This window comes from Meleagris gallopavo, chromosome 2, assembly GCF_905368555.1.
Source record: "Meleagris gallopavo chromosome 2, MGAL_WU_HG_1.1, whole genome shotgun sequence".
Taxonomy (NCBI): Eukaryota; Metazoa; Chordata; class Aves; order Galliformes; family Phasianidae; genus Meleagris; species Meleagris gallopavo.
Window position 1 is genome coordinate 52,247,679 of NC_139405.1, and position 72,089 is coordinate 52,319,767.

At 37.0% G+C, this 72,089-nt stretch overlaps 2 protein-coding genes across 2 annotated transcripts; one reads left to right on the forward strand and one right to left on the reverse strand.

Moving 5' to 3' along the window:
* Positions 1–8,381: 8,381 nt before the first annotated feature.
* On the reverse strand, positions 8,382–36,706 carry VTA1 (vesicle trafficking 1). The gene is made up of 8 exons (XM_010707260.4): positions 36,510–36,706; positions 25,658–25,752; positions 23,637–23,764; positions 22,943–23,018; positions 20,886–20,997; positions 16,123–16,299; positions 14,756–14,836; positions 8,382–8,545 (listed from the first exon to the last, which is right to left on the reverse strand). Exons 1-8 carry the CDS (start codon positions 36,616–36,618, stop codon positions 8,400–8,402), a joined length of 924 nt encoding a protein of 307 aa, XP_010705562.2. The 5' UTR covers positions 36,619–36,706; the 3' UTR covers positions 8,382–8,399.
* An 11,671-nt stretch (positions 36,707–48,377) lies between these two features.
* Positions 48,378–63,219, forward strand: NMBR (neuromedin B receptor). The gene is made up of 3 exons (XM_031552481.2): positions 48,378–48,793; positions 60,198–60,546; positions 62,813–63,219. The coding sequence occupies exons 1-3, from the start codon at positions 48,378–48,380 to the stop codon at positions 63,212–63,214; spliced, it is 1,167 nt and encodes a 388-aa protein (XP_031408341.2). The 3' UTR covers positions 63,215–63,219.
* The last annotated feature ends 8,870 nt before the right edge of the window (positions 63,220–72,089 follow it).

Below are 72,089 nucleotides of genomic sequence, written 5' to 3' on the forward strand. Positions count from 1 at the left end.
GGAGACGCCAATCATTACCAACCTCCACCTGGACATGAACCATTAATCATCACCCTCTGTCTGCGGCCTTTCAACCAATTTCTTAACCATCGAGTGGTCCACCCATCACATCCCTCCAATTTGAGATAAGGATTTGATGGGGGACCATGTCAAAGGCCTTGCTTAAGTCCAGGTAAATGACATCGGCCGCCTTCTGTTTGTCCACCCATGCTGTCACTCCATCATAAAAGGCCACCAGATTGGTCAGGCATGACCTTCCCCTGGTGAAGCCGTGCTGGCTGTCTTGGATCACATGCTCATTCCTCATGTGATCAAGCATGTAGTCCAGGATGATCTGTTCCATGATCTTCCCAGGCACAGAGGTGAGTCTCACCAGCCTGTAGTTTCCCAGATCCTCCTTGCTCCATTTCTTGTAAATGGGAGTAACATGACCCTTTCTCCAGTCATCTGGGACCTTACCTGACAGCCATGACTTTCCAATTATGATGGAGAGCAGCTCGGCAACCACATCAGCCAGCTCCTTCAGAACCCTGGGACGCACGCCATCCGTCCCCATAGACTTGTACACATTCAGTCGCATGAGGCAGTCTTGGACTTGCTTTGCCCTTACAGTGAGGGGGGATTTACTGCCCAGGTCCCCAACTAGAGGTTTAGGGATGCAGGGTTCAGGGATGTGAGAAATATTAGAATCCTGGCCCCCAGTGAAGACCGAAGCAAAGAACTCATTCAGTACCTCAGCCTTCTCTTCATCTGTTGAAGCCAGTTCTCCTTTCACATTTACCAGAGGAGGTACGCTCATTTTGGCCTGTCTCTTTTGGCCAATGTACCTGTAGAATGTCCTTGAGAGTGAAGATAAACCCCCTAGAGACATAAATTTTCAAGAAACTATCCATATCAAAACTGAAAACTTACTGTACAGGTGCTAAACATGGTTTTTTTTAAGGGAAGATTCCTCTTTGCAAGATAAATTTTCTTCAGGAATCAAGACAGACACAGTGGATGTGAGTGGTCCTGGATATCCTCCTGGGAAGCCTAGAGAGTTGTGTGACAATAGCATTGTGGCACTAACCTATCAGAATCCTGGAAGAAGTTATTTAGCAAGTCTGGCAAATGCTGTCAAACTGATTGTCTTCTGTTATAAACAAAGACACCTAGTACTTGTTTGATTACTCTTCTTTTAAGGCTCCAGTAGACGTGGTAGCAACTGAGTTTGTTCACAAGAACAAGCTTCTTTTGCAGAACTTAGCACTTTATGTCAAAGTTTCTAGATTTGAGCTTAATACTAAGTATTTTGAACCAACTGATAGTGAGTGGCAGTCATTCAGATATTTGTTTTGAAGAGATGATGGAGGAACCTAGCAAGGTGTAGACAGATTTAAAATATTTTCCTGACAAAGTACTAGGTTCTTGCTAAAATCTCAGGAAACGACTTTAAATCAAAAGCTTGACAAAGAATTTCAGATCTTCTCAGGTCTTCTTTAGAGTGTCCTACAAATATCTTTCAAAGAGACAGCTGTTTTCAGTCTCTAAAAACATAACCTCTAGAAAACTCGGAATTCTCACACTGTTTTTCATTTCTCTTTTCTAAAGGTTTGAAAATGAAAGAGCTTTAAAGTTGGAAGGCATAAACAGATGTTTTCTCTTTGTAGCTCAAGAGACTCCACATTTTGCATAGCTGAGGACTAAAACGACAATGTGGATCAAGATCAAGAAATATCTAGTCAGGAGATAACAACTCTTGTCAGTGAGAGGGAGCAATTGCAGAAAGTCATTTCTCTTATTATTCCATCTAAGACTGGAGCTATAGAACAAATTAAAAAATAGGGGCCTGTCCCTAAAATTTGCATGGCGCAGATATTTGTGGCAGCATCTATGACTCAGGAAGGCTCATCAAAGCAGTCAGAATAGGTAAGATGATCTCAGAAAAGTTGAACTGTGATTGACAAAGAAACTGTGCAGTTAGGACTTAGATTTCAGTAGAGAGTAATCTCGATACTTGATACTCATTTCCATGGTCAGATTCTAAAGAAATTTGCAGAGCCAAGAAGTGAAGCAGTAGGAAGTTTAATATACTCTAGTGGGCTGAGGTTCTATGAGCTTAGTGATTTGATCATATATGCATGGTTCAGTAAACTCATCTACATTTACAATCATTTACAAACAGATTGCTTCCCAAAAGGTTGACTGAGCAGTATCAAATATTGCAATCACTATGAAAAGTGGCTGTAAAAAGAAACTTTCACATTTCACACTGTATCTCATATAAGCTTCAACAAGGGATCACTAGTGATTACACCAAAGAGTTTGCAGGAGAAAGCTCACAGAATCATGGAATGGTTTGGGCTCAGAAAGACCTTTAAGATCATGTAGTTCCAACTCTCCTACTCTAGGTAGAGACACTACCCAATAGATCAGGTTGCTCAAAGTCCCATCCAGCCTGGCCTTGAATGCTTCTAGGGAGGGAGCATCCACAACTTCACTGGGCAACCTCTTCAGTTTTTCACCACCCTCACAGTAAGGAATTTCTTCCAAACATCTAGTATAAGTTTACCTTTTTCCAGTTTAAAACTATTTCCCCTTATCCTATCACTACATGCCCTTAGAAAGAGTTCCTCCCTAGCTTTTCAGTAGACCACTTCAGGTACTGGAAGGCTGCTATAACATCCTCCTGGAGCATTCTTTTTTCTAGGTAGAAGAGCGCCAGCTCCCTCAGCCTGTCTTTGTAGGGGAGGTGCTTCAGCCCTCTAAACATCTTTGTGGCCCTCCTCAGGACTCACTCCAACAGCTCCATGTCCTTCCTGCATTTGGGGCCCCAGAACTGGATGCAAGAGAGTGCTTCAACTATAGTCCATTCAAAAGGCTGATGTTCTGACTTAAATAGTTCAGAGTTAACAAGAACAGAAGTTGCCCTCTTTTATATGAGCACCTCTACACGTGGTAGGGCTTTTATTTTGCAGGATTTATGCATGTTCCTGAAGATGTTGCTGAGAATAAATATTTCTTAATTAATAGGAGCTGTATTTAGATATAACTGTACCACAAAACATACAAAAAATACATCAAGAGAATACTGTACTTTTCAGCAAATCTAGTATAAACAGATTCAGTAAGATTTATCATTATTATTTTGCTTATGGTCTACATAAAATCTTAGTATTTCCAAACAGAAAAAAGCTGAGTTCTGTCTCAAAATCTGCCAATAAAAAGATTATGAGATTAAAAAACACATTGGGAGAACTAGCAGTATACCAGATTTGGCTCAATTAAAACCATTGCAATAGACCCAACTAAATTTTACTGATCAAGCAATATGCCTCTTGCTAAAGCTTTGAACTGAAACACTTATGTACATGAACACTCACCCTGCTTCAATAGAATCATTCACATGTGTGAAGTTATTCTCACAAGTTAAGAGGAGGAAAAAGGTCAGATGAGTGTAAAGTTTCTATTATGAAAGAGATGCTGAAGTGCAGTCTCATGAGCACCTATATTTGTAAAAACAAGCATGCAGATTTAATATCTATACTGAGTAAGATATTTTTCCCAAGACTGTGTTGATACACTTGATTAACTTTAGCCAAAAAGAACAAAAAAGAAATAATTGTCTTTTTTTTTTTTTTGCCTTAAACACAGCTTACAGGCTGTGTTTTTCACTAATATAAGCAAACATACACTGGGCATTAAATCCATGGGCCACAACTCAAGCAGCCAGAAAAACCTTCTCAAAAGCTCAATGACTGACAAATTGAAATTTTAACTCCAGTTTCACTTCAATCTTGTTATGCGATCTCAATTTATACATTTAACAGATATCTTAACACAAATTAATGCTTTGTCCCTAATGCTTTAAGAAAACCATTCCATAACTAGACTCAATCTATTTTCACTATACAATTTCCATTTCTTTTATCATCTCAGTATCTCTTCCTTGCTTTCTTTACTAGTTATCAGATTCCATCAACAATGATCAGAATCAAACCCAGCATTTTAAAGAAATTTACTTTCTAGACTGAAACAATTTCACCTAGTGCATCTATTCAATACGAAAATAAAACATCCTACAACATCTATTGTACAGATGGGTTAACTGAGCAAGGAAAGTTGGCTATTTCACTACCTCTTAGATGGAAGTCTCCAAACTCCAAGAGATCCATTTGTTGTGCTCTGACTGGAGATATGGCTCTGAGAAAAGTTAATTATCACTCATCCTTCCACAAATACTGTTGCCAAATATCTTCTGAAGCTCAGGAAGAAAGTACAATCCCTGTATTTTCTCTATAGCCCACATCAGTTGAAAACACAGATTTGTTAACCTTCCAAAATTACATGAGAAAATCTAAACACGCAGGCTGTCACTGATATTTAGCACAGCATCAAAGCACAACAATCTCCCCTCTAAGGGAAACCACAGAACAAAAACAAAAGTGGATAACGGGGAGAAAAAACAATAAAGAGAAAGCCCAAAATTATGAACAACATTTGAAGAACTAACACAGATCTCTTCAGGTCTCTGTTGTTCATTTTCGAAAGGGGCTACCTCAACCCTATTTTAATAATATAATAAATATGACTTATTTTAAATGAGCGCATAGGTTGTGAGGATGAAAGATCTACTACTCTCCATTTTCATCACGCTGAGTTTATTATTATTTTTTATTTTACAACTATCCTTGGTCTTTTCAATCTTACATTTTCCTCCATACTGCTGTACAAAAAATAATAGCAATAAAAAAAATTGGTTTTTTTTCTGCACTTCATCCTGTCTTCTTGTAAACTTCTGCCTTTTCCAGCTTCTATCCCATCTCTTCTAAGGTTGTAAAGAAACTTCATAGCAGTCACTGCTAATGCTCCCATGCCATGTGGCATTCTAATAATCTCTTTGATTCTTTTCTCCAATCACTTCTGTGCCCTCTCCCATTTTGCAGTGATTCCCTCCCTCACCCCATTTGCCCTTCCCTCCCACCAGCATATGCCTCCACCCTCTTTCAAATTTGTTTTCAATGCTCCTATTTAACATAATTCCTATTCTGAGGTCATTTAAAACATTATATTCAGAACCATCATTGTTACCAGACTACTACAATACTTTCACAAGCCAAAGAGAGCTCCACTGGAAATATAGGATTCTTTTCTTGTTGACAGTGAAATTTATTAAGCAAACTCGTGTCTTCTCCAATTCTCCTAAGTTCATGCTGCAGAAACTTCACTTTCAATGGATAGCTATTAAAAATTTCACCTGAAATGACTTCAACCATTTGAAAAGTATACCTCCAGTATCCTAAAATTATAAAATTTGAAAAAAATCTCAACCATTTCACAAACAGTAACCTGCTTTGCAAGACATGAATCTTGCAATACAATATAGGGACTTTTCCTGCAGAAATATACATGCACAAAGAACCACAAAAGCTGTTTAAGTAACACTGGACAGATTTACTTTCTATTTTTTAAAAAAAGGAAAAGTGGAACATCAGACAAAGCTTTTTTCTTCCTTGCTATAAACAAGATTACGATTCAGAGCTCACAATCCAGATGGGAAAGGCCAGCACACATGTAAGATTTAGTCAACGCAGAAGAAAAAAGGAGAGTAGAGCAGCAGAAATAGCATTCTCCTTTAGATACCAATGTATGCATTGGGAACTGGTTGAAGAGAAACTATGGGTTGATACTCTATCATTCAGAGTAGCCGTAAAACTTAACAGTCAACACTTAGGCAAGCTCACAAGATAATTAACAATGAGGCCATAAATTCCACTGCCTATCACTTATTCCAATTTGGAATAATTACAGGCAGTCCACCTACATTCTCCTGCCACTTTTAAATATCTACAATTTTTGAACAATTCTGCAACACGGGCTTGAAGTTTCAGGCTATCTGCCTGCCACATTTAAAAAAACCCAGAGGTGATACTTAGTGGAATAGAAATGCTATGCTATAATTTACTTTAGACATCAGTTAAGATGGTAAATACTTAGAATATGTTGCATCAAACATAAGCAGCTTCGATATGTAGCTTCAAAAAAAATTTTGGTAAGCTTCTACATTAAAAAAATAAATGGTCAGGACAAAATAATTTTATGTAAAATATAATTTAAAATGCTAATTTAAGTATTGCGGTATGAAAATCAGCATTTAGGGTGTGTTTGATCTTACTGTGTTCATATGAATTTTACATGATCAATCTTCTAACTACTACTTTATGTTCAGAAATAGTGATCTTATATTTTCTCTAGCCAGCTACTCTTTAACTTTTGTAAGAGTATTTTTATCTCCATTCCAGTCAGAGAAATATTTTGTTTTTATAGACTGAAAGTTATACATTTGTAAATGATCACTTACGGCTTTTTCATAGCTTACTTTTTTCTCTGATGATTCTCCAGTTTCGTAGAGTTTCAACATAAACATGACCAAAATAGTCTTTTTACACACTTTAATAAATGTTTCAATTTAGTTATCAGCCACCTTCATATCAATCACTATGAAAAAATTAATTTCATTGAAAAGCCTCAAATTAATACACTATTACATCAAAGCTGGTTTAGTATAAAAGTCTAAAAATTCTTTTACTATTTTATAAAAAGATACAGGAAAAATGACCTCCATTCATCAGGGCCTGGGGACTGAATCCAGTATTTGTAAATGGTGATATGATGCACAAATGAAAGCAACTTTTGATATTTCTTTTTAATAGCAATGGAATATATATGCAATGTTCCACTTCCTTCATTGAACTAAAAAGTAGCTTTTCCAATCACATTGTAACAGAATAGAAGGATTCACATGGAAGAATTCATAGAAATTCAGATTGATACTGAAGGAGCTATCGTGCATGAAACACTACACAAAACATAGGCTTATTGACTAGGTATATACAACATAATTGTCAAAAAAGTTTCAGATTTATTCTAAACATCCCAAGCCAGTTAAAATCTAATCCAAATCACTATCCAGATAGCACGCCATACCAACAAAGCCATGCCCATAGCAGAAAGCAAAACACAAGCAGTTCCAGAGGTGTTCTATCTATTATATCTTGCTTAAAGCTACATCAACGAATTTTGCACTACCCTTCTCAAACTTGCTGACAAACAGACTCAGTCTGCTCTCATAAAATGATACCATCAGCTAGGTTTTAATGCATGCTTATGCTTGATTTTATTTTCCTCAACTTTTTGCTTCTAGTTTCAGACACATTTAAGATGCTGCAAAAACAGTGCAGTTACAAATGATATGCATTCGATCCAACAGCTTGGAAAGACAGACATATCAGACAATCCAATGTTAAAAGATATTACATAAATCAGACATACTTTGTGGTGTACTCAATTCCTATGTCATGCCAGTTAAAAGACTACTTAGTCTTTCAAACTGCAAGGATGAATTCTTAACAACCAAGAGCCCTAAAATAGCAGGAGCACACTTAAAAAAGACTCAAAATTCTATTTCCAAGATATTTTAATTAGTTCCCAAGTCCAAATAGCCTCCACAACATAGCAGACAGAAAGAATATTAGCTGGGAATACAAACTTCTAGATCACTAATACCAAAGATGAACCAAATGGTTGAACTGTCCTTTGATTCAGTTTATTAAAGAGATGAAACATCTATGAAGTAAATCTCCCTAAAAGTTCACGCTGTTTAGCATCTCTGTCCCTGGTTTCAGGATCATCTCCACTAAATATTAGTACTTTCTCTTAGTTAACCACACATATACAAAATTCCCAGTGTTCATGCAAAGAATCAGTGATCAAGACTGCATGCAGCAGTCCACTCAGTTGTTGGTGGATGGGTTGGAATGCAATCAAAATTACTCTCCTTGATGTATCAAGAAATGTTTTCAGTGCATGTATTAAAATAATATACAAATAACCTCAAGTCCTGCTTAACTTTATGTCTCAGATGATACTCAAATAATTTAGGTATGGAAAAAAGTCCTTCCCATTGTGTATGTGTCAGTCTTCTTACATGCTTTCTTTTCTGGAGGAAGTCGTGAATTTTGTTACCATTTTAAAGCTATTTAAACTTCTTAAATAATTGTTTGAAAAAAATGAAAGCAGAGCCAGAATTTCAACAGAACATTGTTATGTTCAACCTTTTTGCAGATTTGAGATTTCCCATACTGATAATCTAAATATTGAAATATTGAAACATGAATTCTACTGCTTCAGCAGTGTTCACAGTACATTCTTTAGTATTTTGCTTACATCAAACAACTGCATTCATATGCTCCTAGCTCCACTGTTTTAAAAATGAAGCGTCCTACTGACACTGAAAGAGTGATTTCATTATCATAGGTGATGAGATGGTGAGCTTCTGTATATTTCCACTCCCCTAACTGGTACAGTAATAAGTTGTTAGTTCTTTAGGCAAACGACATGAATCTGTTGGATTAAAGGCTTTATTCTTTGCCCGTGATCAGTAACTTGAGAGCCTTCTGGAGATTCTGCACAGCAGTGCTCACATCTTCATACTGTAAAGCACTGCCAGCATATTTGCAGTATTTTTGAGCTCTGGCAAAGTCCTCTGGAGTCAAACGAACTTCCCCTGCAAAAACATAATTATAACATTATTATGTTTTACTTACATTTGCAGTAATATTAAAAAAAAGCAGGATGATACTTGTAATATTATGAACATCACTTCTTTGCTGCTGATATTTTAAGAAATCAGAGACCCTTTCAAAACATTGTTCTTTTATATAATCCAGTGCCTTCCAGAAGTAAGTCAATACCTTTGAGAAAGATTCGTTCTCTAGCTAAAGTAGCAAAAAAAGAACATTTTAACAATAAGATATCTGTAATCATATAACCACCTGCAAGAAACAAGGAAAGTTTTTTTTGTGCTACGATATAATTAGTTTGCTCTCTTCTTCAGAAATAATACAACCTTAGTTAGAAACTGTTCCCTCTACACTGGAATAGATTTTCAATATGTTCTCATTGAGATGTTTTTTGCACATATTATATTTCTGTTTTACCCAAGTAATGTTCATGTTACAATTTTAGGTAAGTTAACTAGAAACAGCATTGATCCTACTACATTTCCCAATTTTTTTTTTAATACTGGAAAAAAATATTCTCATGACGAAGTATAAAACAATTAAGTGTCATTAGAATACTTCATTGACATAATTACAACACATGCATTCACTAAAAACAATAGTAGGGACTTATAAAATATTTACTTCAGAACAACTTAACTTGTAAAAGATTTGATTTTAATGAGCACACTTAAATAATAACATGCAATACTATAAACTAATAGCTCTTTATTTAATAGATTTTCAACACAGCATTTAATTATCAATAAAAAGATGCCACGGATTGAGAAGAAATGTACTTTCAAATGTACCACAGGATTTGGTATAAAATTAGTTAAAGAAAGGGCTAGTTCTGTAAGTATAGCTTTTTCATCTTAAGCAAGGACATGAATATACTACAGTGCATTTTATAAGGTACAATCATAGTTAGCCAGATTTTTTCTTTCAAGATAAAACTCTTGTTAGAAATACTGTGAGAACATTTACTGAAGTATCTAAGTTCTTATCAGGAAATGTTTTTATATTTGCTTTTCCCTTTCCCAATCTTACTATTCAAAGACAGCTTTTGAACAAATAAAAGGGAAAAATTCGGGAATATTAAAAACTAGACTGTTTGCTGCTTTTTAAAACAACCATACCCTAGTAAATAGCAGGACGCTAAGTGTTTTCAAGATTAATTTTATCTTTTTCTTTTCTTTTTTTTAATGCACACTAGAAAATCATTTATTTTCCCTTCAATAAATAAATCTGACCACAAAATAACTTCTGAGCATTGCGGCACATGACAGCTCAGTGGGCTCGTTTTCACTGCAATGTATATTAGTTTACTGCCAAATAAGTGAAACCACATTAAAATCTCTTAAAATACACAAACATGGGTAAATATGTGTGAGGGAATGCATAAATATGAGCACAACTTAGGTTATTTTGTAACTTAAATAAAGTCACAGACTAAAAGCAGCTGGGGTCAATCTGTGACCACATTACTGAACATCTTTAAGAAATCTGAAAGACCAAGTTCCTCTCAAAGTGGCTTTATGCTGTGATGCCAAAAGAAACTACAAAATCATTCTTTAAAACCAGGCCAAGGCATCAGTCCACTATTCAACTAATTTATTGGAAGGAAGCCTAAATTCACCAGTCTAATCTTATTTTTGCAGTACGAGCTCTACTAATGTTTTGCTGGCATAACGATTTATTTATTATGAAATCTACTTCAAATGCTATTATGACATAACTTGAGTGAAAAAAATTAACTTCAAATTTATAAACCAAAGTTTACACAAAGTGTTGATCTTTTGACGTGTTCAGTGGCCTCAGCTCCTATTGAAGTCAGCACCTCGCAATGGACAGGTAGAACAGAAATCAAACAGCTGCTTTCTAAAATTTTCAAAATAATGCAAAATTTAACTACAATATCTGTACTAAAATTGAAAGTATCACCTCAAAAGTTAGTAAATAACTTTGGTTCATACATTGTTTAAGAGCTTTGCAGAAAAGGAACAACATCCTGGGGGTCTCAGCGGCCATAAGGAACACATGCCAGAAACATGATCTTGCAAAGAAGGCTGGCTAATGGTATCTTTATCTGCACTGGGAGAAGCATTGTCAGCTGATCAAAGGAAGTAATTCTTTCCATCTACTTAATACTGGTGAGGCTACATCCTCAATTCTGCCCAATTCTGAATTCTCCAGCACAAAGTGAGACATGGAGCTAATGGAGAATACAATGAAGGGCCATGAAGCTGATAATGAGACTGGAGCATCTTTCATATGAGGAAAAGCCGAGAGAGATGGGACTCTTCAACCCAGGGAAGAAAAAGTTCAGAGGGATCTTATCAGTACAGATAAATAAATGAAGGGCATCAGTAAGGAAGACAGAGTCCATAGGCTCTTCTGGTGGTATTCAGTGACTAGAGCAGAGACGACAGGCACAAACTAAAACACAGAAAGTTCCAATGTGCATCTTAGGGAACACATTTTTGATTGTGAGAGTGGCCATGACTGCCATAGGTTGTCCAGAAAGACTGTGGAGTCTCCCTACTTGGGGATCTTTAAAAGCCACCTGGATATGATCCCGAGCAATGTGCTGTAGGTGGCTCCGCTTGAGCAGGGGGGTGGGACCAGATGGACCTAGAATTCCCTTCCAACCTCAATCGATCTGTGAGATGGGAAAAAGTATACTGCACTCATCCTGAAACTCCCATTTGAAATCATTAGTAATCACACTTAATTCCAACCTGACAGACAAATGGAATCCATAACTAATGTTAAAAACCATTACTGTTTTAGTTTAATAGAAACTCAAAGTAAAAACAAAAAGTCAATTTTACTGGGTATGCTGAAAATTATGTTGAGAAAGAAAGCACCTTTATATTAACGTATTTTATATGATGTATCTGCATCTCCCTGATATCCTTTCCTATTCATTCTATTTTCCATTTCATGAAATTGTCCAAATACAAGGCAGTTGGTTAAAGAATATTTTAATAATATCAGTGTAAATTGGTATGTAAATATAGTGATGGCAAATATAATTAATGTTTATCAAAATCTGATGCTCTTTTTTTTCCTATTAAAGCAAGTAAGACATTCAAGATAATTCCTCAAAGAATTTTTCCGAAGATCATGAAAACACATAAAATGTGTTTATTACTTCTACTCTGCATGGAAAAGCAAACATTATTATAAATGCAACCAGAATGGACAAATGGTTTCTCTATACTATGCCACCTGTGGAAGGAAGCATACACTAATGTAAGAACACCTTATAAAAACCTCTGTGTAGTACAATTATGAATGAATTTAGTGTTAGCAAAATCTAGAGTTAACAAATTTTTAAAATGAATTAGACCAGAGAATTTCATGAGCATATAATACAAAGTTCTATATAGCTCTGCATTTTGTTAGCAGACATAGTATGCTCTGCTTGAACTGAAGAAGCTTTGATATTTTCAAAAGCCAGTGTAAAACTCTAAGATCTGCTCTCATAAGACAAGGCTCTTATTGCAGGATTTGTGCTAACTAAAATCAAAGGAATATTCTAACTAAATTTTCTTTTGATAAATATTCCAGTCTTCTCCACATAAGCATTAATCAGATTGCTTTTCCCATGTTATGGGTTAGAAAGAAAATATATAATTTATTTTAAAAATATACATTTGATCTTCCTACCACAGAGTCTTCCAGGAGTATGTGGAATATCCTGTTTGGCTACGTCTATACTAGTACATTAAACAGTGCCAGGGAATGTGTCTCAGCACTTGAACTTGACTCTGCACTGTTGAACTGCTGGAACAGATTGCTGTTTGGTTTTGGCCTATGACAATTATCACTTTCCCAAACAGTTCCTGGGCAAGATTCATGGTTAGAACATGCTAAAGACCATTCAATATTGGCAGCCTTGATTAACTACCTTGTTTAGAAGGTTTAAAAGTCTAATCGTATGGATGTGAGCTGTTCTGTGCCATCTGCTCTCAATGTCAAATATTTTCAGGCATGTTTAATTTATACAGATATTTATACAGAAGTTTTGTCTAAATCCTGGAGCAAATCATTGCATTCTACTAGCTGTATGGATCAGCTGGAGAGAAACAGTTTTCTCCCCTTCTCTCCCTAAGGCAACTTCAGTTCCATAGGAACAGTGCTTATCAAGGCATAACCTCAATATGCTGCCAAGACAGCTATAATATATCTTGCAATTCAGGAACTGGAAAGGGTTCCCAGTTTAGCAAGTCTGTTGTGAAATACTGACATTTCCTAATCTACATACAGGAGAAGGAACAGGCTATAATGGAGCACAGTATTTTGGGTATAAAAGGAGATCCTTAGCAGTAGGTGGAGAATGACAATGCTGTTCTTACTATCTGAAGGAAGTATGTTTTGGGAATCATCAGGCATGTGTGGCAGGATGGAGACAGGCAAGGAACCATGCCTTCCATTGCTCTCAAGATGCTTAATTCTATGCAGGCAAACAGAATTGTTACAATATAAAATGTACATACCTTCTCAAGCTCCTGCACAACTGACAGCTTATTTTCTAAGCTTTCACATCCATGGTTTTGCATGAGCCTTATCACTTCCCACAAGGGTATATGTTTCCGAAACATTCTCATAAGTATCTAACATCTTATGCTGTTACAAGATCCAAACTTGTAGTGATACAACAAGAGATGTACAGAGGAGGAATGTAGGCATGCAAATACTCATACTAGATCAATTTAAAGATTCATCGCTATGCTTAGGAAGGATATTAATATCCTAATTACAGTAGAACAGTTATAAATTATCAGAAGCACAGAGTATCTTAATTCACTCAATTCATTTTCATTTTTATTTATATGTTTATTGAATCAAGTTATTACAGGCTAGAGGGAACAATGTACTGATACACTATCCAGACACCAAATAATTTAACTTCTAATACTTAAAGATTTAAAATTTAATTCAAAATTGACATTTTTGTCATTTAGAATTAAATATTCAAACCAATAAACAACTATGACCAGAATTTTTATAGTAGTTTATCAAAAAAACCTTTTAGAATAACCGTCTAGATTATCACGATCAGTTGATTAAGTATGAAAGCTTTGCTGCCAAACTTGCTTTTTAACTAGCAGTTCTTATGCTAAATATTAAATAAAATCTTTAGCTGTTTTCATTAAGTAGCGACCAAAACTCCCGCCACAACCCCAAAACTGCAAAGCCATCACCAAGATTAAATGGTTCAGTGATTGGTTAGAAGTTCTCAATAAAGTGAGCTAACTGTAACAAGAGACATTAATATGCCAGACAGAAACAATAAGATGTACCTTTCATTATTCAAGAGAACGCTAAAAGCAAATCTGAATATAAAGACAATTATTGTCATTTTTCTTCTTAAGGTACCTTTGACAAAAATAGCTCCTTAATATATTAGGTCTTCACATCCTTAAGCATTCTTATGACAAATGACTGAACTCAAGTTAAACAATGAATTCCTACTGTAGCATTCCACTGATTAAAATGCTTTTTCAGTGGAGCTGCCATTTTTAAAGACAGAAGTAAAATTCACACAATATAGGTTAGTAGTGTCTCTACATCAAAGAGAAATTACATCTAAAGGATAAAAACCTTGATTCAATGATAAATCAAAATAAGATCATCAGCAATGCTTCACTGTACTATTTTGTTTAATATAAAGTTTACTTATAATCAACATGCGCTGCTGGTACAGAACACAGCAAGTACATTGCAATAAAAACCACCACTGGAATGTTTCTCTTGATTATTCATTGAAATGAACAAATAATTTACAAATTAACCCTGAAGAAGTAATTTTAAGGAAAGAGAATGTGTACTAATTACCAAAAATAGAATTTAGAAAGGTTATCAGGAATACAGACTTTGTTGAGTACACCAAACCTTATCTGAGAAACAACAATGGAGAAAGCTAACACAATGCCAGCTTATTGGCTTGAAAAGTAAAAAAAAAAAAAAAAAAAAAAAAAAGTTAAAAAAATCTGATAACATTATCAGAAAAATACAATATTTAGATGATATCCATTCTTTTTAACATTTATGAACTGTTAGCATTCTGGTAATGGTGACTTTATTTCTCAAACTTCTTGTAAGCGTTGCAAATAATTAAACTATGAGGAAGCTGTAGGAGGCAGGGAGAGGCACAAACCACACAGCACATTCATGTGTGGACAATACAAATGCCACCATCTTACCTGCAGACTGAGCACTGTAAAGGGAAGGATCTACTGGAGGAATATTTTGAGGAGAAGGTTGAATGGTATTAGTCGTCACTCCTGTAAATCAATGCAGACAATTGGAACAGGGTTACTTCTGTTTATAGACTTTAGTAGTACACCAAGAAAGTATGAAAATAAGAAAGGTAAACACAATTATTCAATAATTTTTAACTTAAGCAGTAGATGGCTTCTAATGTCTTAAAGTTTGTAGCAAATAATCTTAAAACACTGCTGACTAGGAATGTTTTATAAAACAACATGAAGAATTTACAGGCTCTCACTCATGTTATCAGTACAATATTTCACAGAAATTTAACTTTCAAGTGTTAAACAAATTAAGAAAATATTAGTCCAAAAATATATGGTTTTCCCTAGTGTACTGAGAAAAATCTGTTAAGGAACAGTATGACTGAACTCTTTTAACTGGAGGTTTATATGCCACCTCTTAATACTATATAGAAACTATTTCTAAAGGCTCATGTCTGCGATCTTATACTTAGCAGCAAGCAAAGTCCTCCCTAATTCCTTTGGAAACAATTGGTGAGAATATAGAAGCTAGATTTGAAAGGGAAACATTGCTGCTAGAAGAAACAACACGGTGAGGTTAAAAATAAGTAATGCAAAAAAATGTATTTCAGCAAGAAACATATTCCATAGTTTTCAGATCTGGCAAAAACAAACAGTAAAACATTTACTTAGACAGAATACATAAAACACCATCCCCCCAGATTTCCCTTCTTCCTCCCCCTTACTTTCCCCCCAGAAAAAACAACAAACAACTATCTGAAGGATTTCCCTTTGATAAAACTGAAATAAAGAGCATCCTGAACTTTTAATAGGGTGAAACATTCTTAAAATTACATTCTTTAAATAAGGGGAGGGGATGTGTGAGAAATACATCTTCTTTTAATACAAAAATACATCTCAACAATCAAATGATCATCAAGATTGAAACCTAGAGCTTCTCACTTGCTAATATTATTATTATTTTTATATGGCAACGGGAGGTGGAAAAATTGTACATTCACAAGTATCTAAAAATAAAATCTTTTTTTTTTTCTCTTTAATGCAGCTACTGGGAACAACTTCGACTTTTAAGGAACATGTTTTGGGGCCAAAATTGATAGAAAACAAGATGGAGGTGTCAATACATCTAGCAGTATATTTCCTATGGCATTTTTACAGTGTTACTGTATGAGATTGCTTTTGCCATAAAACATCTACATTATTTTATTTTATATCTGATGGAAAGAAGGCTATGATAGAGCTTGCCTCTTAATAAAGGCATAAATTCTTTGCCTCTTAATAAAGGCATAAATTCTTTGCATGTGATTGTCATATACCTGTGTTATGAGGTACTTCAGCTGGAGTATTGGCTGGTGCATGGGCACCTGGTGGTACATGTATGCCAGTGAAATTACTAGTTGGTGTGTTGTTAGCTTCATACGTAGATGATGATGAAGTTGGTTGATTTGTTCCACTCTGGTGAGAAGATGACCCTGCCTCTTCTCTTTCAAGATCTGTCAAGATGACATAAAACAGAAGTGAATCCAACTCTTTTGTCCAAACGCCTTTTATAAACATTCCTAGTTAGTAGAAAAATGGAAACCATCACAATGCAATATAGAACATTTAATAAACAAAATCACTTATTTTTGATTTGGCAAAGTTAAAAGGAAATCTGCTTTTGAGAATGAGGGGCGGGAAAAAACATGCTTTCACTGTACACAGTACCACAATTAAAATAAATGACCCCAAATTTCTTGCCCAGACTTAAAACTCTTTTTTCTGACCCCTATGGCTTCCTACGGCCCTTATCTGTCTCTTCGGTTCCATTTTTCTATTAGTACTTCTTCTTCCATATCTGCAATCCCTTGCCCCACACTTGCCTATGTCTTAAACTACCTTGTGATCTTTTCACCAAGGCATTCTGAGTATCATCTTCAAAGTTCCTCAGTGGCTAGTTCACGGTCTTTAGTTACTCCTGCAAAAGCGGAATGCTACCCAACTCCACTTAATTTCCACCGCCTCCTAATTTCCTCACCCAGGATTGCCTAATTTTTCACTGCTACCTTTTTTTCCTCTTCTCCTTCCTGGTTGTCTCTACCAGACCATCCTCCATGTCTGGACTTGTGTATCTGCTGTTTGTGAGTCTGGAAGCTTTTTCCTAATCCAGGCCAGTCTAGAGACTTGTAAATGCCAGCTTCCTATCCACACTGGATCTGAGATACAACTGCAGGAAAGTTCTCTCTGCCTTAGGATTCCCCATGCATGTGGAACTTTTGGAGAATTCTGTTGTAAAAGTCTAGCAAGTCCAAGTATGTGTAAATTGCAATTTCACAAAAGCTCAGAACTTGGGCCAAATACAGGCAGATTTTCTTAGAGACAGGAAAAGCCCATCTCTGAGAAAATAGGAAAGCAAAAACATCCAACTTCTTTCTCCAAGTTTTAAGCCCTCACAAAGACTATCCATCTCATTCTCTCTAATCTCTTTTCAGAAACAATAATAGTGACTGAAATTAATAAAACGAAAAACAAAACTGAAAAAAAACCAAAACCATAGGCAGTACTGGCCATGGAAGATAGGAACTCAATTGGTTGAAGTCTGGCAATGTTACAAAAGTAAAAAAATAAAAATGTTTTTGCTATCCTTAATACAAATGCCTGTAAGAGGTAAATTCACAAGAGGTAAATTCACAAGAGGTAAATATACTTTTATTCAGGCATATGCATGAAGATCAAGCTCAAATGTTTGCTCATTGTGCAATTATCAAATGTTGAACAGTATTAAAAATAAAAGTAGCTTTGTTTAAATAAATGCTTATTAGGTATTTAGAGTGCCCAAATGTCGAAGTGTAGTAAGTATTCTTTCTGTAAAGTAAATATTTAAAATATTATTAATCAAATATTAAATATTAAGACCATGTTGACTTATGTCCTTGCAGTATTCCTGAACAGTTTTAATAGTAGCGGTAAATAAAAGGTTTTCAGGGTGGTGGAAAAGAATTTTTAATTCAACAAATTGCTCATAAGTTCTGTGATAAGAATATCCAAACAATTATTGAGAAATATACACATTTCTAGAGAATGCACACTGAAAATTAGAGAATTAACATCTCAAAAAGTAGTACTGGCCTGTAAAAGAGTGACACAATTGCTTCGCATTCATTTTCAGCTCTAGTCAAGTTTCTTGTCTTGGAACCTCATCAGACTTTGTGCTTGGATCCTAGTATAATGGATCCATGGGATCTTCAGATTTTCCTCAGAGCCACGGTACACACACACACTATTTTTTTGCTGTTTAATTATTAAAGCTAAGACATTCTGGAATAAGGCTGATATCCCTGGTTCTAAAACAAAATGTCCAAAGATAATTCTATAAGCATAAAAGATTCTCAAGGTCTAAAGGCATTCCTTGTTAACCTTATGGATTAAATCTATTAAATTTCTGGTAAATCTCATTGCCTCAAACTGCTAGTGATTTTGAGATAAAACTTAATTCACAGAAATAAGCAGAAGGTAGACATGCAGAAGTGGAACAAACCTCAAAAAGTTAACTTTTATGCTTTGATATGAACTGTGCCAGAAGCTGCAAATATAACAGATGTTTAACATGCTCAGAAAATCTTCAGTGAAAGCAATCCATTCTCCACTATTTTAAAAACAAAATCTAACCTGAATTATGTTTCTATTATCTTACTATACAAACACACACTGAATTTGGACACATTTGGAAATTTAAAATTGGCCTCAGCAAAATATTACTATCAGTTTGTCTTAATAGACTGTATTTTTAATTACTACATAATTTTTTTTATCCACATTGCAAAAAACAGAGACAGCAAAATCCAATAATTGATCAGATTGTTAATTAAAATCAGAGACATCTGTATTTTGAAACCAGGAGTTTAGGGGCTGACAGGATAAGATAAGTAACTAATCTACATCATCAGTACATAGGGACACATGCTTTATATGACAAGACTGTATGTTGAGTGCAAATGTTTCCCCCATTTTGTCTTGATTGGAATGTCTTATATTACAAATGATTATGCCTTATAGTATACAGAAATATATTGTCCAGAGTAATGAAGCACCAAACGTAACCTAAATTCAACATCCCAGAGCACTAAATTGAAAACTAACAAAATTTATTTGTAAGTATTTTAGAGATTTATAAACATACATTTTTTGCCATCATCTACTAATTCTATTTTGAAAAAAAATTATTTTCCTCATTGTCCTGTAATGTCTCTCTCCAGCTTGAGAAGTTGCTAAAAGTTGTAGAACGTAAGGTTCTTTTTGGAACACTGCTTCTCTCTCTCCCCTTTTCTTTCTTTTTTTCCTACTGTGTTGAGAAAAAAAACCAAAATCCTTTCACTGCTCACATACTTTTCTTTCAACTAGTTGGGACATAAAGGTTTCCTGGAACTCTGCAATATAAATGTAAAATGTTATATATTGCAATGAAATTGGTGACGATACATTTTACTGTAACTATACTGAGACTACTCAAGAAGTTTGTCCCATTAGAAATTAAAATTTTAATTTTCCCATTGGGATAAACTCTTTTTTGATGACCTGGGGCTACTGCTACGTGACCTTTATGTGTACTCTACAACTTGTATTCCAAATACATTAATAACTCATGCATGTCATTTTAAAGTTTCCATGGTGGCAATCTGACAAAACATCCATAAATCCAGCAGAACCATACAAAGCATGTCTATGTTACTGTAAAAACATCTCCTAGAGTTACAGTATAGTTTTCAAGAATCACAAAGAAAATAACACTTTGGAAAAAAATGGTAATTTGTCAAGCTATAGAGACCTAGTTTCACTCTGTTTAAACATACTTTTTCCACATGCAAAGGAAGGAAGAGAATGAGCAAGCAGAAAGGAATGGGGAAGGTCCAGTTGTACATTCAAACAATGTTTCTTTTCTTCTAATGATGCACAAAGTAAGAACTGACACTTTGTTTTATATGCATCTTTAATAAAAAAAATAATTAGCAAAACTTTTTTTTTTTATCTTTGTTGTGTAAAGCATTATGGCCAACTACACTACAGAGGTAAATTCAAAAAATGAACAGAAAGAGGTATTTTCATTTACCTGCTCAGAAGATAAAAATTATCTTACTATATGAAGTATAGCTTAACTAATAGAAAGACTTTGCTGAATTGGATAAATTGTAGACTTCCTATGAACACTGATGTAAATTTTAGCTCATTTAGCTAAAATTTAGTTTCTTCATTTACATGTTAGTTGGCAATGAAAGCAACAATCTTCATCTTTTCACAGTACTGCTTTTAGTGATCTGTGATGTAGACTAAGGCTATAAGTCTGAATTCTGTTTTCCCTCCAATAACACTTTATTCTGCAGTCCTGAATAAGTCAGCTACTTTGGATTAAGAAAATGACAAAAAAGACTGTCTACTGCTGCTGAGAACCAGTTATTGTATACGAGTTGCATAAATAATTTTTTTTAGCAAAAGAAATGTAGTCTTTGCTTATAAACATATTTTTCACAATTAGAAATAATTGTACATAATCTGGTGAGCTCTTAAAAAGTTCCTATAGCTATAAACTTAATCACTAAAAATCACTCATTTAAAGCTATAACATCCACTATCAAAGACTTTTTTTTTCCATATCTTCTCCACTGTATTCTAAAGAAATTGGTGGAATCTGTCTTACAAAGATGTGGTGATGTTTGCACATGTAGTTGCACCGTAGGTCTCGCACTGCAGCTGCACCAGCAGTTAAAAACAAACAAACAAAAAGCTGCCTTGAAAAAGATCACACATTGAAGAAAGACTAAGTTTGATAATGCTTCACTTGAAATATAGCTACGCCAAGACTGAAACATAAGACAGTGGGTAAGATCACCATTCCAGTGATCAAATATGAAAGGTATCTTTAAGGTAAGGAAAAAATGATAACCAGTAGCTTGGTGGTCAAACTGCAACATACTCTATTTGATCACAATATCTGAATTTGCATCAGCCAAAACACCACGTAGCCAGTCCACTACCAAGTCAGATTTATCTCTTCTACAGAGGAAAGAGCCCTCAGCTCTTAAGAAGAAAAAATGGAAATACATACCAAAAGTCTCTCCTTCCATTCCAATAGGTCCAGGCTGAGGAGTCTCTCCATTTTTCAAGCAGTTATGAATGTATGCTGCTTTCCACCTGGCATACTTTCTGTGCTGAACATTCTGGGAAAGGTAAATGGCCAGTTATTTTAATCACTCACTTCTTTGATTTAATGCATTCATGGAAGTATCATAACAGGTTGGTAGAATGGAATATATTTTTTCTATCACTTCTCGTTCCGTTTTTGCAATAATATTGAATCTAGGATATTCCATCCACCTGTGCACATGCAAAAAAAATGCAATTTTTTAAAACCTGTATTTTTCATCCAGACAAGAGATTATTAAAATGCTAGCATTTGATGCTCATTTAAGGGTAATGCATGTGAAATTAATCAGTGAATTAAAACATGTATAAAAATAACAGCTCTAATAGGATCTCAGAATGAAATGAAAATGCAGAGATCTTCAATTAGTACAGTATGTCAGAAAAAGGAAATCAATAATACAAACATCATCTAGAGTGGAAGACAGTGCACTGCATAGTAATTACTGATAGGTTTCTTACATACATCTCCATACACTTTATAATTTTAATCTGAAGTAAATAATCATCTGAAACAGAGTGCAAATTCCAATCAGAACAGTTAGATTTTTTTAAATTACATTCTTTTAAATTACAAGTAGGTATTTGAAACCATGAAAACAGAAAGGTTGGTGTAGCTGTGGACTAAAATGTTATGTACAGGATATTCTAGATATAAAATACTTTAATATAATATCTTTACAACACTACGTAAACCAGATGAAGGACATCAGCAAGAAATAATAGGCTGTTCATTGCAAGGTTGCATGTGAGGCATCTTTGTATAGGATGTCTAGTCTCTTCATTCTAAACAGGGCATTAAATAGTTTGGGACCAACATAACCAGAATCTTGTTATGGGCTTGTAAGGCAAAAGAACTTTTGTTTCTAAGGAAAGTCTACTAGAAGAAGAAGAGAATCCTATAGCACTCATGCATATGAGAAATATTTTTTGATTAGCTATACAGATTTAGTTGGCCTGACAAATATTAAGCACTTATGTGGTCAGCACTTGCAGATTTTGCTGCAGATTGTTAAGTATCGCTGCTTTTCCTTATTTATTTTTCAAGGTTTTATCCTTCTTTCGGCAGTTTTTGAAAATTGTCTTTACTAGTCAGTAGTAACTTTCCCTATTTTTTTCTCTTTGATAGAAGTTATCAACTATACCACTACATTTCCAAAGTGAGTTTCTTATTCAATTTATTTAGCAAATAACACTTCCATTTTAATTCTCAGAACAAGGAATACTTTATTAAGAATATCTCCTCCACCATATCCAATATTAATTCTCTTGTGGAACACAAATAACAGAGAGCTGACGAGACAACTAACTGAAAAGTTTGCTTTAAAACTTTTATTAAGTATGTTTTAATAAAAGGAATTGTGATCTCGTTCATCCAGTTCTGGAAAACTTGTTTGACTGCAAATGTTTTGCTAAAGAATGCTAAAACAAATCTGTGTTTCTTTGCTAGACAGTATTTTTGATATATTCAGGTCCAAATGGTCAGACATCAAACCTTTTTTTTTTTTTTTTGAAGTAAATTAATGCCCTTCCAACTTAACATATCGTCTTTTAATAGTAAAATTTATTATAATACAAAAAATATCTATTTTAGCTAAAATTGTATATAATTCCAACTCAATAATTAGCATTAAATACCTTGCTTGTAGGATGAAAAGGGGGAAGGTGGAAAAGGTAGGAACCTTGCAACAATTCTCCCTATAATCATTCTCATTTGACAATCCTACATCCATGAGGCATCACCGATATTATTAGTATATTTTTAAGACATGAAGCATCTTCTAAAAGACAACTGTTATCTAATATTTCATATAATTTGAAATGCTTACTACAATTTCTTATGATTTAGTAACATGAAGCTCATATTGATTAACTATTTTCAAAAAGTTGCAGAACTATAACAGTAACTTACAACTGTGCTAGGAAAAGCAATCAACTTACACCAAAATCTCTAATACTTACCTCTTCAGAGAGCTCCCCAAAAACTGTCAGAACATCTATCAGGAGACTGGCAGTGTAAAAGGACTTTATCATGTTTCTGTAAAAAAAGCATTTCATTAACTTGGTAATATCACCTTCCTAGGATCACTTTTTAACCACTGGTATTCTAAATCGGCTAGTTTCAAATAAATTCTCACTAATATTTTCTTTTAATCCGATGCTACAGGATTTATTTCACGATGTCTGTATTTAGAAGTATACTGAGAAGTCTCATGATCACTATGAAAAATTCTTCAGTAATTTTTAAAGCAGGTCATAAGTTCTGCACTTAGTTTCTAATTTGGAATGTTCAGTATAGGACACTGGACATCCTGTACTACCTAGGAAAAAGTCCAGCCAAATCATCAGTGTGCTGTAGTGACCACTGTAACTCAAATAACATGCATCATCACAAATATTTCAATATGCAATTTCTATATATTTAACTAAGTTCAGTATCAGTCTACGTTCAGTATTACGTTTTAGAAGGTTCACCAGTACGTGAGCAACCACTTCAAAAACACAAGATGAAGGATACCAGTTAAATGGTCAAGTTAGATACCAAAATAGTAACAAATGGATCTTCCTGAAAGATGAATGCCCAATTCCTGCTTGCAGTCACATTAACAAGAGCTTAGATATATCTTAATTCTTACAACAAAGATTTTTCACCTACTTATGAAACTGCCCAGCTCTGTCTTCATTGTCTGCATATAAAAACATTTTCAAAGCATAATTCTCCACATGAGCAGAACCAACAATTTCCTGAGTAATTGCTTCATTATCACCAAATTGTTTTTTCATCTGAAAAAAAAAGTTGAAAAAAAATACATTCATTACCTTATTAGACCCTAGCACTTTAATCTAACTCACACAAGAAGCAGCTGCTGATTTAGTACAACTGAAAAGAGAAACCATAAACACTTTATTTTTAAGATCTCCAACTTCTAACATAACAAATGCTAAAAGCACCATGCCAAAGAGAAAGCGCGTTGTTTTAGAGAGAAAAATATTAAGTAGCTATTCATACTATTTTCTAGTCCTTTAAAAGAAAAATTGCATCTTAAAACAAACACAACGATATGTAACCGTAATATTCTGAAGGAATAGCAACAGATATTTTTCCCCTTACTATCCAAAAGACCAAGTGTTCTGAAGCATGTGCCGCAATTAAGCACAGTTTAAATTATAAAGTATGGTTTGTAAAGGTACTGAAGGTCAGAGTCATTAAATACCATCTCTTCTGCAAAATATTTCACAGCAGTACATTATATCTTTCACCAAGTCCAAGCCCCACCTTAACTGATCTAGTGACCTATGGATTTACTGGAATTTTCAGACTAAGCAGTATACTTCATTTGAAAGACCTCTTTTCAAAGATGTTGAACTACAAAAATCCCCAGGCTTCCTAATAAAAATCAGCAAAGCAAATAACCCACTAACAGTTACAACAGGTGGATTTACAGCTTCTGAATAGGCTTACTGTTTGAATATAAGGAAATCTCAGGTCATCCTCAGAGGACAAAAACAGGAACGCTGCATGATATTAACCGGTAGTCTTTATTTTGCCAAAGGATTTAAAAACAGTATCTAAATGGCTGTTATTTTTCAGAGTGAGCATGAGGAAAATTCAATCATGCAAGCAGTATTTCCATAATACTATTCTGTTGTCAGCTTTTTAATACATAGAATGTTTTTTAAAAAAATATTTCAGTAGTGAAAAATAAACTTTGTAAAGAGTACTTCAAATCTGTAGACTTTTGTCAAACTCATACTCAATATACTTTTCAATAATTATTCACTTTACAAATTATGGTGCACACAAGAAAAACAAAATTACACTTCATATGTTGCAGGACATATATATATTTGAAACAAAATATTTAATATTTAATTACACAGATTTAGAACAGTATGAAACTTCTTGTAAATAAAAACACTGAGTAATTTTCACATGTATCTACATCATTTTATTCTTTGCTACTATATAATTCAGGATCATTTGCAGTCGTAAGTTTCTGTCTTAATTCTAAAATAATCAATTACAGCAAGCCAGAGAAAGCTGCAAGAACCATTACAGCAGATCTGCAACACCCTTTGTGCCCCCTGCTGGTACAGGCAGACTGAAAATGGCTGCTATTAAATAACTGTACTATTAATACATCAACTTGTCAATATACTCAAGCTTCCCAGCCCTCAAAATGCTTTATTTTACCTGCTCCAAAACATTCTCTCCTGTTTTCCATCACCTGGCTACATAAAAGTATGTCTTAGCACCAGCTGTCACAATTTCATCAGTAATTCAGAGATTAAATTATAGGTTTTTCTAATCTTTCATAATTTGAACAAGAGTAATCGAATACTGAAGGCAGATTTGTTTGCTGCAGTAGCAAAAGGGATTATATAAACCTTCAACAGGAAGTTAAACTTACATTCATGCATGCTTACGTACACATATATATACAACCATACATATGTATACACATACATGCACAGTTTTACCTCCTCCCAGTTCTCCTGCTGATTTATAATTACATACAACCCAAATTTTACAGTATGTCCTCATACAGAACAGTTGCATCAAAGAATGATGACAGAGATAAGACAGCATTTGGAGAAGCCTCATTAGTCATTAAAATACCATGAATATTAAAATATCATGAATAATTTCAGAGGACAACAGTAAATTCTACTTACAGCTTCCAACTGATCCATAAGTTTAGATAAAAATTTGCGGCATTCTGGGGTTTTACTATCAATCTTCATCCCTGTTTGCATTGCATACAAACGACCTTAAAGTAGACAAAACACAGAAGAAAAAAAATCAAGAGTGCGTGAGTAGCTAAGGCAAAACCCACTGCTCAATAAACAAACTGCATTCCCCATCATATCTGAAAGACAAACTCAACAATGAAGCAACGCACGGGTACAGTGAAGCTGAGCACTGACTGGTAGATACAGTCAAACTTTCAGAGATACGTAGGTTGCTTCAAAAGTATTTGTCTTAGTTTCAGCTGGGATGGAATTGTTTTCTTTGGAGATAACACACTGATGTTATAGTTGCTGCTGAGCCAAGGCCATTTGCAGTGAAGGACCTACGGAGCTGGGAGTGAACAGAATTAGGGTAGCTGAATTAAACTGGCCAAATGGATATTCCATACCATATGACATCATGCTGAAGGAGTTCTGAAGCGGATAGGGGCACATCTCACTCTCGCTTCTTGGAAGGCTAGGTGGGCATCAGTCAGGGATGCAATTGCTTGTGCACCACTTGTTAAATACATTATATATATATATATTTAATAATATTATATATTATATATATATATATATTTATACACACACACACACACACATACATACATACACATAGTCATAACTATTTTCCTTTTCTCTATCTTAGTAAATAGTTTTATCTTAACCCAAGAATTCTGCTTTGTTTTTCTGATTCTCTTTCCTATCCCACTGGGAAGGGGGGGAGCATGTTGACCGTGTGGTGCTCAGCCACCTGCCTGGTTAAACCACAACAGTATTTCTCCTATTTATTTCCATGGAAACTACAACAGAAACAAACAGCACAATAACACTAACTGTCAGAGCCAATTCTCAGCTACAAAACTATTTTTTCAACATATTCACCACCATTAGCCATGCATTTTCTACTGGTGATAAACAAGAGCCTGCATGTCATGCTGCACCAGTGATCCCCTGTAGCCACTGCCTCACTGTGCTCACATCCACGGTTTGGTCTCCAGAAACATTCAGCAAGTGTTGATGAATGTCAATAGGTGTCATTTTTTCTCCATGGAGGAATTCAGTGACACACCTTCGCTTCACATGCATCTCCACAACAGACGTCATTTTGTCTGGCTGCCCCTCTGCTGCCATCTGATGAACAGCAACAGTTTAATCAGGAAGGTTCAACTTCTACTGCCATACCACCAACATCCATCTCCAGTGCATGGGTCAACATAATAAAATAGGAAGCATTGCTTTTGAAGCAGCTCTCAAATCAGGAAATACTATTTCTGAACATACTCCCACAATGAGTATGCTTGCTGACTTCAAATGGATGACTGACTGTATCTCCATAATGCAATACTACCTGCTCTACTAAATAAACATTATCCTCCTATGCAACTCTTTAAAATATAAGCTTCAAGTCAATTGAACACAAACGGCTTTCATACAACTCTGTTGTGTAAAGACACGTCTCAAAAAAGGAACTACTTAGCTTTGTAAGCAAGCCTGATGTTTAAATCAGACAAAAAAGCTTTTACTGACCTTTCCCTACATGTAAAGTTTCCAGGCTTTCATATGACTTTAAAAATGAATGATTACCATTCTCTGATTAAAACAAATGAACAGAATTACCAAAAGCTATGAATTTCATGTAAGCACACAGCAGAACTTCATATGCTGTGAAAAATAGCAGATAAAACCAAATAAGCATTATTTACTAGAATTAACATACTCAGGCAAGGATAATGTACAGGTCACTCAGTAACCAAGCGGAGAACATTCTTCCACAAAACCACTCTATTAACTTTCATGCTTAATGGTCAAGAAAGTCCTGCAAAATACTTCCAAGTGCAGAGCTTATAAACTAAAATTTTAACTGTTCTGAACATTATCATGAACTAATTATTACGGCACATCCTAATGCCTCTACCCTTCGAAGGATTTGTGCTAGTGAACATTAATTGTCTCACAGCTTTATCACCTCTTAACTTTCAAGCAGCTCATCATGCAGAGATAGAAAGAAATATATTTCCTCCCAGGAAATATACGTATAAAACCAATCTATGCCTAACCTGATGCTTGCTGTGAAAGAAAACACTATATCCTCAAAAGTTTGCTTGCATTTTCTGTCCATTATTAGCTTGTCTAATAAAATAAGATCTTTATATACCTCTATCTACGTTCTGCTGGTGAACATCACAATTTAATTCTTTTTTCTATATTTTAACAGTAGTATTTCATGTTTCATATACAACAGTCAAGCCAATCAAAATATACATTCCTTATATAGGACAGTAAAGCTGAAAAACTTTTGAATGTTAAAGCTGTTGGGTTGTCCAAAGGAAAAAAACAAAACAAAACAAAACACAGACAAAAAACCAACAACCCAAATCAAAACCAAAGGACTTGTGCTCTCTAATGCCCACTCTTATGTTAATAATTGATGAAACAAAAGAGTGTCTTTCTACTCAAGTTTTCCATAAAGAATAACCATTTAAAATTCTACTCCAAGTAAAAATTCAGGAACAAATTAAGGCCATGAAGAACTAATAGAACTCATCATCACCAATGAAAGACTTGGCAAGTTTAACAAAAACTGTTTTTGCTGTGTAGTTACTATACAATGCTAACATTAAATTAACCACTGATATGGAGGTATTTATCTTCAGGATCTATCACGTTAATATTCAAATTATGAAGTTGGTATGTGTAAATTTGAAATTATATTCTAAAGAAATCAAAACACAGAAAGACACAGATTCGTTTTTAAAGGCACTCACATTAATTTGAGTCTACTGCCAACTAAAGTACCATAGTCATACAACGGTGCTTACAATCTTCAATTCATTTTTAAGTACATATTTTACTGAATGCTTCTCTGAACGCGTTTCATGATATGATATAATAAAATAAAACTTCAGAATTTATGTAAATATGTTAGGCCTACAGACTACCTAGATGAGTTATTTCTCTTTGAATATACAAATACCAGACATTTTCAGAGAACAGTAAACTAGTAATAGATTGTTATGATTTACGGTGACATCAATTTTGCAAACCCTTGATCATTATTGGATACAAATTTCTGTAATATACTGAAGAATGTCTTCATACCTCTTCTAAAATGATTTTATATAAAAGAATTCTTTGTTTCCATACAAATGGAAATCTTGAGGACCAGTTTCATCATTATAAGAGCTACTTATTTGAATCTGTTACTCTTCTGTTATATACATACAAACTTCTTTTTGTACATTCATCAGATATATCTATCTAGACAGTGAAAACAAGGTAATTGTTTTCCTTTATAACACCCCATAGGGTGTATTTACAAGATTGTGGCATCTTCCTACTTTACAGGCAGCCCTGAAAAGCCAGTCCTCTCTTCTTTTTGGATGACTGGGATCCCCTAGGGACGTCAGTCTTGGGACCAGTGGTCTTCAAAATCTTTATTAATGACCAAGACAGTGGGATCAAGTGCACCCTCAGCAGTTTCGTAGATGACACTAAGCTGAGCTGTGCAGTTGATACAACAGAAGGAAATGATGCCATTCAGAAGGACCTGCACAGGCTTGAAAAGTGGGCCCATGTGAATCTAATGAGGATCAACAACATCAAACACAAGGCGTTGCATTTGGGTTGGGGCAACCCCAGACATAAGCCAGCAGTCCAGAAGGCTGACTCAAAACAGTAATGGTCAGTAGGGCAAAGGAGGTTGATTGTCTCCTGCTACTCTGCCTTTGAGAAGCCCCATCTGGAGTACTGCACCCAGGCCCCAGAACAAGAAAGACATAGAACTGGAGTGGGTCCAGAGCAGGGCCGTGAGGATGATCAGAGGGCTGGAGCACCTCTTCTATGAAGAAAGAGTGAAGGAGCCAGGCTTATTCAGTCTGGAGAACAGAAGGCTCTGGGGAGATCTCACTGTAGCCTTCCATTACTTGGGGGGTGCTTATAAGCAGGAAGAAGACTGATTTTTTACACAGTCTGACAGCGATAGGACAAGGAGCTTTTAAACCAGAAGGGAGCTTGGTAACTACTGATACTAAATTTCATCAGTTAGAAGCCAAAGTGCTGAAAAGTCTGATATAAAAAGATAATTAAAACAATGCTTTGTGGCCGCAAAAATTTCAAGATTTTAAAGCCTAAATAAAGCATTCAGAGAATGCAGTCACTCTTGGAAATAAGTGACCTGTAACTGTAATCTCCATTCAGTATTTGTGATGAAGGTTTAGAACATCGGGGAACAAACACACAAATACAATTACTAGGGCTTTTATAGAGCAGTGCATAAAACAGCCTTTAAGTGCATAATCTGCATTTACAACCTACATTTTTTGTCCACTTTATCCAAATCAAGCAGCAAAAAAGATCTTCATGTGGCCAACAAAAGGAGCAGATGTATAAATAAAAGGACAAAAGAGGTAAAGACAACATAGTGCTTAGATCTAAACATTAATATTTTAAGCAGAGCTAAAGTCACTTGCAATTTTTGACACAGAAAGACAGAACTGTTTCACCAATCATTAACTAAAGAGGGTTTGCACTCAGTTTGCAGACAGGACATTTATCTTCAAATTCATAAAGACTTGGCAAGCAGACATCCTCAGAAAAATGTTTTGCCAAGGCAACTACAAAATTTATGTCTTGATTTGTTGCCCTTAATCTTTGTTCTGTAAATACTAAGTGTGGGTGTGCTGGAAGGAATTATACAGCAAGCTTTACAGAAACCTCTCTGCTTTTATTTGTCACGCAATACCATGTTATTTTTCCTTTGCTAATGCACAGCACAATTTTAGAGTATTTTGTCTTCAGTATGTGCTAGGCATTCATTCCTAACGCACATTAAGTTATTCCAGATTTATATTTGGGTTAACAACTGAAAATCCTCCCACTTTAAACTAACCATGCCAACTAAAAATACTGGAGAACAACACATTGATTCCATCTTCTCATTTCTGTCCTATTATCCAGCTTTTACCTGGTCTACCAGGATCTAGAGATTATTGCTCTTTTCTCCCCAGCTGATTGTCTTCTAATACAGAAAAAGAAGTTTATGTCTGGAATACTCTTAATGTTTTCCATTCACTTATTCCACAATTACAGTAAATATTAACAAAATCATTTCCATTAAGTTTTCTTCATTTTTTCAATTCCAATTAAGAGATGAAGGCATTTTTACTCTGCAATATATTATTCATCCATATTCTACACCTTTCCCTTCACACTATCAAACCACTGAAAAAAAAAAAAAAAAAAAAGTTTGGTATCCAGTATAGAAAAGCAACAGCCTCAGTAGAAATGTGGGCAGCAGGGGACATAAAAACCATGAACTTGGAATGTACTCAAAGAATTTTCATAAAGAATGCATCAAATGTAGAAAATGAATTATTCTTGCTTTCATGAACATTAACATATCACACCACTTTCTGCAAAGAGATTATGAATAAGTGCTGTTTCTCCATGGCCAGCTCAAAAATCTCTGAAGTAAGAGGCATTAAAATAGATTTAAGAGCGTTGACAAAGTTTGAAAAGTTTTACACATCCTCCTCATTATATGACACTGAAGGAAACTGGTGAAAGTGAAGGGAAGTATTAGGCTGTTAGCATCAAGTCAAAATCCGAAACTTTCCAGAGAATACAAATTACTTACTTATTTTCAAGTGAAATTAGTTTAAGGAGAAATGCAGCGAAGGAAGAGGGAAGTGTGGGCCACAGGGAAAGAGGCAATAGCACAAAATTTCACTAAGAAAGCTTTTGTATAGCTTTTGCTCTCAGTACTTTTCAAAGCTTAACTCTTTATTCTAATTAATAAAATGAAATTAAAACAGAAAAACTACCTTGACTGTAGAATCTATAGTAATTGAGATCTCAAGACGGCAAAAGTAGAAGGCAGACACTTTGGACCAGTTATGCTCAAGTCATATGGATAAAACAGCTTGTAGTGACGAGATCACAATTTGAAGCACTTCTGCAGAACACCTTCCAGTTTTATTTAAACCAGAAGAAATCTATTTTACACACACAAACTACTCTGTGAGGTGAACCAAAGCACCCTAAAGGGGCATGACTGTGAGTTATGTTTCCAAAATGCACTCGTGCTGCCTGACCTTACCTGCTAACAGCATCCTGCACTGAGCTAGAAGCACTACCAGTAGGCTCAGGGAGTCAATCCCTCTCATCTACAAAGGACTGGTGAAACATGAGTGCTGGGCCAGTTCTGGGTTTACCAAGAAAAGAGGTACGTGAAGGGCCACAAAGATGATAAAAGGACTAGGAGCATCTTTCTTACCGGAAAGATCAGAACTGGGACTGCTAGGCCTTGAGAATGCTCGGGGTATCAGCTATTGCTTTTCTGATTTGAGAAGGGAACTTTAAAAAAATTAACAGTATTTTAATCATAACTTAGACAGCAAATCTATATTCCCAAAGTTCTGACTCTGACATATTCCATAAACTCTATTTCGTCTTTTTTTCCTCCTATAGAATTGTGGTTTTTAGAATTGGTTTTACATTGAAAAGAGTATTTAATGGATGTCTGATTAAACCTGAAATTTGCAGTCGAATTTAACAGATGGGTATTTCTACTACGAGCTGAATGACTTTTGATTTAAAACTAGCTTTGGGGAGGAAAAAGAATCAACAACAAAAACCCAGACAAACACTTCTTTTGCATTTCTCTTTCACGGGATCCCATTAAAAAAACAAACAAGCAAACAACCATCAAAACAATACCAATATTCTTCAGATGGACTTTTATTGTGCTTTTGTATATGATGAATTTGAGAATTGTGGGGTTTTCTTCACACCTTTTTAGACAGATCAAGTCTACTGATTTCCATTAATGAATTCTGAAATGTACCATACTGAAAAACAAAAATAATCACAGTCCTGCTTTGCAGAAGCTATTAAAATATGACTTCATGCTGCACTGACACTGGGTTTTAGGACCCAATGTAAATTGCACTGTAGGTCGCATATCACTTAGCACCTATGTTTTTCTGGCAACTCACTAGTGCTCTGTCAATGTTTTCTTTAATTAAAACATCAATGAGCAACAAGTACACAAGTATTAAATAAACAGCACAACCAACCATCTTTGAAAAGATTTACTACTCCAGCAGTACCGAATGCCTGAATAAATGGCTGTTAAGAAAATGTTTGCTCTAAGTATAAATGCAGACATTTTCAGATGACAGATCAACATCTCAAACCATGCTTTCAAAAAAGTAACATTTCAATAAAACCGCCTGTAGTACAGTTCAGAGATTTCTTCAGTAATTACGCAGACAAGGCATTTCTTATCAAAGCCTGCCTCCTTGTGTTTGCACCACAACATCTTCAAAGTAAAGAGTCATACTTACTTAAGTTTTGTTGTTTGTTTTTTTTTTTTAAAACTTATTTTATTGACTACACATATTCTTTTGGCTGGGCAATCTACATAGCCTAATTTCCTGGTATTCCCTTATACCTATTCCATCAACTGACCCTGACATGAAATACCTACAGTATGACTTTAATCAATAAAATAATAAGAACTGTGAAAAAAGTGTCAGGTGGAACAGTAAACAGATATTAACAGCGTTGATTGTAACAGCCCTGAACACTTCATTAATATAAATTTCTGATCTAAGAGGGGAATCATCTTGTGAGATTATTGTGTACAAACAGCTAATTGATGATACGCTAATTTGAATGCCTAAAAATGTGGTTTAGCACAAAGGGTTTGCAAGGAATATGAGGACCACAGGAAATAAAACCAGATCTTAATTTCAGCAGTATTTCTAGAAAGTGAAACATTAAATGTGGTAAGCTGCACAACAGCATCCATGTTATTCTGCAGTATTTTATTTTTCACATGTAAAACAATATGGTAGTTGAAAAAACACAAAGCACTCTTACTGCAGCTATCTGTATTGTCTAAAACAGAGGTTAACACCTATCGCATTGTATTTTCTTTAAATCAACACAAGTCAGCAATATCAAAATGAATGAATCCTGCTTTCTCCCCAAGCTTGTTCTTCGGCTTTACATGAGCAACAGCTGTTTAAGCAGTAGTGCAACGGACCCAGCTGAAATATCTTGTTGTTGTCCACCATGTAATTACATAAAGATTAGCCTGAAGTATCTTTAGAGTAGGAATGTGAAGCCAGAGTACTACAATATCTTCCTTGGGTGGCAGTTCTGGTTTATGTAACTTAATGCTTCAGATGAACTCAAAAAAAAAAAAAAAAAAAAAAAAGTGAAAGTTTGAAGTGGTATATGCCAAAGAAATGTGCAACTGCCATACAAATTCCAATCTATAAAAATACACCTTTGGCATCAGTAGATGCTGAAGATATACAGAATATTAACATGAGCACTATGTAGTTCCTTCTGACAATTTTATTGCTATGCTACAGAAAATAGTATTTCAGATCTTGGAAATACATTTTACCAGAATTCAGTTCCTTCTGGTATTCAAATCAGCTTCTGTAACAGCTCTTACTTTCAGAAATATACAAGTAGAATTAAAATGCACATACCCAATATATATTCACACTCAAAACAACTGTGTCATGAAGACGTTAACGTTAGGAGGAAAACTTTTGGCTGTGGATGACAATAGTCCAAAGCTGTAAAGACCATAACTCACATCTCCAGATGGACAGTTGCACCCAACATATTACTGAGTTGTAGACTTTCCCCCTCATGCAGCAGCTGTGCAAGCAGCCTTCTGGCAAAACTGCAACACTGTCCCATCACAGCAGCTTGTATCATAGAGTCCTGTCAGCTGACTGCTGCGCCTCACCACCAGTCTGGCCTTGCCATATACCTGTTTCCAGACATACACGGCAGAGCTGTGCTGGTGCATTCCAGCACACAGCTAGCTTTTCTCACACAATTTGTTATTGGAAATGTATAGACCTCCTCTGAAGCGTATTTCAAAAGCTCAAAACAAAGATGTTCTGAACCTTTTTTCAAGTGAGAAATATTTCTTTCTTGTAGCTCTATGTAAAAAGTGCTGGTTTCAAAACATGACCTGAAAAATATTCTGAAAGTTTTTCATATGCTTAGATTTACACTTCAAAAACACAGATCTTAGGGAAGAAGTAGATGTTTGGCACTTTAGAAATTAGTAAAAACCTGTTAAAAAGTTCATAAATCTATTTTAGCATCAGAAATAAACAATGAAATCTTATGAAGCATGAACGATGCGTTTTAGTCAATCCAGCCAAATGTATCAGTCATAGAAGGAAAGAAGCCTCATTAGTGGAAAAACAGTGAAAATAAATTCACCTCCTCTGCGTATTTAAAATAACATAGGATCTAAACAAGACTTGTCTTGGAAAGTTCACTTTAATTTTTTTTAATGGAACAATGTAATTCAAAATATATCTCCATAATATAGTCAAGATATGCATCAAGATATGCTGATTTACTAAAATCAAATATATGCTGAAGTACTCAAGTGAAAAAAGCAAAGAAATTAAAAAAAAAAATCAAAATACAGAAGTACAAAAAAGCTTTTTTGTTATTTTTCTAACCAATCTTTCCTTTTTCTTTCTAATTTTCTAAGCCAAATATGGTGTCACGTCTAATAGAAATGAAAAAATAAAACCAAAATTACAATGTATCTTGACCTAGCAGGTGCTTCTTGTCGCGCAAATAATTGTTTGTCCTGTGTTTTTACAGTAAAAAAGAGACACTACTGATGATATCCAGTGTTCTGCAACAAGGCTGTCTGGTTCATCTGGTGGCACTTTCCTACACTGGCACAATATTCCTCTGCAATGCAAAAATTAATGCCATTCTTCTTCTGACACTAAGTTGATAGAGTGCTTTTCAAAGCATTCTTAAGCCTGAATTTTGTAAATTCAGCCTTCTAAAACTAAGACTGAGTTATAGACTAATCCATTTGTTCCACCTATAATTTTTTTTACTGCTTTGAAGACAAGCTATTGCCTAATTATCCTCTCAAATGATCTCCCTCCTCAAGAAAAAAACAATTAAAAAAAAAAAATTGAAGAAAGAAAATCACATAAAGACACATTTCTGCTGACTGCAGTTTGAATCTATTTATAACCTGTTAGCCCTAGGGATCTTTCAGGCGTGGTGATCAACTGTGGCAGAAGTTGAAGGTGACTTACAACAGCCTGACATTTCCTGGTAAGAGGTGTAAATCCTTGAGAAAGGAAGGCTCACAACTCATACCCTGACGAACAGTGGATTAGACGGGTTAGTCTCTCACATAGGAGAGAATGATTTTTGCTCTTCTCACTGCAATGAAAGTGAATCGAGCCACTTCTCCCTGCTTCAAGAACCCCAAAGAAGCATCAGTATTAGCCTGACAGAAAATAAACATTATTAAGGTTGAAGACTCTCAATCCCAAGTTGCTTACTCAGAAACAGAACAAACAGGAGGCCTTTTCAGCAGGAGAAAATCTCTGAAAAAACTCTCGGGTTAGTTCTGCACTAGTTAGTTCTCATCTGTTAGAACTATCTTAAGGCAGAACGCATTTGCTGTACATACGTGGGCACAAACACCTATTCAGGCTTCGGACCTATCTGCTATGACTGCTAAGAGGCTTATCCCTGAGAAAAGCAGAAGAACAGCGCGTTGGGGCTTGCCACCGGGAAGAGCACGGCAGCGCCCCAAAAGGAGGGCCCGACCAGCACCCAGCGAGCCCCACCGGCGGCGGAAGGGGAGCGCTGCGCCGGGACCAACTGCCGCTGCCCTGGGGGGGCGGCGGGGTGGGGCGGGGGCGGGACGCGACCAGCTGGGCCTGGGGCAGGCGGGACGGCGCAGCGCTGCGACCGCAGCACTCACAGTAATACGCCACCACCGGCTCGCGCTTGTCCAGCTCCTGCGCGGTCCGCAGATGGTGCTGGATGCTCTTGAACTGCGGCGGCAGCGGGGGAAGCGCCGTGGCTGCCATCGCGCGGCGACCACAACAACAACGGGCAGCGGCTGCTCTCGCTTCCGAGCTTGGAGCCGGTCGCTTCCGTTTCCGGTGCGGGGCGTCGGGACGCGTGCGCGAGGCTGCTGATGGCGCGGCTCCCGAAAGGAGCGCCTCCTGCTGGACGGGAGGCCTCATGCGGTGCCTGCTAGCTAACGGCGGCCTCAGCCCCTGTCGGGATCCTGGTGGCCCGAGCGAGGGTGTCCGGAGGGCGAGACCACGAACAAGCGTCAAGGAACGCTTGTAGGAGTGTAGTGTAGAAGCTGGCTGGCGCAAAGCAGCTGTACATTTGACGCAAAGGCAGTCACGTCATTTTCTGGGTGTCCTGAATGCGTTTCACTGAAGATGATGGAAGAAGCAATTATGGCTCCTCATTAAGTGAGAATTGAAGTGAGTGTGATGTCTGGCTAGAGACCAATCTGACTGCAAACTCATGCGCCAGGGATCGTGCCGAGTGCTGCTGGAGGAAATGAGGCAAGAAAACAATGAAAAAGTGAAAGCACAATTTTTGTGTAAGCCACAGAAATACTTCTTAGGGTGTTCTGGGAGACAGATTTCATTCTGTAAAGAAACAGAATCATATAAAAGACCCCAGGTTTATTATGTAATTCCTTCCATAATAGGAAAAAAAAGGTTTTGGGATCATCTCAAGTAATTGCTAAATACTTGAGCTAAAATCAGCACTACACTGAAACACAGGCATGCTATGAGTCTCGGTGGGAGTGAGGGTGGAGGAAAGCTGATTGAAAGCGATATAAATGATGACAAAACTGGTGCAAATTTGACAGAAAGAGAAGTTGAGAGACATTTGAGAATACAGTGAGTGCCAGAAAGTAAATGGCAAATACAGGAAAGGGAAGCATTGGCAACCATGGGGAAATGGTTTCTTTACATGGAGATAAAATCACCATCCATGTGTTCCAGAAACTGATGATGGAATTGGCCACAGAAAAACATTTGCACTAGAAAGCAATAATGCAAATTATGTTTGCCAGTGAAAAAAAAAAGGAACTGAGGTATTCGAGAACTTTCATTTCATAGGAAATCTGATCTGAATTGGAACAACTTTCAAAATGTTCCTGACTGTGACCACCAAAATAAACATACAGCAATCAGTAGTTCCAGCTTCTAGACACCCCCAAAAGAGTCCCAGGCATTATTATGACAGACCTGGCTCTGCAGTGCTCCTGGATGTAATAGGAAAGTCCCTGATGGGTTGGGAGCTCTGACACTCTTCTGGCCTTTCTGAAGTGTTTTGAAATCTGCTGCAGAAGTGTAACAAGGAATGGAAATATAGTGACAAGATTGTGACGAAGTTATTTTAATTTTGTTTGAATATCTATTGAACATTATTTTAGTACAATTCGTCACCACTGTACCTACCACATAGAAATAAATTCTTCTTTTTAGTAGCAATAAATATGGTGTTCTGTTTGTAAGTAAAAAGATCTTTTTACCTGAGATTACAAGTTTAAGTTGCAAAGAATAACTCCAGATGAATACTGATGTAAACAACAACAAAAAAATAACCCTGTATTAACCAAAGCATATCATATTATGCAAACAGAAGTTAGCACAGGGATTCTTATTCCACTTGAAATGCTTGCAAATACCAAATAATTTATTTAATATTTATTTGTTATTATTTATTTTTATTATTGCACAACTTTGATAGTGTTGGCTGGATATATATTTTAGGCAATATATAACTTATTTCCACAGGGGAAAAATAACACAACACTAATGCTTTAATATGGTGAATCTGCTTAACAGGTTGTGCTAAAACATTTTCTTGCAATTTTTCCTGAATTTTCTAAGTATTCTTAGAAGAACTCAAACACTGTCACCTGCATCTCAACTTCTAATGCTTTTACAGTGACTATTGCCGAAAATATGTGTTTATTTGTTTGTCTTACATAAGCTAAATTTCATTCAAGAAGCAAAGCTATTCTCCACCTCTTAAGCGTTACAGGCATCAGGCTGTGTTTAAAGAGACTGATAGATTCCATTTAACATTTCTGGTTCCTGGATTGTTGTTAACTAGTGATGAATCTTGCACCTGGAGGAGGAATGCCCCTTGGAGAGGAACAACCCCAGGCACCAGAACATGCTAGGTGTCACCCAACTGGAAGGCAGCTTTGTAGAAAAAGGTCTAGGAGTCCTGGTTGACACCCAGTTGAATGAGTCAGCAACGAGCCCTGGCCACTAAGAAGGCTGACAGTGTTCTTGACTGCATTACACAAAGTATTGCCAGCATGTCAAGAGAGGTGATCTTCCTCCTCTACTCAGTAGTGGTGAGGCCATATCAGTAATCCAGTTTTGGGACCCTGAGCACAAAAGAAACCTAAACATAGTAGAAACAGTCCTCTGTAGAGATGATCAAGGGACTGGAGCACCTCTCCTGTCAGAAGCTGAGAGAGCTGGATCTGTTCAGCCTGGAGAAGAGGAGGCTCTCTGGGATCTTATCAGTGTATAAAATACCTGAAGGGAAGATGAAAAGATGGTGAAGACATGCTCTTTTCAGTGGTGTCCAGTGACAGGACAAGAGGCAGTGAGCTTAAACTGGAACACTAAAGGTTCTAAGTACCTGGAAGCACTCCTGTACTGTGCAAATGATGGAGTATTGACACAGGTTGCCCAGAGAGATTTTTGAATCTCCTCCTTGGTGATTTTCAAAATCTGCCTGGACACGGTCCTGGGCACCCTGCTCTGGGTAGCCATGCTCTGGGTAGCCATGCTTGAGCAAGATTTGGACCATATAGACTCAAAATTCCCTTTTGATCTCAATCATCCTGTGATTCTGCATCTAAGTCTTGTGGATTATTGAGATCCTGAAAAAAATATTTCTCGATTCAGACAGGAAAAATGATGAACAAGGAACAGAAGGAAACCTTTTCTTTTTAATTTTTGTTTTCTTCTCCCCCTAAGAAATATAAGGTATTTGAAAAGCAAATGAAAAACAGCTGATCATTAATACTGTAATTTGTCTATTGTACACAGGAAACTAACTCGTCCTTTCTTTCCATTTCTTTTTTTTCCATGACCTCACTTCAACACGAAGACTAAAATTACTTTTAAGTTTAAAATATATATTAGTCCATATAAAAGAAAATATAACATGAGAAAAAATCTTGTTCTAATCTAGAAAAGTGTACGTACTCCATGGAATACTTTTAGTATGCAGACTTCATTTTAATTGCTACTCTATCAGCTTTAGACAGAGCAATTGCTACTCAGATGTGACACAGCAGAAAATTCTATGGGTCCAGTTCTGCAGTTGTACACAAACAGAACTAACTGAAATCAAAGCATGACTGGACACAAAAAAAAGTTTTTCTTTTTTTTTTTCTTTCTTTTTTTTTTTTCTTTTAGATTTTCTTTTTTTCCACACTTCTAAGCTTCTTATACATGCTAGGGTAATATCAATGAATGTGCCGTCACCACAGTGGATTACAACAGTGGCACTCCTTGGCACAAATGCTTGAACACTTCCTGATATTCAGAGAAGGAATTTGGAATAGCTTTCCCCAGAAGGCCAATAATCTTAAGAACAAGTGACAAGCACATCCAATTACACCTGTTAAGAAAAGTAATGTGTTCTACCAAGTTGTCGATAAAAATACGTATATAAGTAATCACCTTATCACAAAGACACTCCTCTAGAAGACAAAGCAGCAGGCCATTAAAATATGTTATTGTCTGAACCTTTGATCTATACTTAGAAACAAAGATTATTCATATAATAAAGGGGTTTTTAGATGAGGAATAATTGTAATGTAACTACTCTACAGTGGTAATTGCAAACATGGTTCTCTTCTGCAACATTGCATAGAGGACAGGAGATGCATGCTCCAGGCACCAGTACAATCACCAGTTGGAATGCCTAGAATACCTAAAATGTAGCAGAGACATACGGTTGTCAGGTCATTTACAGCTGCACTGAGTCAGCTAAAATGGGCATATATTGGAATATTTTGCAAGCCTGTTTTTAACATATATCAAATGCATAAATGCTTAGGTGGCATAGTAAAGGTGGAAAACACTGGTATGTTTTAATTCGGAAACCTCAGTGGTTTTCTGAAAGGTGAGGATTGTTGTTATGAAGGACTGAAAGTACAATTCCACATTCAGTCACAAATGAAAAATCATTAAAAGGCAAATATTCATGAAAAAGCTAAGTGATAAGTAGCCCAATCAGCTACTACTTCTTATATAGAGCAATTATGTTTAATGTTTGCAGTTTATTTTCTTAATAAACAAGAGAATTACCCGAGGAGCTACAGCCTTGAACTGGTTGTAACTGAGAAAATTAATCTCACTCTGATCTGATTCACATCTGAAATGGAAGACCTCATTTCCATAAACAACAAAGCCCAAAACACTGATCCAAAGAAAAGAGGAACCTGAAGACACTTGTTCTTGCAAATTAAATGTCCGCTTCTCTCTTCTAGGGATCTTTCTAGCACCCAGGCGTGTCTCTCTGGGTGAAATATCTGACCTGGGAAGCTCTACTGCCTGGGAGGGAGGGCAGGTACCCAGCAAGGATCAAGGGCTGTGAGAGCTCTGTGTCCCAGCTTGCTTGGCCTTTTGTCCCTGTGCAGACCCTTGCTCTCTGCGACCCTCAGAAAACACTGTTAGCAGTGCTACTGCCAGCTTACCTGCTCTTGTCCTGGCCTGCTAAACCTTTCTCCCTGGGCTGGGGGGACTTGCAGGCCTTCTCACCTAGTGGCAGTGGTCACCCACTGGTTGTGGGGGTTCCCTGGCTCTGCTGCTTCCCTGCCCCAGCTATGATGATAATGAGTTCAATTTGTAGCATCTGGACTTTATAAATTAAATAAGTTAAAAAATAATTTTAATTAATTCCCATAAAAAGGAGGGATATAGCCAAACTTGGAAGCTGTTGGTCCAAAATTCTGTATTCAAAGAAATAACAGCAATTTAATTAAGACAAATAAAATCCACAAGAATGTTATCGCAAATAACCTAATAGCAGTAATTGTTATTAGGAATTTGCCAGCATACTCCATATGTACAGTTGAAGTAGAGCTCCTGCCATTGCCAAGCTCTGCTGGTGGTCACAGCCACATAGTGAAGCATGGGAACAAACCTCCACCTGTTAGTTTGGATCTAGTGAGAGTTTTGTTAGAAGAGTAGAGATAGAAAGCTGGAAAAAGAGAAGCAGGAGCTCAGTGCTCAGTTGCTGATGCTCAGTAGCAGGACTGAGTACTGTTCAGCCACCAAATCTGAAAAGGAGCTGTTACTCTTTTGCCTCCAGATTCATGAAGGAGCATCCTCCACAGATGGTTGCAGCATGACTTCAGGTTCCTGTAATAAAAAGTATTGCCTCTTCCTCAATGTATGCTCATACACAGGGAAACATAGGCAGAAAAAGGGAAGAGATGGGAGAAGGGCTTCCTTTCACATGTAGATTTGGTTGCTGTGTCAGTAAAAGATACCATAATGACTGTAATAACTGTGTGATTAGGAAAAAACTGTTTTAAGTGATCAGGATGTACTTTGTAAGGGAAATCTGCCCTGTATCTACTGGAGTAGCTGAGTGCTATATTATGAAGGTGGTGAAAAATGCTTCAGTAACTGCTATTTACTACACCTCCTTTATCAAACAGTTAATTAAAAGCCTTTTTGTCTCTTGGAGAACTGTAAGAGGTGTTGTATTAATAGTATAACACTCGATATCTATTTTTTAAAAATCTGGTGCTTCTCTGTATGTGTCGAAAGCACTGAGGCTTGTATGTCTTGAATGAACTAAAAGTGATAGTTTCTCATAGAGATATGTGTTCTGCAATACTGTACTTTTTAGGATATATGATGAACATTCACATTTAAAAAAATGCAGCAACTACTAGTACTGTACTTATTTTTTTTTTTTTTTCTGTTCATAATACATGTGGAGCTTAATTAACATCTAAAGCCATGCTTTTTGTTTCCACACTACCATAAAATTACTAAATTAACTCATCACACTGCATGTTTTTTTAATATCAGTAATAGTCTGATCATTTGATTCCTCTGAAATGTTAGTTGCTGTTGAAAACCTACCTTTGAATGTACCTCAAATAATATTTGTATTAGTATTTCTTATGACTTCTGAAAGTAATGTTTAAAAAACATAATAGGAAAATTACTAGTTTCTTTGCCACAATGGATCTTTCAATGATTTTTATTATGCTTTGTATGTAGTAGCCATTATTTTCACACTAATCAATGAACATGAAACTACAGTAATCACAACATTTCATCAGAGAAGCACTTGATTTCATTATATTAGCAGCAATAATTAAGGACACTTACACTCAGTAAAAAACTGAGAACTGCACATTACAAATGCTACTGTATAGCTTTTTGTTGTCAGCTGGGGACAACCTGATTGGGTCACCTGATCTAAGAAAATCAAATAATTCACTGTGTGACCACAGAAGAAATATGGAAGCTTGGGTATCTGTACTGTAATAAAGACACTAAAAGAAGAGGTAGCTGGCAATGCTCTGCTATAGTTCTGGAAACAGTTAAGGAATACAGCTGAACTGAAATAAAAAATGAAGTTTGGAGGGGCTTTGAATTAATCCCGATACAAACATCATAGATGTCTGCGCTCAGACCCCACTGAATATGATGATGAATAAGTCTGTTATAAAACTGTTGGTTTCTTAGAAGTGGTTCAAATGCATACTCTATGAACTGAAGCACAGGAAGCTCATCATCCCGCTAGGAGCAATTGAAAGCAATGTGTTCTCTTTTGTCATATGTGTTTTGTAACACCACATTAAGAGGATGATTTGAGATGTGAGTAGTATAAGCTGGCATTGCAAGTCTGAATGCAGTCTGCTAAGGCAGCTTCAGCAGTTGTTTGGGACTTGCTTGACAGAAAATCACTATTTGTTTTGAATTTGCAGGAGCAGCTGTCTGTTGGTTGTCTATTACACACAAATAAGGCAGAAGACATTAATATCAGACTTGTTCCCAACTGAGACTTCAGCTTCTCTCTTAGCTCAAGACTGAAACTTAATGTGTTGTTTAACCTTTTAATGAATGTAAGTTCTATTGAATAATCACAGTTAAGCAAATAGAAACAAAATGCTTGCTTGAAGATACTCTATTGCTTAGAGTTCTGCTGTATAGGGATGAACTGTCACTTCAACGTTAAGCACTCAGTTCAATGCTTTATTAGTGAATTTAAATGTAGTATCAGATAGTGTCATTATAAGATAATAGTCACAATGAAAGAAGCCTTATCTCAGATGAAAATAAATTGGTGCCATTAAGATTTTATCTGTCAAAGAAGAACTTGAATGCTTATATGGAAATAGCCTCTTCTGTCAGTTTTGGTTTACAGGGTTCTTCACGTAAAGCTTAGCAGCAATGGAGGACTGCTAGCCAGAGGTTGGTGCTCACTGCAATTCTGACCAGAGATGGAGGTTGCTTCATATTCAGTTAGAGCAGGAGGCTCATGGTGGTTTCCTTGTTCCTTATGTTTAGCATGCAGAGGAGTGGATAGGAGAACATGCTTCTTATGGAACTTGTCAGGATGCAATGACTGGGATCTGAGAAGGACAGGCAAAAGAGAGCCTGGGTTTATGCAGGCCACAGACATGGCACTCAGTCTGGGAGATGTCTGTCATATATTAAGCTTCTTCATCACAATTTTTTAATTAATCAAAAATCTATGTAATTTAAAAGATGTATTTTGCAGAGTTAAGAAATAAGCATGAAGAATCTCTCTGTAGTTTTCTTTTCTATAGTCACCGTGTCCAGTCATTTAGCCTTAATGAAGAGAAGTTTTCATATTTGTGACTGTTTCAGCCTTGCTTGTAGCCCTGTGCCCCCTGTACAGAGTACTGCTGACAGATACAGCTTGGCTCTGATGGAACAGTACAGTTGCTTCTTCTGTTACCTGGATTCTCGGAAGGAAAAAGGGCTGCATGACACACATCTGACATTTTTTCTATTAATTAGCTGGTGCTTAGAGCTTGTCTCTGGGCAGCCACAGTTGAATTCAACATTTCCCTTTTCAACATACCCAGTTTGCTAGCCCATGACATTTCTAACATTCTCTGCACAAATCCACAACAATTTTTTTTAGAGTACTTCCCACATCCATTTCTCCCAGGGAAACTATTAGCATTGTCTGTGAGATAATTAACATTCAGTATTATTTTATCAGTAAAAGAGTAATGGGTGTTTGATGTTTAGATGCCTCAACTTAGAGTTTGAGGTCTGGCCTTAGAGCTGTAACCTTAGAAGCTAAATCTCTTCAAGGTTCCCCATCACAGAGTGTTTTGTATCCAGAGAGAGATCTCTTACCTCCATCCTCTCATTTTTCCTTTTTCTGGCTACAATTCCCAGGCACTTTTTGAACACCATTCCTGCTGCACATATAGCAGCACTGACAAACCATTATCTGTTTTGAAACCTGAAGAGAAACCTAGTAATCTATTTCTGCCCTTCAAGTGCTGGGCTCTTGCTTTTTAAGTAAAGCCTCTGACTCAAGAAGCTGGAAGATAATGGAAGTCTGCCAAAACAAGCTCAAATTAAGAAGGGCTGAATTCAAGTAACAGTAAAGAGGACATGACTTACTTAAGGTTATTAGACATCCAACAGTCTAGGAGAAATCACTCTGTGCTGCATGTCCACTTTTCCCAACTGTATCTGTTGGTTTAATGTGTGATACTATAAATCTTTCCCTGAAGTTTGATCTCTCATACTCAGTGTTTTAAATAATAGTTGTTGCTTCTTTGTTGTCTTGGTGTTGTTGTTGTTTTTTTTAATTTGTGATTGATGATTACTTCCAGCTGTATTTGAATACAGCTGCAGTATTGCATTTGCAAGTCTGCATTTTGAATACAGGCTACTTACTCTAGGCAGTTTTGGTAGCAGATATGCTTGGAACTTTGTTGGACTTCTAAAATTTTTGTGATGTGCAAGTCTGGAAATAGCCCTGGGATTACTGAGTACCTTATTCTGCTCAAATATGTGTGAAAGGAGACCTAGAAGCAGGTCTCAGTAGAGAGATTTGTGAGATGAAGAGAGTTGGCATCCCTACATTTGGGAATTACTGATAAGGCGAATTTGCCTCCAACATCTCCCAGCTGTTACAGTTCCTTCCCTGTGGTATCACAGATAGGCTCTCTCTGCGCTGCTTGATTTCAGCTTGTGCAGTTTCTTTCCTACTAAGCAGGCATACCTATTCCACTCCCTTTCTCCTTTGCTCTCATGCCAAGTTTTGTATCATAGCAGGAAGATGAGATTGTCTCTAGACTGTAATCTCAAATATCAGCCCAAGAGATTATATTTTTCTTTTGTTTGAAAAGAGAATGATGAACAATCTGCATGTGAGGATCTGAATTCTGGCTGTTTTATGTCAGGGTCTGTGGAGCATTTCCCTCTCTTTTTTGTCTCTGCAGGAAATTATATTCATGCTGTTTGAGTATATTCTCTTGCATTTACGCAGACTTCCGCTGAATGACATTAGAAGCATTATCTAACTTTCTGTTTCCTTTGAGCTGGAGACACAGTCGCAAAAGCTTATTTCCTTGCTGTTCAGCTTCAAATACAGAGTAGATAAGATAAAATGCTGTTGATAAAAAGCCAATAACATAAATTCCCACTGAATATGATCCTAATTCTGTCACATTAGGAATTCAATCTTTTGTCTGCAGGACAGGTAAAGCATACTAGGGTAGGAGAAATTCTTCTGGAGAGCAGCAGTGGGAGTCTAGTTGTACAGCATCAAAATCCAAAGGTTCTCATTTCTCCCAATGGAAGCTGCAAGTGAAGTTTATGCCAACAGAAGCTTCTAAAATTTTCTTCATGCAATATTCATGCAAAAAGATTCAGCTCTTTGTGCTTTGGTTAAATTGATATTAAAGATGTTAACTTTAAACTAGCATATTTAAAGAATCATTGATTGCCCACATATAAACCCATTTCCAAACAAATAAGTGAAAGGACCACAGCTCATATTCTGGCTTACAAGGCTGAAAACATGGATTATGTACATCCAGGGGAAACCAAAAAGAATGATTCAGACTGTTTGCAGGAAGATGAATAGTGATGATTCTAGAAAAGCTAGTGTGCACTCAACTTAGTAGAAAATACCAGGCATTGTGACATTTCCAAGTTGACAGTAAGGCTGCCTCGGAGGGAGTGTAGGTGAATTTAACACAGTGTGTTGGAAGGCATCATCAGCAGAATTTCCTGTACCTTCTAAGAAACTAACCAACAATACATTAAATATCCATTCACACAACTGCAATACATATAATAGGAAGTTAGAAGAGTCACAAGGATCGGCAGATATATACAGCTGTAACTTTCCAGAAGAAATAATACTTCTGATAATCTTACTGAAAGGTTATTTAAGATAATCATTGGTGTTTTTAAAATTTGGTTCTACACCAGATGACATGCCATGTATAGGCCTTATATTACTGCACAGGTCACACCTTTTGCTATGGGTATTTCAGTGGCCAAACTTATTCTACCACTTCAGTAAGACTTTCATCCATTCATTTGCTTTCTCCGTACTCTTCTTACAAACCCATAGTGCTTCAGGATAACTATTTTATTAAGGTGATAAAGCAAGGTCTCTGCAATCTTTCATACATCCTCCTTTCTGAGAAGAGGAAGGAGAATAATCAGTTCACAGAGGATGTTACTGGCAAATGCTGTTATTCATTTGTGTCATGAAAACTTGAGTCCTATCTTGCAGCATAATTACCTAAACTCATAGCTTCTGCTGGAAACAGATGGAACTGTTTGGAGAGCCAATCCATGTGTATGCCCGAAGGAGTAATAGATATTTCCTCAATGAAAAGCAAAAGACACTTGGGGCAAATACTGTACATTTAATAGAGGCAAACATTCTTCATTCTGATATACCGTTTGCGTAATAAATGATGGATAAGTCACATCACCTATCTCCAAACCTATTTCCCTATTTGAAGGAATGTGAAATACAACTTTGCAAAGTAAATTCTAAAACTTTAAAGACAGTGGATGGCTTTCAGTAGGATCTTTTCATAACTTGCAGCTGGACGACAAGAATAAAATCCCTTCATCTCCAAGTGCTCCTGTCACTCTGTGTTTCAAAGTGCTGTGGTTTCAGCAGGGTGAATTGGGAAGATCCGTGCCTTGAGGACGGCTCCTCTCCTTGCAAGGTCCGCCTTGGCGTCTCGGGGCAGCGCACAAACGCGGGGCGAGAGCACAAACGCGGGCGGAGGGCGGGGAGGCTCCTCCCAGAGTCAGGTATACGCTGGGGCTGCGGAATAAGAAGCGGGCTCGTTCCGCGCTTTGCTCGCGGCTCCGACACCAACCGCGGAGCGAGCAGCACCAGCGCCTCTGGACAGCTCCACCGCGGGCGCGGGAGGCGACTGCACTGTGCTTCCGCCGGCTGCGCTCCGTGCAGGGCAGGCTGCTGTCGTGGTTCCTGTTGCGGAGCCCCAGGATCTCACCCTCTTGTCTTCCCGGAGAAGGGCTTGTCCAAAGAGCTGAGGGGGAGTGGTACATATTGTTTTCTTTTGTTGTTGTTGTTGCTGTTGTTCTTTCTCTCTTCTGTGCCCGAGAACTGTGTGATCTCTGCAACACAATGGAGGTAAAGAAGGAGGAAAAAGGGCAGAAGGAAAGGGGCTAAAGTTGGTTGACTTGCAGAGACGTGAAGATTTTTAGTGTCTCCCACTGCACTTTACACTGGAGCCCTCCAGTCTTCCAAGAGGTTGAGGATGGAGGCAGAGCTGCTGTCTGAGCTCACCGCACTGCCCCTCGGGGGCAATGGGAGCATCCAGCTGGTGCCAGGCACAACCCTGCTGCCTCCAGCATGGGGCATGGCCATGTTCACCGTCCGCTGTGTGATCCCTTCGCTTTACCTGCTCATCATCACTGTGGGCTTGCTGGGAAATGTTACCCTCATGAAGATCTTCATCTCCAACAGTGCTATGAGGAATGTGCCCAACATCTTCATCTCCAGCCTGGCTGCTGGTGACTTGCTCCTGCTGGTGACCTGTGTGCCAGTGGATGCCTCCCGTTACTTCTCTGAGGAGTGGCTCTTTGGGGAGGTGGGCTGCAAGCTCATTCCTGCCATCCAGCTCACCTCTGTAGGTGTCTCTGTCTTCACACTGACTGCCCTCAGCGCTGACAGGTAGGAAAGCTGGGCTGCCTGTTTGGCTAGCCCAAGCTGACAAGAAAGGTAAGACACTCCTCTGACTAAGTATCTTTCAGTTTTAGCCCCCTTAGTTCCACCTGTGAGTTGCCCATAAGTCTCCTTCCCTCTGACTGATGGCATGTCTGATATCAATTTAAGTCAAAAGGTTTCAGCAAATGGGTGTGCATGTGTCTCCATCTTCCAGGATGCCAGAAGCAGAAACTGGGGTTTAGCCCTGTTTTCTGCATCTCCGGGATATATATACATTAAAATTTTATTTGTTAGAGGAAGGTTTTAGGTTCTAAATACGATCAGTGCCAAGCCACAGTGATATGTCAACAGGCAATGAGCAGTTTAAACTGAGTCAAACACAGGCATATTTTTAATAGATTTATTTCTTTCTGCTGAAAAAGTGTGTGTGTGTGTCTTTGTGCCTTAAAAGAACAGCAGGTTACCCAAGGTGATCATCTGAACTGGTTCAGCCTCTGAGAACTTGGAGACATTAAACTGTTCTACTGGAATTGTCAGTACTGAACTTTTGATTCAGACAGTCCATTTAGTCTTCTCTGGAGCTTACAGAAAAATGGGGATAGGGAGAAACAAAACCAGAAGGAAACATCTCCATCTACTGCATCTCATATTAGGAAGAAACAAAGAGCTGGACCCCAAACTTTTCTTCCCAGTTAATTTAAATGGATACATGAGGGATTTATAGCAAATGAGTAGCTGTTAGACCATTCTTCATGCTAAGAAATGGTAAATCTCGCACTGTAATTTGGCAACCTTAAACTAAATTAAATTATCCTGTCTTATTTAAGCACGTTTATTCAGCCAGAAATGAAAATGTTAAATTCCTTCTTCATAGGAAGTACCCCTTTTGCTTTTGTTGGATTGTGTTACACTGGTGCATAAAGCAAAGGCTTGAAGTTTAATAATGTATCTTCAGACTTACAGTAAAGTTTCTTCAAAACTTTAAATCTTTTTTTTTTTTTCCTAGAATTTAGCTGTAATTTTTCTTTTTCTTAGCCAGTGCAATAAATCATTTGATTCCATCTAACACTACTCTTCAGTGGCCATCAATTTCAGTGGTATTTAAATCAGAATCTAAAATACTTCTCTATAAAGCCTATAATACATGAAAATTGTTTGTTTTCTTGAAGAGAAGCATGCTTCTTTAAAGTGAACGCCTGTAATGCCTTGATTACCTCAGTTAAAGAATATGTCAAAAATTATCCTCAGAGAACCAAGCAAACCTTGCATTTTTGTTTCTGCTCTGTTTCTACTGTTTAAAAAGTATGAATGTGGTATATTATTTGAAATGGGAAGAAGCTATTTGAAGAGATCATTCTCCATTGAAGTATAATGAGAATGAGTTTGATGTTTAAGTCTTTTTTCATTTACATTTTATATAGCTTTAAAGTTTTTTTTCTTTTCTTTTTTCCGTTTCCATATTGTTTTATATTCTTTTAATATCAGTAAAAATTCTGGAAGCAATAAAGCTGAATCTATTTGTGCTGGATGCATTTAGAATTGCATATTGTACCAGACAGCTACAGATGGTGTGATGTGACCATATAAGCTCTTGATAAATACATTCCTCTGGCAATTTGAAGTGTATATTATATGCAAGTATCAGAAATGAAGAATTTAGCGACTTTGTTTCTTTACCTTCTGTAGTTGTGTTTTCACTTACTGACAAAAACAAAACAAAACAGTCAGGAAAAATGGCCACTGGCTTCAGAAAATAGTGTCTTTTATCCTAGGGGACTAAATCAGTGAAACTGGCATGTCTCTGAGTGGAATTTGAATTGGACTCAGTTATACTATTTTGTACAAGAGAAACTTCTCTTGAACTAAAGAGGAGACATTGGTATGAGTTTTTTTCTTGTTGTTGCACTGATTTGTGGCAAGTTACTAAGCTGTATCATCTTTACATGATTCAGATATGAGGGAAACTGTACAGACAATTATGTTGACAGATGGGTAGAGGTGGCAGCATCCTGCAGCTAAGAGGTGATCATAGAATCATAGAATTGCTCAGGTTGGAAAAGACCTTAAAGGTGATGAGGAGGAGAGGCCTGGCAGGGGACAGTGTTGTCACCAGATAGGCAAAAGAAGATGCAAGTAGTTTCGTAGCTGTGATGTGGATGTAAGGTTCCATTATAATCTGGTACAAATTCTGGTCTGGTAGACAATAATGGATTTGCAGTGATCTTCTTTCACAGCTAATGCTCCAAGTACATTGCAATATGTGATCACTGAAGTATTTCCTACTTTTTACTCCCTACTACCAGAGAACTATATATAACTCCATACAGTGATTGCACAATAAAAGAGGCTTATAAATATTTACAGCTATTTACAATGTTCCTACATGAGTTAAGATAAAAAAAAGATATCTTAGTTTCCACAGAGTATTTATCACTTACTGTTTATGTGGAAATTCAGCCTAGTAAATTACACTTATGGAGTCCAGGTAGCAGCAACTGCTACAGTATAAACAAAATTTGAGCAATTATTGCCTACAAACTGAAGCTACAAGGAAAAAAAATACAGCATACATTGTGTACATCTCTTTTCTAAACTTGCTTAATTTCATATGACTTCTTGTCACAAAAGTGTCTCTCAGCATCACTTGTGCTTTCATCGTGAGAGGTGTGCATCTTCTGTCTGGAAGCTTCACTACCTGAAAGTGAGATTATTTAGGGGTCTTCTTGTGTACAAATATTATAGAAATTTGTAACACTGCTTCCTAGACTTTCCTAGAGTGTTAACAGATTACATTTATCAGTACATAGCAAATCGGCCCAAATTTGCCTGTCTCCATCTCAGGACCAGCTTCTGGTCCCATCCCAGCCTTGAGATCATGTGGGCTTTGGGTCTGGTTGCTGGAATGGGCAGTGGTGCCCTTCTGCAGCCTCACACTTCACAGACCACAGTGGTGGTACTATCAGCGCAGTGCGTTGGCATCAGAAATGGGCATGATTTCCTTCTCTGGCAGGAGATGATGCCCATCTCTGGTGTAGAATTGATGCAGATGCAGAATGGCCAGTCCAGCTGTACTCTCTCACTGCCACAGATAAATGTGCAGGGAGAGCACTCCTTCTCTTCATGACCACGGTTTTTATTGATTTTCACAATCACATAGAAACTAAACCATCTCTTGAAAATTTTAAAAACCAAAACAACAAAAAAAGCAGAGGGGAGATTACAGAAGGAGAAAAACTAATAATTACAGTGGATGACAAATTAAAAAAAAAGGACCAGAAGACAAAAATGTAGAAAGCAGAAAAATAAAATAGAGAACCAAGGGCCCCATGGGGGCAAAATACCTCCAATAGCACTCAGCACACCCTGAAAAATCCTGCAGATCCAGTGCATAATGGGCAGGGATGCATTTTACCTAGAGATGTGTCATGGGAAGGCATGGACTGCAGTCTTGAGCAAGGTTCAATGGATATTAATGTGGATGTCCCAGGACTTAGTGTGTTCTTGTATGAGTGAAAATAAAGAGGTGAAGTTTAGCCAATAGGATTATAGCATAGCATGCAAGAAAAGGTGTGCCAGTATCTTCTTACTGCAAAAAGAACACAAATTAGCATGGAACCTGACTTGAATTAAACCATAAACTTGTTTACTGCTCTAGGGGGTGCTTTTCCACTTCACATCTATGGTGGGACGTAAGTGAACTCAAAATGTAAATTAGGGCCATGGGGCTCCTCACCTTCTTCTCAGGATAAGAGAACTTGTAATACTGTGCTTGATAATGAAGTAGAACACCAAAATGATGTTTCCATCAGAGGTGGCTGGAGATGTGTTCAGAGGTGGCTGGAGATGCTCAGGGGTCAGCAGATTAAGAAGTGCTAAAGAATGCACATCTGGCCATCGCTGTTTTATACATGCTAGTGAAAGCAATTGCATCCATAAAATGCCAAGAGACCTGGGGTGATTAGACTTCGCTGGAATAAATGGCAGCCTTACAACAGTTTTAGATTAGTTTCATTCTCTTTGGCTATAATTTATGCTCCATTCTTTATGTGAACTGTAAAACTAGGATTAAATTTAATTCTGCTACTTTTTCTAGATTGAATTTTCTTTTAAATGAAGGGTTTAAATGTGCTAGCTCAACACAGTCCTGCTGCACTTTAATGAAGACTATGAAGCTGAACAGTGGAGCAACTGGCCCCACTAAAATTTAAACAGCATCTTCTTAATGTTCTTCCTAAAAAATGTGATCTTTGATGAAGCATTTAATTGAGTAACCAAGTAACAGAATTATTTTTACGAGTCCCATGACTCCTTCCCTACATTTTAAAAATGTAATACTAGAATGCCTGAATGGCTTTAAAAAATGTATGCTATAACTTTGTATAGCTGAATTATTTGATCAATTTTTTAAAAATTATTTGCTTTAATTTTGGAAGATTGCTAGTTCTTTAATAAAAGTGTAAAGAATTTGAAAATATTTTGCTATGTGCTGACCTCTGACTACAACAGATGATAAAAAACACTGTCTCAATTTGCTTAGTAACTACTTCTCATCAGTAAAAACCTTTTAATAGAACTTCTTGTTACTCTTCTTCAGAATTTATTTAAAATTTCTTCTTTTGTCAGGTGATGATTAAAGCTGAAATATAGTGATTGGAGACCTCTAAAATCTTCATTTCTTATTACATATAGTGGAATATATATATATATATATATATATTATATATATATATATATATATATATAAATAATAGGAAGAAAAAAAGTGGACATGACTTCCTTGCCTGCTGCCTTGCCTTCTGTAGGGGGCCTACTTTGCAGGGCAGCTGGACTTGATCTCTGGAGGTTCCTTCCAGCCCTTACAATTCTGTGATTCCTTTTGAGCTTTAATTGCCAGCATTCAAGGATTTTTTCTTTTTTCTTCTTTTTTTTTTTTTTTTTTTTTTTTTGCATATATTGGGCTATTAGCCCTTTTCTGCTTTCTTGTAAGTAGGTTGAACTTCTCTGAGAAGCAGGAGCAATCATTAATGTCAATTTAACAATGAAATCTGTCTTCACCTGTCCCCACTCCAGAATGTTGTAGCTGGTTTGTAACTGTTCCATATAGCTAAAAGGAAAACAATAGAAAATATTTCAGAAAGAAAAAAAGGATGGAAAAAAATGCGGGACAGTTTTTGTATCTGGAGCACATTCAGGAATTACCTATTCTAGGGTAAGTTAGTTTAAGTCTAATTCAAATTACCTGTTGGATACGTTTCTCTTGTGACGATCTTTAAACAGCTGAAAACGATTTCTCAGCAAACAACCCAAGGCAAACTGTTTTTACCCTGTTCTCAAACTTTGCAGACACAAATGTCTGTTAAACTCTTTTCTTTCTGTGTGTTCTTCAAAAACAGTTTAGTCCTCAAGATGGCAAAGAAATGGCTGTGGTGTTTATCCTAGTCTGTGATCAATGAAATGCCTTTATTTTGCTGGCAGCAGACAACTTTGCTTTGATTAATGTAAACGTTAGTGTCCAAAACTGTTTATCCTGTTTCCTGTTTCTGTGATTAATTCAGTAGCAAGCTGTGCCTTTAACAGGTAAAATAGTGATTGGAAAGTATATCCAGCTGAATTCTTACCAAGCAGGGCTGAACACAGATCTACAGTGCTAAAATTTGTCTGTGTGTTTGTTTTTATATATTAATGAAACAAAGCATATCCAGTCACAGTCTCTGATCTCAAATGTGTACCTCAACTAGTAACTTTTAATTCCATGCCAAGATTTGACAGCATGCCCAATTTGGACAGCATGTCCAAGCCCAGTTTGACAGCATGATTATAATTATCAAGTTCTTACAAGTTCATGAAATCTTGTATGATACTTTTCTGTCATTCTCATGACTAATCCAAATCTTTCAATTTTTTCCCCCCAACTATTTTTCATGGCATTTTTTAATGTAGTTTGTGCTTTCATTCCAAGTTTGATTGTAATTTAAGGATTTTTATACTAACAGCCCCTAAACTGTACTGATGCATGCAGTTATTCCTCCCCAGAGGCAGGACTCTGTGCTTGCTCTTCTTCAACCTCATAATGTTCCTCTCTGCTCAACTCTCCATGTCTCGCCCTTTTCTACCTTTCCCTTTTCCTTTCCCTTTCCCTTTCCCTTTTCCTTTCCGCCTTACCCTCCCTTTATCTTAAAATATTACAAAATTACTAACTCTTTCTGGACATTAGCAAACTTAAATCTATTGGAAATTCTGACATACACTAACTTTTCTCAATAATAAGTCAATGAAGTATGTTACTCTTACTGTCCTCAGGAGGAGAAATGAACAAATCCATTATGGTACTTTTAAGTAGTGCAGTTACTAGAAAATCGACAAGTAGAAGGAAAAATCCAGATTATGGACAGTGAGCTAGCACTGCAAAATTTGTATGGGCTTGTAAGAAATATAGCTAGTTAATGTGACGTGAATGGCGAGAGAAAGAAAGAGATGAGAAAATTAAAATTAAGAGAGACTGTAGAGAAAATTCTCTACTCTCATCTCAAATGCCCTGGGGACTTAATGTGAAAAAAACAAACAAAAAACAAACAAACAAAAAAAAAAAACAAAAAACTAAATCTGAAAAATCTACTTTCATTCTTTTCTGGTTGGGGAAGTCACTTAAAAATGCTAGATCAATGCTAGATCACACTTTTTCTTCAGATATTATTGACCTCAATGGGATGCACCCATGTGTACTGAGGGAGCTGGCAAAAGTGATTACCAAAGCACTCTCTATCATCCTTGAGAGGTCTTGGAGAATGTAAGAGGTGCCTGAAGACTGGAGGATAGCCAATGTCACACCAGTCTTCAAAAAGGGCAAGAAGTAGGATCTGGGAAACTACAGGCCAGCCAGCCTTACCCCCGTCCCTGGAAAGATGATGGAACAACTTGTTCTGGAATGCCACCTCTAAGCAATTGGAAGAGAAGGTTATCAAGAGTAGTCAACATGGATTCATCAAAGAGAAATCATGCTTGTCAAACCTGGTAGCCTTCAATGATATCTTCACCAGTTGGGTAGATTGGGGAAGCAGTGAATGTTGTGTACCTCGACTTTAACAAGGCTTTTGAGACTGTCTCCCTCAAAATCCTTGCAATGAAGCTTAGAAAGTGTGGGATAGATGAGTGGACAGTGAGCTGGATTGAAAACCAGATGACTGGTAGACCTCAGTGGTACAGAGTCTAGTTCTAGGCCTGTAGCTAATGGTGCTCCACACTGGACATAACTAGGTCCGGTCTTATTCAACATCTTCATCAATGACCTGGGCAAAGGGACAGAGTCCACTTCAGCAAGTATGCTGATGATAGAAATCTGGCAGGAGAGGCTGACACACCAGAAGGCTGAGCTGTCATTCATCAAGACATGGACAGGCTGGAGAGTTGGGCAGACATGAACCTGATGAAGTTCAGTAAGAGCAAATGTAGAGTCCCATACCTGGGGAGGAATAGCTACATACATCAGTACAAGTTAGGGGCGGATCTGCTGGAGAGGAGCTCTGCAGAGAAGAACGTGGGTGTTGTGCTGGACAATAGGTTGGCCATGAGCCAGCAGTGTGCTCTTGTGGCCAAGAAGGCCAGTGGTATACTGAGGTGCATGAAAAAGAGTGTGGCCAGCAGGCTGATGGAGTTGATTCTCTCTCTATTCTGCCCTGGTGAGGCCACATCTGGAACACTGGGTTCAGTTTTGGGCTCCCCAGTTTAAAAAAAAAAAAAAAAAAGAAGGAATCTCCTAAACAGAGTCCTTGCACAAAGATGAATAAGGGCATGGATCATCTCCCTTATGGGAAAAGGTTAAGAGACCTGAGACTGTTCATCTTGGAGAAGAGAAGATTTGAGAGGGAATCTGATCAATGTTTATTAATACCTAAAGTACAGGAGTCAAATGAATGGGACCAGACACTTCAGTGGTGTGTAGCGACAAGAGGCAATGGGGAAAAAATGGAATATAAGTTCTAAACACACATGCAAAAGAACTTCTTTACTGTGAGGGTGACAGAGCACTGGAACAGGTTGCCCAAGGAGCTTGTGGAGTCTCCTTCTCTGGAGATATTCAAAATGTGCCAATAAACCAACAGATACTGTTTTGTATTCAGATTCAGATTCATATTATCCTTTTCAAAATATCTGGCCTTTTACATTTTGATAAAAAAATTTTATGAACTACAAAAAGAAAAAAAAAAAAAAAGAATAGGAAGGATGAAGTATTTAGCCTTTCCCAGGAGCTTTCAGTCCCCTTTGTAGGACTACTGCAACCCTGGGTAGTATGATAGGCTGTAATCTCTGATCAGTGGCTTCTTAATTATTCTCTGTTTTTGTTTTCTTTCCTTATCTTATTCTTTTTAATTTGGTTTTGAAGGGTATCAGCACAAAATTTTTAAAAATAATTTGCGTAAATAATTTGCTTCTTACTCTGATTTACCAATGTTGTTTTATTTATAAAAAATACACAATTTGTAATCTGAATGGTTGGTGATATATTTTAGCCTTACACGAGTTTTATACAAAGGAAGAAGCTGGATATTCATTTTGGGAATACTTCTGAGTTAGCCTTGTTTACATTTGATTTTATCTGTAACCTGTCTCTATGTCTTTGCAGATATATAAACAACATGACAGATTTTGTAAATTGCTTAGTACTTTCTCATTCCCGTTGACACAGACTACTGAGATCTTGGAAGAATGCCATCTTGTATTCAACTGAAGGACAATGCTGAAATTTTTTGGGCTGAACCCAGCTACTATTTTTTTTCTCTTCTTGTGGAAAAGGGCTCTCTGCTTGAAAGACTTCAAATTTGGAGTTAGTCATAGGTCAGCAATATGTGCTAAGGCACAAATATATGCCACCTTTTTTGAGAATGTAAAAGCTTCTGAAAATGTCTCCAATGTAGATATTAACTGAACCAAATACTGCCTAAGCAATGAATTGTGACAAGGTCACTGTCTTGTGTGAAGCAGCTGAGGTCACTTGGTTTGTTCAGCCCCTAGCAGAGGAGCTGAGGGGAGGCCTCCTGGCAGCTGCAGCTCCTCACAGGAAGTGGAGGGGCAGCGCTGAGCTCTGCTCTCTCTGACAGCCGCAGGGCCCGAGGGAGCAGCATGGAGCTGTGTCAGGGGAGGGATAGGCTGGGGTTAGGGAAACGGTCTCTACCAGAGGGGCAGCAGAGATGGAACACGCTGCCCAGGGCAGTGGGCACAGCCCCAAGGTGATGGAGTTCTAGGAGTGGTTTGGACAATGCTCTCAGACACAGTGTTTGAATTTTGGGTGGTGCTATGTGCAGCCAGGGGTTGAGCTCCATAGTCATTGTGGGTCCCTTCCAACTATGCATATTCCATGACTGTGATTCAGCAAAGCACTGCAATACAAAAATAGAGGAAAAAATATTGAGTACAAAATATATGTTTTCTTTATTCAATAGCCTCTAAGTCCCCATATCAGCCCTTCTACAGCAATGTAAAGTTTTAAAGAAATGAGCAGATGCAAACGCTTGACGTCACCTCAGTTGAATGAAATGAAATAGGAGGTCTGTCTTCATGTAATGAAATCAAGGCAGACAGCAATAGGAAGTAAATTATTGACTAATAAGGTCACAGTTTGTGCTGGGAAGCCTTCATGCTTTGTGCAGAAGTTGCTGTGACAGTGTAAAGGATTTCTTTACACATTTGTGTAGTGGGAGTTTTTTGTTTTGTGTTAGAAGAAATAGTAAACATAAATTAACAGAAACAGTTTAATTTCCTACTCCATGATATGGGTGAAGACACAGTAAAAATCCTTTTAAATTCAGAGAGAATATGACCATAAATAGCCATTATTTATAACTACTTAATGGTAAGTTTATCACAGTCATGAGAAAGAGTAAGCTCCAAGACACATTTTAGCTCAGGTATTCCCTAAAAAAAGATTTTCTCAGATACCAAGACAGTACTCTGTGCCAGACATTTCCATGGCATTGTCAATTCCACTGACGGCTTAAGCAAACTCACAAGGCACGGCACAGGGATATAGCTTTGACCCACAGTTCTCCAAACCTCTGCTTGACATGTTGAGGATTATTAAGTACTGTCAGGACCTGCAGATCAGTCATAAAGTGTACTTGGGATTGCAGTTCCCTTTGCACCTCAAAGGGTGTTTTAATACACATAGATGCTGAATTACTGCTTGAAAGTACATTGCTGACTAGAAGGAGCTTAAGAGGAATATGAATCCCTCTTCACTCATATTAAACTTCTCTTTTCACAGTAAGTAAAAATAATTTCTCCATTTCTTGAAAATTCTGCTATTTCAAGAACATAAAATCAAATTAAGACAAGAAAAAATGATGAAGGAAAAAAAAAAGGCATCAGAAAAAGCAACCTTCCAAATTTCCATAGTTTAGTCAAACTCAAATGTTTTACTAAATGCTCAGTTTTAATAAAAGCGTAAAAACATACTTTATCTTTTGAAAAGAAATATTTATTAAAATCAGAAAATCATAAAGCTAAGCAAAGCATTAAGGCAGCTTTGAAATATTTCTTTCAAAGTGTATTTAGCCTTTTAAAATTAAACTTTTCTTGTAAGAAGTCTCCCTTGGTATTAACTTACGCAACTATATTTTTAATAGAAAAATTCCTGAGCAGTGCCTACTTCTGTTCTTTTGTCAGCTTTCCCGTAGTGATTTTTCCATTCTCTGTAACATTTCCTGTTTTCACTGTAATGGTCATGAAATTATTAATACTGCAAAAGTTTATCTATAATCATTTATTATGGGACAGTTTCCCAAAATGCGGAAGCAGCAGCTTCCAACTCTTTATGTGAACATTCTTATGTTATTTAAGAGTTTAATACTTCTGGATAGGCTCTTGGCAGTCATTTTTGTTTGACTCTGTAAAGAAAATTATGTTTTGAGTGTTGCAGCCAGGACGGTATATCTGTGTATACAATGGAGCTAAGGAGTAAAGGCAAGGGCTGGTGGGGTGGGACTGCATCTGCGAGTGGGAATGAGGCAGTGGCAGGAAGGAAGAGATAAGGAAGAAAACAAATTCTAGCATGAACGTGCTGGTATGAGAGTGGGATGGAAGTACAGAGGTTGGATGTGCATTTGGGGATTTGCTGGGAGGATATGGGACAAGGAAGAACAGAGTGGTAGTGGCTTCTGCATTTTCACCAGGCTGGCACAGAATGGGCGACAGATTGCAACTTTTCTACAACTCCTTTTGCCACCTCTGATGGATATGTATGCAGTGAAAGACTAGAGATTTAGAAAATGCAAATCTGATAACGATTACAAACCCTATGTTGGTTCAAAGAAGAAAAAAAAAAAAAGACATTATTTTGATCAAAGGTATGAAGTAGCCTAAATCATTGCATGAAGAGATACCTTTTAATATGTAACTGCATTTTTATCACTTTCAGGTACAAAGCAATTGTAAAGCCCATGGACATCCAGGCCTCCAGTGCAGTGCTACGGACCTGTGCAAAAGCCATTGCCATTTGGATAATCTCCATACTCCTATCAGTTCCTGAAGCAGTGTTCTCCGAACTGGCCCACATTAATGACACAGATAATGCCACTTTCACAGCATGCATACCATACCCCATGACGGATGACATGCACCCAAAGATCCATTCTGTGCTGATTTTCCTAGTGTACTTCCTTATCCCTCTTGCCATTATTAGTATCTACTACTATCATATTGCAAAGAGTTTAATAAGAAGTGCCCATAATATCCCTGGAGAAAATAGTGAGCACTCAAAACGACAGGTGAGCAATTTGATGTTTACTTACCATTGAAACATTATGTGCTGTATGCACTTATAAATGAAAGAACAAAAAATGTAACATCAAAGTTGCTAGATTACACAGAGATTCTACAGATTCTAAATGCATGAACTAAGTATCCGATTATCTGAAAAATGTCTTTGCTGTCATAATTACTCAGTATTAAACCCAGTATGTAAATGAATACGAAGGAAAATATAAATTCAATATCATCAAGACATATTCCTGAAAGAAATAGATTTGGTTTATGTGTATGTATGTGTTGCTAGTGTAACTACTGCTTGCGGTCTTACTGACTTCACCTCTCACTGTATGCTACCAACAGAGGGACAAATTTTACATGAACTTTTTTTAGAATTGTCTCTATTTCTGCTCACAAATGAAAAATATTGACACAGGAAGGTAAATTTCTTAGAGGGTTGGAGGCTCTTCTCAGGCTGAGGAATGATGAAAATGTCAACAGAGAGCACTAAGTGAACTTTTTTGGCCTTCTGAGTAGATCTTTCTTGGATACAATCCTGAGTTTACAACTGAACTTTTCTTAATAATCTTTCTGTTGTACTTGCTACAGAATTTTCAGTATAGATTCTGTATACCTTTGAGACAATACATTTTAATAGCCAACTTCACTATAAGGCCCTCCAAACCATACAATAACAACTGGCTGTTCATTAACACAATCGTTTATATGCCAACCTCAGTGTTTGCCATGAAAATGCCTTAACCACTTTAAAAATGCATTAGTATTGATAGAGAAAACTACTTATGCCCATGCAAATAATTTACATTTTCTCTGCCAATGCTGTAGAAAATATCTTTGTGCTCACAGAAATCTCTTTGCCTAGACAGAACATACACATTCTTTTCGAAAGAAAGACCCCATTCCCTCATGTCCTTTTAGCTCAGCATTTCATTTCTACTCTAGTCTGTTTCTTGTAAAAATGCATACATATTATCACTTCATGTACTATGTTATTTTCTGTGAAATATTGAGAGCCTTTTGGCTGAACTCACAGGATGGAAACAATATTTAATTTATATCAAATTTCCGAACCTACATGTATTTTCAAATTAGGACATATTTTTTTCATTCTACTTAGGTATTTTTTGTTTAATCTATGGGACTCGGAAGAGTAGAAACATCTAGTGTACTTACATATCTTCCAGCAAGAGAAAGTAAATTCAGATTACTGCTATCAGTCCAGGTTTCTTTATGCCATAGCACAAAAGTATGATATTCACATAATGCCTCTGGACCTTTTACTTTGCCACTGCTATCTGGCCCAGTGCAAATCATATCAAATTGCAATGGTACAGCTTTCCCATCTTTTGTGGAACTTCAATTGTTTTTTACTCAGATGGAGCTCAGAAAATTCCACTTGCAGATCTATTTCATGGATTTTGAAACTCTGTTAGAAAAAAATCACTTGCTTTTTATTTTTTAAAATTTGATAGTAAGTTAAGCAAAGCCAGAAAAAACTTCCTGCCTCTGTGAAACTTTGGTACATACAAACAAGAAATCTTTTGGAAGGAGTATTTAGAAAGCTTCTACCTCCCTTTTGTACCTTTAAATTGGCCAGTTTCTCTGCATCTCTCAGTTTTGGGACCACTGTGTGTGCTCATTTCCTTTCAACTCTTCTTCTGCTCTGAATATCTACATTGTAAGTTATTTAGTACTGCAGAAAAGTCATTATTTCTTTCAAGTCATTATTGAAGATTGATCAAGCCTTTCAACTTAGCTTGGAATTAAGATGCTTCAGACTGTGTAATACACCTATTTTGCTGGTTTCCATTGGAGAGAGGTGCAAGCCTGAGGCATTTCAGGCAAAATAACAGTACGTAAGTAATATCTTATGGCTAAAACCCTAGGTGTCAGACTTGCAGTGTTTCTTCATTTCAAACCAACAGTTTCAAAATAACTTCTAACTAAAGCTAAGTTTCAAGCCAAGATGTGTCTCATAGCATCGTTTGGTGCATGCTTTGAGGTGATGTGCCAATGCATACTGGGGTCACGAACTGCTCTTTCTTCATATAGAAAGAGCAACCTTCTGTAGCTGCAAACAGATAGAATTTTTCACTGTACGTAAACTGAAAGTGAGAAAGTAAATGAGACAGAAAAAATAATTCAGTATATTACTGGCCTTATGATAATTTTTATTATAAAGTGAAATGCTACATGTTTTAACTGTATGTTATGTGAAACAGTTTTATTCACTGTTGTTGATTTGAGTTCTCTTCATCTTTTTAGATGGAAACTCGGAAACGTCTGGCAAAAATTGTTCTAGTTTTTGTTGGCTTTTTTGCTATCTGTTGGTTTCCTAACCATGTGCTATACATGTACCGGTCTTTTAATTACAATGAGATTGATTCATCAATAGGGCATATGGTTGTTACCTTAGTGGCCCGAGTGCTAAGCTTCTGCAACTCTTGTGTCAATCCATTTGCACTGTATTTGCTCAGTGAGAGTTTCAGAAGACATTTCAACAACCAGCTTCGCTGTGGGAAGAAATCTCAACAAGAGAGATCTGCCAGTTACTTGCGCAACTCTTCTGCCATTCAGACAACTTCCCTGAAAAGTACTACCAGGAACACAGTGACCAGCGTGACACAACTGAACGGGCACAACTTGAAACAAGAAATGTCATTATGATTTAATGGGTGTGATTTTTGACTACAGAACAAAACTGAACTTTTTCTTTGCAGTTTGTAACTCAGTTTTGGCTCTCATTGCTTACACCATCTGAACAGGGAATCTATTAAAGCCTGTCTAGTATGAGATTGTTTCACATCAGTTTTAATGTTAGAGAGAAGTGAAAAGTGTATTGTTTTGAGAAGACAAAGCTGACTGGCTTCATAGCATGTGTTAAAGAAGATGTTTTGGCATGTACTTAACATATAGGAAAAACATAATGGTGTGAAAATTAGTATAGCTCATGTAATGCTTGAAAAACGATAGATCTTCTGATCTCAAAAATATGTATTTTCAAGTGAATATTCATCCATATGTCTAATAGGTTTTTGCATGATTTTAGCTGTGTAGTCTATACAAGTATTTCTCATTAAGTCTTGTAGGCATTTTTTGGACCAATTAAGGAGTTATTCAAGGGCATAGATTCCAGTTTCAGATAAAATATAGTAATAAATCAAATGCTAGCTCTCTATCTCATTTAAATCTATCTTGTTTATTCTCAGACATGGATGAGAGTTTTGGGGTCATTTGTTTACTATTTAGTAAACAAATAAGTTTATCTGCTAAAATTTAATTCTGCTACCACAAATTTAAAGAATATTAAAATTAAAAAGCAATAATAAGATTTCTCAGAGACTTATTGGCTTGGGGTCCAAGTCTAATTTGGGATAGTTATAACCAGGAATCTAGGTACTCAAGTGAGTGTCTTTACTAGTGTTTGAGCTGGGACCAGAGGTACTCCTTTAAAGTCATTATCTCTTTCCTGGTTTCAATTTGCCTCTCAGAGCAGTCTCATAATATAGATATATAATCCAGTTCACTTTCAGGCAAAACCAAACTGAAGGATGTCCTGCAGAAACATACCGGACCACTAACGATCATCCAGCCCATGGGATCAAAAAAGCTCTAGTCTGATATTGTGCCTAAGAAATGAAACATAACTGGAGCAGTTCCAACCCCTTGAAAGGAAGAGCTATTTGAAATCATACTTGGTTTTTTGTGTGAAAAATTCCAGTTCCTTGGTCAATCCACACCATTTTGTGGTTGTGGAAAGAGTAGTTTTTCATCAGTATTCCCAAGAGGATAATTTTGGAGTACTTGGTGAGAGCAGAGCTAGGACTGAAACAGCAGGGAGCAGTGAGGGAGAATGTGATTGCTCATTACTGTCCTGTCCAGAACACATCTTGTGGGACAGTGTACTGCTCTCTCTGTTCATTCATAGTTCTTTCTGGGAATATCTCTCAAAAGGTTTGTGAAGCTGCTCTTTAAACCTTAATGGCAAAGTGGATCAACTGTAAAAGTTCTCATTTAATTTTAGGACTCTTTTTCTAGTTTTTGTTGTTGTTGTTCCTTTTTTTTTTTTTTTTAAGGTTGAATTTGTTCATGGTTCAAAACAAGTAGTCAAGTAGACTGAAGTTTGTTGCTGCATAAACTCATGTAAGGGTATCAATACAAAAGTTTCTAAACTGTTCTCTGGACAATCTGATTTAGTGGGTGTCAATCTTGCTCACTGCAAATGGATGATCTTCGAGGTTTCTTCCAACTCAAACCACTCTAAAATTCTATCAGTTTGGCTGCATTAGCTCTTGCTCAAAGAGCTGATTGATGGGGTAGGATCTGATTGCTCCCTTATACAGCTATGTACTGTCAGACCAGTAATTTTTCTCCATGCCTGTCTTATGAGAAGGAATGGTAGTGGCATGCAATGGAACCTTCTAGAAATATTTCTTAGGGCCAGTTCATGAACCAAGTATGATTTCAAATAGCTCTTCCTTTCAAGGGGTTGGAACTGCTCCAACACAGATCTTTCTTTATTATAACACTGTAACCTACATTTCTTCAGCAACTTATATAAAATGAATAGTAGAAGGGACATGAGAAGTTTTGTTTGGCTTTCAGGATTAATTGGAAGTCTCAGAAATTCAAAAACTGATGTATTAATACAGTGCAGCAGCCTACAGTTCCTTTTGTCCTTATTAGTGCACTTGCTATTAATGTTTTATTTGTAATTCTGTGGAACCAACTGAAGTTCAAAAATTCTTTCCCAGACCCTTATCTTTAAGGCTAGACATCTTCCAACCACTATCTTTAAAGCACCAAGATGTTATCTTGGTGTAATCTGTATGTGGTTTAAGCTGGTAAGACCTATGGTATGTAACTGTTGTAGCTACATACTGCCTGCCCTAGCTAACTACAGTAGCTCAGTGATTTTAGAGGAGGCTTCCTGGGACACTTGACATGAAATAGCAGGTTGACATGATTTTATAAATCTCTCAGGAATAGTTAAGAAATTTGCCATCCATAACTGCCTAATATTATTTCATCCTCCCTTTGTCTCCATTTCTTCTACTCTTCCTCCATGCCTTAAATCTGCATGAGGTTACATGTTCTCATATCTTCTCTTAAACTTTATGCACTAATTTCTGGATGCCAGGCAGTTTTCAGTTTCTCTCTTCTGATCAGTCTTGAGTTATTTTTAGCCCCAGATATTTTGCACTCATAAAACACAAAATCATAAAGCCTTCCTCTCTCAATGGTGTTTAATAACCATGATCAAATTTCTGGTTTATTTTTGCATTTTTTTCTGGTTTCCTGCCTCATTTTATTTGTCAATCTTTGTACAGTGTAGCATCTTATAGGACTTCAAATCCATGGTATTTTTATTCCCTAAAGGCATTTGTCTCATATAGACTTCTCCAGATACCCTAGGATACAGATACCCTACAAGAAAAATATTAATCTAATGTTTAGTAGATTTGATGATTATGTTTGATTTATACTCTTTTTACTCACTGTCTTAAATTGCTATGTGTGGTACGGACAGTGTCAGGGTGCCTTCTGGCAGAACTACAAGCTGAAACCTGTTCTTTTTAATTGTATGGGGAAGGTACTCCCAGGTAGGCTGCAACTCCTTCTTGGCAGGAATTCAGCATTATTTTCCTGGGGCTAAAACTCAAAACCTGTTTTGAGTAAATAACCTTAAATGTATTTGCTACCTTGCAAACTCCAGTAGTGTGGTGTGGGGGAATTGCTTAATCTATCTGGAACTTTGCTAGGCATGTCGCTAATACAATATGCACATTTTGAAAGACTTTGTTACTGTGCTTTTGTACACATTGTATATATATGTATGTATGTATGATGTTGTTTCCAGACAATGCTGCGTGCTAACAATTAAAATATGGTCATAGAATGCATTATATGAAGTATTTTCTTCTAATTCTGGAGTCAAACAAACAAGAAAATGTCTATCAATTCATGCAATTTTTCAGGTGCTACACTGAGATTTATTCCAAAACAGTTGTTAAAAGGCCATTTGATTCTTTCTCTATTGTAAAAACTTTCTTTTTTTCAGAATCATCATCTTGTTTTTTGTCTTCTAGACAATCGATTTTTTATTGATAAAACTACTACACACTCTCTGAAAAATGTGACAATAGGAGCAATCACTGTTTCCTCTGTATAAACCTGTTATTTTTTCTATTTTTCTAGACTAGAACTAGTGCAAGGTAAGTGTGACAGCATCTTGTCACCTGATCCTGCCTGTAACAGAAATAATACAATACTAAATCCTGAGATGTCAGTATGGCTGAGTTCTCAACAGACTTCATGTACCTCAATTTAGCATTACATTGTGAAGTGAAACTTGTCTTCAACAAGCCACTTTGGTTACAATACAGAATGATATCTTTTCCCAACATGCCGTAGCTTATGTTCTTCTTTTCTCAGTGAAAACAGATTCATAGAAAGATAAGCACAAAAAGAGTAAATTTGGGAGTAGAAGAGAAAAGATGCTTTCTCACAATCTAAACAAACTCATATTAAGTGTTGTTTTCTAGTATCATTTCATTCATCACTTATTTCTAGAATAATAGTTTGTTGCATAATAGTCAGCATTTCAAAGGTGTTGCTACTTAAGCCCACAAAATCACTGAATACTTTTCAACATCCACTTACACGTTCGCAGCACTTGTAACAATCACAGCATTCTACACACACACTCAGTATTATCTGCTACTGTCTTCCTCCCCTTGCAGCCACCATGGTGAGTGTTCTCATTCTCCTGCCCAAGAACAGCCAGAAGGGCTCAATCGGCTGTGCCAGAAGTCTGTATAGGAGTAAGAATGAGAATAAGGATAGACCAAAAATAAGCTTTCCAGTGGTCTGTACTGATTTAAAGATTGCCAGCATTACTGCATTTTGGCAAGCATGGTTCGAGAGCATAAAATGTTTTGATAGGTTAGGGGGCCTTTGGGTCTGGGGATTATGGAACAGGATAAAAGATACATGAAAATGTGCCAGCTCCAATTCAAGAGATGTAGCTTTCCAAGGGGAAGTTTTATGTTTCAAGCTGTGGAAATGCATAACAAAGGTAGAACCAAGTACATCCAGACACTTCTAGAATTGGTCCTTGTCCCGTGAAGTGGGATCTTTCTAAAGCAAACTGACATCACAGCAGTAAGTCTAAACTTCCGTGAAGAGAGAAGTCTGGCTGAAGAACTTGAGTCCATGCTATACATTATAATACATTTTGCAGCTGCTAAACTGGCAGGTTGACATTAAAAAAACGTTGTTTAGTCAGATGTGCTTTTCATTTCTGGTTTAATTTATACAATTGTATAATTCATTGTGGGCAATTTGCCCTCATTTCTGGTTCTTTCTGATTTATTTCTTATTCGTGGTACTACCACTGTCTTGGAGACTGGCAATAATACAAAAGACTTGCACTTGCTGTTAACAAACATCCATTAATGATCTTTATGGCCAAAGTCATAAGGAAAATAGTAATATACTGCAGCTGAAAATAAACCTTTCCTCCACACCCTCTTTTTGTCTTTTAGGTTGTATAGCTGAGGACTGTCATTAAACAAGGTAAGTTTAAAAAGCTAGGATTTTATATTATGATTATATACTTAGTACATTTCTGTAGCATTGGATTTGAACAGAAAGGTAAGATCCATGGTGATACTCAACTAATCAGATGAACTGTTTTTAATCTTATCAGTCGGGAGAGGGATTTTATTACTTCATTCTGTAAACAAGGAAATCATCTGTGAGTCAGAAGCTCTGTGTCCTCATTGGGTCTATGCACTGCAGACCCACCTCATAGTGTACTTTATATTCAGAAGAGATACTTTGGAATGGATACAGAAAGGTCTCAGTTCTGTCTCTCTCCCAAGAGAGTGCAGCATAACTGTTTTCAATCCAGTTCTGAGCTGCTTCATGAGCCAGTGTGAAAGGCTGTCTGTATCACTGCTACCCCATGCCTACAGACTGCCTCTGCCATCCATCTCCAGCAGTCCACTCCAGCAGACCTTCTGTACAGGCCACAACTTCTTGCCTTAGCTCCTGTAAAGATGGAGGAGGCCCCATCTGTGTCCACACTGTAGGCTGCTCTGGAGTAGCACCATTGTTTCCACATAGGATTAAAGACAAGATGTCCTGGTGAACGAAAGCAATTTTCTAAGTCCTTGATCTCCAACAAGCAGCTCCTCTGGCATTTGTATCACTAGTAGTCATTTGCCTGTCCTTCTCATTTAAGTCCTCTCAGTGCCTTCCCATTTCGTGGGCATGCAGCAACCAGCTTCTCACAGTAGCTAGGGACAAAAAGTACACAGGTGAGCACCTTTGGAAAGCTAGCTCTGCTTGGTGTCACTAATTATGCTTCACCTGATCTCGTAAAGCAATTTTTATGTGTGGACCACAGGCACAAAGGGTGAGTGCCTGAGAGCACTTTGTTCTCTCTCCATGCACTGTGACTCACTCCTCACACTGCAAACACCAGGCTTAAATGAAACCTATAAGCACATCTGAAGATTCGCCTGCTATTGCTGAAGCTCTTTGCAACAGCTGGTGTGGAAAATGAGCCCCTGCCCAAGTGACAGAGCTGTTGCTGTCCTGCTGTTCTCAGTGGCATCACTATCAGCCTTTCCACAGGACTGTGCACAGCTGTGCACTGCCCACGGCCCAGGAGGAGATTGGGATTGCATTCTAGAGTTCAGTTATGCATAGCCTATGACTGTGTATATTTTAAGAATTATGACTCTGGTGTTACACTCAGAGAGGATAGAAAAGCTGAAGGCAATGAAACAAAATCAATATGATATAAAAGCACTTTCAGTTACAAAATGACAAAGTATCATTTTCTTCAAGCATCCTAATGTCTGGAACGAAATACTGCCAAGCCCTGTTCAGATGTCTGTAACAGAGCAGCCTTTTCAGCAGTACATCTTTGGCTGAGCCTGGGAGTCTGCAACAGTTTCTGTGATCCACTCCTGCAGCAGGAGAAACATCCAAAGGAGATAATGCCAGCAGTGGCAAACAATATAGCTTCTTCTGGGCACCAGCATCAGTTAAATGCTTCTTCCACGTCTAGACACTGTTTGCTTTCATTTCCTCTCTAAACAAAGACAGATGTATTCATGATATTTTATTATTATCACTTTCCTACAGATTCAGCAAAGAAAACACAAGGTTTTCATTGCAGTTTTTCTCTCAGTGGAGAAATGAGACTGTTTCAAACCACCTTACTACCCTCAGGAGCTGTGTAGGTTCGTGTGCTTCAGATTAACATTATATCTATGCTTGTTCTAGTACTCTGGCTCAGCTTCTGGACCTGAGTGTGGAGAAACGGAAAGGTAAAAAATCACCGGTGCCCTTCACCTCTCTTTTAAATGAGACATCACTGAGGTGATTGTTCCTTTTAGGACCAGAGATTCTTCAATGCTACAGGACTTATTCATTGCATAGCACAAATCCTAAAGATAGCACAGGTTATTGTATCTAACATTTCCTAATTTTGGAGCACTTCTCTACTTAAAAAATGACCTTTTATTATGATTTTCTCAAATGTTATATGTGATTTTTACAGGGGATTTTTTTTTTGGGGGAGTGGGGAGAGGGGGGGTTTAGGATTGAAACAAAAAGTTTTGGTCATTCTAACAGTTGTATCACAAGAAGTCAGGCCACATTTTCCAGCATGCTTGCCAGTACTAACAGGCTCATGAACACAATTCAATTAAACATCAAAGCTTCAAGCCAGTCTATACCTAGGCAGGATTCAGCAGTGCCTTACCAGAAAAGCAAATAATAGACACACATGTCCAAATAACATTATTAGAACCAGAGCAGATGCAAATTTACAGTCTGGATCTTTTGCCCACAAATGCAACAGAGAAGAGAGAATACATGCAGAAGACAGAAATAGTCCTTTTGTGCTGCACATATAAGAAGGCCAGTGCACCAGTGATCACACACTGCGAGATTTCCGAATGGTCAAACGTATGCTCTGCAATTAACCAACTTCTAAACTCCTTTTCAATTCTGTAAAGATAGCTTAGCACCATCCCTGAAGGTGTTCAAGAAATGTTTAGATGTTGTACTAAGGGACATGGTTTAGAGGGGAAATATCGGGGGTAGGTGGACATTTGGACTGGATGATCTTGGAGGTCTTTTTCCAACTTCAGTGATTCTATGAATCTAAGTTGGTTTTATAATGGCAGTTGCAACCTGAATAGGGTTAATAAGAGGAATAAATAAGAAGAATATACTGCTGTAGTGCTTTCTGCCTTTCAGTAGAGTGTAATTAGGTATTGAATGCTGCATGTTAATGGTTGTATGTACTGGGGGTTCTAGGAATTTGGCCTCCTCCTATGAATACCTGTCAGCTGTGGCAGTGCTGGGTTTGGCCTAAGAAATAACATGCTGATATACACTGTCACTATTCAGTGATGTTGCCAACAACTAGAACCAACCATGGGCCTTGTTGGATCTGCAAATCAGAGTGCATCAGTTGAGAAAATGGATACAGAGGAAGTATTTGTAAGCCTTTAGTACACAAGAAAATGAGAAGAATTGAGAGGAGCTTTTTGCTACCAAAAAAAAAAAAAAAAAAGAGATTCTTATGTTTACAAAACACTTATTTGATAGATTAACATAGTATCCTACCACCATTGCGCTATCCTGAAAAACCTGATCATTATGCTCATCCCACAGAAAATGTAGCTTGTGATATTGCAAAAACCATTTTGAAAACACAGAATGATATCTGGAGAAAATAGCTTGAACTTAAAGCAACTTTAAACTTAAAAGAAACGTCAGTCACCTAAGTAAGTGATTTCCATTTAACCATTAAATTTCCTGTTAGACTTTAAAAGATATGAAATTACTACTTCTGACTTGAAAGCTGACAGGAAGTCAGTTAAAACCCTAGTCAAATGAATTTATTTCAGCAGATCAACTCTTTCTTTACCATTTTTTACCCTGAAGATTATCCACTGCCTTGTACGTCATGCTTTCCCTGATGAGAGCCCTAATACAGCTTTATGCTCTATTTTCTATGATCATGTAATTAACTAACAGTCTCAGATACAAGCCCTATAACTGTGCCAGGAACTCCCTAAGAGAAATATGATTGAGGGAAAAAAAATAGTATGACAAAATACCACTGAGTGTCTGCCATCAACCCAGTAGAGACAGGAAACCCAGGCAGGTGGCTTGATGCTTTATGGCTGTTCTTACAAATTATGTTATCCTCTGCCTGTTCTGAACTTCAGAGATACCTTGATCTGTTCTATATATGCATTTAGGTGCCTGTATCCCACTGGCATCACTACTTGTGAAACTATGTCCAGCTGAAGAAATCTCAGAGCTGCAAGAGGCTGGATGCTTAGAAGGTATTCAAAGAAATATCACTTAGATGTGATTTCTTTTTTTTATTATTCCCTTGGCATCTACTTTTGACCACTGCAGGAGATACAACTTTTATAAACTTTTGGTATGTTCCTACACAATTTTTTATTTTTTAGCTCTTACATTGTGGATAGCTGTACAGCTT

Excerpts from the sequence above, each read along its gene's own strand:
- VTA1 (XM_010707260.4), bottom strand. The coding sequence starts at position 36,618 with ATGGCAGCCACGGCGCTTCCCCCGCTGCCGCCGCAGTTCAAGAGCATC. Across the intron at positions 25,753-36,509 it reads GCCGGTGGTGGCGTATTACT|GTCGTTTGTATGCAATGCAA; the intron begins GTGAGTGCTGCG and ends GTCTACTTTAAG. Across the intron at positions 23,765-25,657 it reads TTATGGATCAGTTGGAAGCT|ATGAAAAAACAATTTGGTGA; the intron begins GTAAGTAGAATT and ends TTTTTTTTTCAG.
- NMBR (XM_031552481.2), top strand. The coding sequence starts at position 48,378 with ATGGAGGCAGAGCTGCTGTCTGAGCTCACCGCACTGCCCCTCGGGGGC. Across the intron at positions 48,794-60,197 it reads ACTGCCCTCAGCGCTGACAG|GTACAAAGCAATTGTAAAGC; the intron begins GTAGGAAAGCTG and ends TATCACTTTCAG. Across the intron at positions 60,547-62,812 it reads GTGAGCACTCAAAACGACAG|ATGGAAACTCGGAAACGTCT; the intron begins GTGAGCAATTTG and ends TCATCTTTTTAG.